Source organism: Dendropsophus ebraccatus, chromosome 3 (assembly GCF_027789765.1).
Source record: "Dendropsophus ebraccatus isolate aDenEbr1 chromosome 3, aDenEbr1.pat, whole genome shotgun sequence".
Taxonomy (NCBI): Eukaryota; Metazoa; Chordata; class Amphibia; order Anura; family Hylidae; genus Dendropsophus; species Dendropsophus ebraccatus.
In genome coordinates, this window is record NC_091456.1 from 37,250,687 (window position 1) to 37,322,775 (window position 72,089).

At 42.2% G+C, this 72,089-nt stretch overlaps 3 protein-coding genes across 4 annotated transcripts in view; 1 reads left to right on the forward strand and 2 right to left on the reverse strand.

Annotated features, from left to right (window-relative positions):
* The first annotated feature begins 3,378 nt into the window (after positions 1-3,378).
* Positions 3,379-17,045, forward strand: NEFH (neurofilament heavy chain). The gene is made up of 4 exons (XM_069963415.1): positions 3,379-4,135; positions 5,907-6,106; positions 10,685-10,809; positions 14,279-17,045. The coding sequence occupies exons 1-4, from the start codon at positions 3,379-3,381 to the stop codon at positions 17,043-17,045; spliced, it is 3,849 nt and encodes a 1,282-aa protein (XP_069819516.1).
* A 6,197-nt stretch (positions 17,046-23,242) lies between these two features.
* On the reverse strand, positions 23,243-41,080 carry THOC5 (THO complex subunit 5). 2 transcript variants are annotated; one of them, XM_069961448.1, is made up of 21 exons: positions 40,955-41,080; positions 40,587-40,692; positions 38,684-38,827; positions 38,282-38,395; positions 37,230-37,327; positions 36,985-37,131; positions 36,714-36,828; positions 35,539-35,671; positions 34,333-34,368; positions 33,748-33,825; positions 33,157-33,197; positions 30,416-30,515; positions 30,214-30,322; positions 30,018-30,119; positions 27,867-27,963; positions 27,400-27,514; positions 27,217-27,320; positions 26,230-26,317; positions 25,767-25,882; positions 24,488-24,678; positions 23,243-23,420 (listed from the first exon to the last, which is right to left on the reverse strand). In XM_069961448.1, exons 2-21 carry the CDS (start codon positions 40,662-40,664, stop codon positions 23,357-23,359), a joined length of 2,070 nt encoding a protein of 689 aa, XP_069817549.1. In that variant the 5' UTR covers positions 40,665-40,692; positions 40,955-41,080; the 3' UTR covers positions 23,243-23,356. The 2 variants fall into 2 exon arrangements, with proteins under 2 accessions (XP_069817549.1, XP_069817550.1); XM_069961449.1 differs by lacking the exon at positions 34,333-34,368 and having other exon boundaries at positions 40,955-41,079.
* A 6,738-nt stretch (positions 41,081-47,818) lies between these two features.
* Positions 47,819-72,089, reverse strand: part of NIPSNAP1 (nipsnap homolog 1) — a 24,847-nt gene continuing 576 nt past the window's right edge. The window contains exons 2-10 of the mRNA XM_069961455.1: positions 64,691-64,818; positions 62,447-62,492; positions 61,676-61,770; positions 61,537-61,607; positions 61,168-61,308; positions 60,211-60,242; positions 54,067-54,161; positions 50,150-50,233; positions 47,819-48,467 (exon numbers count right to left, since the gene is read on the reverse strand). Of these exons, the coding sequence (XP_069817556.1) occupies positions 48,403-48,467; positions 50,150-50,233; positions 54,067-54,161; positions 60,211-60,242; positions 61,168-61,308; positions 61,537-61,607; positions 61,676-61,770; positions 62,447-62,492; positions 64,691-64,818 (757 nt within the window). The 3' untranslated portion in view covers positions 47,819-48,402. The remainder of the gene's footprint in view (positions 48,468-50,149; positions 50,234-54,066; positions 54,162-60,210; positions 60,243-61,167; positions 61,309-61,536; positions 61,608-61,675; positions 61,771-62,446; positions 62,493-64,690; positions 64,819-72,089) is intronic.

The following is a 72,089-nucleotide window of genomic DNA, read 5'->3' on the forward strand; positions in this document are numbered from 1 at the left end:
ATATCACAAACAAAACTATTAAATTACATGTAGATCTTTTTGATGTGCCCCACTACCCAAGCATCACATACTGGGATTTTGGGTGCTTTCTCCAGTGCTTTTCTCCTCCATACAAACTCCATGTACTATTTATGTATTATTTTGTAGGTTCTAATTCCACATCTACCAGCTCTATACACTGCTTTTATTTGTAATGTTGTAATTCACCATCCTGTTTATTATTTGTACCTTCCAGCTTAATATCACTGGCCTTCCCATTACACACAGTATCTCCCTTTACCCCTCATCTGAAATGTTATCACTTTCATATTCTGCTTCATATCAGCAGAAACACCCAGGACACCATAACATGTTGGTTGTGTTAGAATTTACTAAGGAATTATCAATAACCAACCTCCTGATGAAGCAACTAGGTCGGCTGAAATGCCTAGAGATACTAGCAGGTGCAGAAAAACCTGCTGAAGACAGCTACTGAATCTGCAGGAAATAAAGTGCTGGGAGGAACATGGTGGAGATGTTGGGACGTAGTGAGAAGGAAAGTGAAATCATTTTCCATAGCTCTACTCTATCCATCTCACCACCTACCTACCCAGAGATGTCTAGAAAAAAGTAGCTCAGATTGTATACAGAACTGGTTTGATAGGTTAATAATATTAGTAAGAATTGACTTTTAGGGTGCCTTCACACCTACCGGATCTGCAGCGGATTTGACTAAATGAATGAACACAGCATTTAATCCGCACTGTAAAATCCGCTGCGGATACGGTGTGTGTGAAAGCACCCTTAAAGGGAACCATTCACCCCGTGGCCCCCGGCAGAAACTGACATACAGTGACATAAAGGTCAATATACTTACCACATCGCTCCCGATCCCGTCCTGGGTCCCGTTGTTGACACGGAGAAATCGACGATTCTTCTTCTCGCGCCCATTATGGTAATGAGCGCCGCCGGGTCCGAAGTCCAGCCTTCTCCCCGCCTCCGACACTTGATTGACGCCGGGTCCTCTTCCTCCTCGTCTTCTTTCTTCTCGCCGGATCCCGCACAGGCGCCGTGACAGTCGTTTTCGGCGCATGCGCAGTTTACAATTGCAGCCGCTCCGCAGCCTCACTGTTTACTGCGCGTGCGCCGATTGTCTCGAACACGTATCCTGTTTACCACGCAGGCGCAGAAGAGGTGACGAGACCATCGCAACGGCGCCTGCGCGGGAATTTGTCAGAAGACTGAAGACGTCAATCAAGTTCCAGGAGGCGTGGATGGGCAACAACGAGAAGAGGATCTCATGAATAAGTTGGACTCGTCCGTCGATTCCTATGGACGTTGGACTCATCTCAGCTCATTACCATAATGGGCGGGAGAAAAAGAATTGGCGATTTCTCTGTGTCAACAACGGGCTCCGGGACGGGATCGGGAGCGATGTGGTAAGTATTTTGACCTTTACATCACTGTATGTCAGTTTCTGCCGGGGGCCACAGGGTGAATGGTTTCCTTTAAAGTGTGTGTGTGTGGGGGGGACAAATAAAAAACAAGTTATACTCACCTGTACTGGTGCCCACACAGAGCCACGTCCCACTTCTGGACACCGCCAGCTGTCTTCTGAGCTCCCCTCTGGCTAGTTCACAACCCGGCTAATGGATGCTCCACTCAGCCAGTCAGTGAATGGGGCAGGGCACTGATTGGCTGAGCAGGCAGGTGATTGGCCCACCTGTGATGTGACATACCAGGGAGAAGATGACAGCAGTGGGGTCCAAAAGCTCTGTGACACGGGGCAGAACGGACACTGGGGGTGGTAAGCATATTTCCTCCCCACCACCACCTTCCCTTAATGATTTTTTACCCAACCCAACCCTAAATTTCACTTATTTTGTCCATTTGTCTTGTAAGGCTGGGTTCACATTGCGTTTTTGCAGTCCATTTAACATATCTGTTTAATTGCAAAAAAAAAGACGAAAAAATGGACGCAAAATTGGATGCATTTGTGTGCATCTGTTTGCCATTGACTTTCATAAAAAAAAAAAAACCTTACACAAAAAATGCAACTGACAACCTTTTGTGTACGTTAAAAGTAACCATTTAAAAACGGATCTTTTATAGCAAAGACAGCAAAAAGTACACGCCAGGATTTATACCAATCTTTACCTTTGTAGATTGTACTGGTTTTACTGGATCACAGAGGATTGAAAATGTTGCTTTATCTGACGAATCCTGGTTATTGATGTCTGATAAAAGTGGATATTGATAAAAGCCAGGAACAGGTCCAAATTTGATGTTTTATCCCCCGTTAGGCTGGGTTCACACACAGTATATTTCAGTCAGTATCTGGTCAGTATTTTGCTACCTCAACCAGGAGTGGATTGAAAACACAGAAAGGCTCTGTTCACACAACGTTGAAATTGAGTGGATGGCCGCCATTTAATGGCAAATATTTGCTGTTATTTTAAAACAACGGCTGTTATATTGAAATAATGGCAGTTCTTTACCGTTATATGGAGGCCATCTACTCAATATCAACATTGTGTGAACAGAACCTTTCTGTGTTTTCAATCCACTCCTGGTTGAGGTTGCAAAATGCTGACTAAATACTGACTGAAATATACTGTGTGTGAACCCAGCCTTATAGCAGAAACCAGATTCCTTCCTGCAATACCCTGGAAGGGACATAATAATATATTTCAGCACACAGTTAATAGATTGATATGTTATTGATATTAGTATGACCTCTAGGCTGTTCTGTCCTCCTGGTCCATTCTCTTGCAGCACTGGGCACTTGTTTCCTAGGTACTTCTATACTAAAAATGTTGTTATGTTTGATGCTATAATATTCCCATATATATATATATATATATATATATATATATATATATATCATACATCAGCTGTGTATGCTGTATAGTCTATAAATATCTATAAAATTACACGTCATGTAAAGTAGAATCATGGATCCCAGGACAATGTTAAGCCTAGCCATGAAGCCATCTCCACCTGCCCAGTGCTGTGTATAAGGGAAGGAGGTTGTACTGTGCTGGGGAATGCTGTGCTCGCTCAGAGTCAGCGTGTAAGATGATGAGCGTGATGCAGGGGTGGTGTCTCTGCTTTGCTGAGTTGAGAACTTTACTGCAGTATAAAAGCTGCTGCTGTCCTCTATCTGCCGCAGTGCCCTGCATCTCCATCCTAGTGTGTGTTTCAGGACTCCAGCCCTGGACAGCACCCTTGCATCTATCTACTCTCTCTCTTTGTGCATGGTTCTCCTCTCTCCTATCCTTTTTGCCTGCTTGCCTGACCCCATTTAATCTTTTCCCCCCTCTTTGCATGTAACATCTCTCCTTCTCTTTCTAACTTCCAGCTACCTGATTTTATTACTTCATCATGCTCAGCTTCGGCATGGATCGTTCACTAGGTCCCGTTACCTACAGAAGACCATCAGAGGGGTACCTTAGATCTAGCTCGGTTTCCCTCACACATAGTGGAAGCAGTAGTTTTCAAGCCCAGACTCGGAGTCGTAGGAGCGTCCCATCTTACAGCGAAAGTCCGGAGCCCTCCAATGGGCCGAGGGACGAAAAAGAGGCCTTGCAAGGGCTGAACGAAAGATTTGCCGGCTACATAGACAAGGTGCGGAGGTTGGAAGAACAAAACCAGAGCTTACAAGAAGAAGCGGCAGTCTTAAGGAAGCAGCAGGCTGGGATATCCGCTATCGGTCAGTTATACGAGAGAGAGATACAGGACATTCGTAACCAGTTACTGAAAATTAGCTCCGAGAATGGACAAGAACAACTGGAAACCAACCGACTCAATGAAGACATTGAGTTATTGAGGCTAAAGACCCAAGAAGAGGAGAGACTGAAGAAAGAGGCTCTGTCCGCTGAGAGGGCACTTCGGCAGTACCTACAGGAATGTACCCTAGATAGTGAACAGATAGGAAGAAAGGTTCAGGCTCTACAGGATGAAGTGACCCACCTGTGCAAAAGCCACCAAGAAGATGTGGAAGAGATGCTGGAGCAGATCCATGGCAGCCAAGTGACAGCCCAGCAATATGGAGAAATGCCCGGAGTAGAACTGGCATCAGCTCTGAAGGAGATCAGGACTCAGCTGGAGGACCATATAGGAAGAAATAACATGGAGACCTCCGAATGGTTTCAAAGTAAGTAAGCACAAACCATCTAGAGTAATGACATTCAGATGCCCTAATGCCGGACACAATATAGGTTTATCACCTATAGCAGGGGTAGGGAATCTTGGCTCTCCAGCTGTTGCAAAACTACAACTCCCATCATGTCTGGACAGCCTATGGGCTGTCCAGGCATGATGGGAGTTGTGGTTTTGCAACAGCTGGAGAGCAAGGTTCCCTACCCCTGACCTATAGCAATACATTGTAACATTTTGTATGTATTATTAGGATATGCATTGCTTTACGTATTCAATAGTAGAATCCTATTTCCCTGTTAGATAGCACTATGTAATGTATACTGAATGATCTAATATTTGTAGTCTGTGGTATATAGAATGATTCAGCAGGTAATGGTAATGGATGGGATTTTACCTTCTGGCTAGGAAGAGGTTACATCCTAGCACATAAAATATCCTGAGTCATGTTTGCTTCCTATATTAGTCCCTGCACGTCTTCTCTACCTCTATCCTTTCCTATGATACAGTAAACCACAGCGATGCTTATTCAATCCTAAAGGCAAATATTTTGTAAGAATATTATTACATACTACATATATTTTTATGTTTTCTAGAATTTTAACCTATGCAATGAATCTGTAGAAACATCTCCATAGCCATACTTTATATCTAGTAAATGAAGATAAATAATAAAACATAACTCTTGCCTTTAAAGGGGTTCTCTGCTTTGCACAATCCTCTATGGAGACCCCCCAAAAAGCAGCTGTGATTTAAGGGGAAACCTTACAGTTCCTGGTTAATTTTTCACCAGTACCTACTAGGGGAAATTAAGCATTACACCATACCCAAAACCAATGGGTTAGAAAGTGCCAGAGATTTGTATTTTACTTCTTTTTTTTTTTCAAATCTCCTTCCAGTACTTACCAGCTGCTGTATGTCCTGCAGGAAGTGATGTATTTTTTCCAGTGTGACACAGTGCTCTCTGCTGCCACCTCTGTCCATGTCAAAAACTGTCCAGAGCAGTAGCAAATCCCTATAGAAAACCTTTCCTGCTCTCCAGACTGGAAAAATACAGCACTTCCTGCAGGACATACAGCAGCTAATAAGTACTGGAAGACTCTAGTTTTCTTTTTTTTATAGAAGTAAATTGCAAATCTTTTATCACTTCATGGCACCAGTTGATTTATTTATTTATTTTTTTGCTGGAGTACCCTTCTACAGCTACATAGGCTAACATTCAGGCGACCATTCAGTTTAACACTTTCAGCACACCTCAGCACACCTCTTCTTCTGATCAGAATCGGAGTAACTAGACAAATCTCCCCCTACCAATAGTTTCTTGTTTTCTTTATACTCTCATGGTGGAGGAAAGCATCTAATAATCTATAAAATGGCAATGTTGTATGGCTTAAGGGAGAAGTCTTGGCAAAGCTATTTTTTTAGCAAGTGCTGGGTAGGGGGAGAATAAAAGAAATAACATGCTCTTACCTCCTCTGCTCCAGCGCTGTTGGACACATACGCTCCTCCGGTCCGCAGCCTCTTCCTGGTCTGAGCGGAGAATCGGGTTGTGTGCAGTCCGCTCAGCATGTCAGTGGCCGTAGCAGGCCTCCCCCTCCCCAGTACTTGTTAAAAAAAATAGCATTGCACAGACTTCTCCTTTAAATAAATTTTAAAAAAATCCTGGCCCTTGTCCAGCTCTCATTACCCTATGGGAGTCTCTGGATCAGTTCATGGGATAACTTACATTTCTCTGTTATATATTGATACATGTATTTTCTGTTCTCCAGCTCAGTTGGAGAAACTAAATGAGGCTTCCCATGTGAACACCCAGGCCATTCGTTCTGCTAGTGATGAAATAACCAATTATCGACACCAGCTTCAGAGTCAGATCACCCAGCTGGAAGTTCTGAAAGGATCCCAGCAGTCTTTGGAGAGACAATGCATGGAACTAGAGGATCGTCACCAGGCCGAAATGGCATCTTACCAGGTAACACCCGTCATCACTAGGGATCAGATATTCTACTGGATAGACAAGTTATGGGATGTGTAATAATTGTCATCCTTAAAGGGTTTACAAAGAAGGAGAAGAAAGAAAACAACAACTATTACTCACCTGTTAAATCCCGATGCTTTAGAGCTTACACTCTAGTAGTAACATGCGGTACCTCCACAAAGTCTCTAAAGCCAATCATTGGCCTTCAATGGTGATGTTAGCATGAATGGCACAAGACCACAGAGGCAGGTGATTAGCCACAGAAGCCACATGGATGTACATTTTCAACAATAATTTGGACTTCATTTAACCTTGGTGACCACCTACATAACTTAAAGGGGTTGTCCAGCGGAAAAAAAAAATTCTTTTAAATCAACAGGTGTCAGAAAGTTATTTAGATTTGTAATATACTTCTATTTAAAAAATCTCAACTCTTCCCATTCTTATCAGCTGTTGTATGTTCTGCAGGAAATATTGTTTTATTTACATTCAGAAACATTGCTCTCTGCTGCCACCTCTGTCCATGTCAGGAACTGTCCAGAGCAGCTGCAAATCCCCATAGAAAACCTCTCCTGCTCTGGACAGTTCCTGTCTCGGCCAGAGATGTCAGCAGAGAACACTGTGTCTGAATGTAAATAAAACACCACTTCCTGCAGGACATACAGTAGCTAATAAGTATGGGAAGACTTGAGATTTTTAAATAGAAGTAAATTACAAATCTATATAACTTTCTGAAAGCAGTTGATTTAAAAGATTTTTTTTTTTTTTTTGCTGGACAACCCCTTTAAGGTGTCACAGAGCTTCATCTGCCTTCCACCCATTATTTTACATGTTTGAACTGGACAGCTCTGCTTGTCCAATGTGGAGGTCCTGTTTAGACACTGATAGGTCCTAGCTCTTGTCACTGACGCTTAAATGCCACAATCAGTGGTGTTTAAGGGGTTAATGGCGGCAGCAGTGCGATTGCTACTGCCCTTCATTGACAGTGAGGACCTAACCCTAACCCTTACCCTCCATGAAGCGAACTAAGCTCCCAAGGGCATGGGTCCTTAAGGAGTTAAAGGGGTAATTTGGTCATGATTTTTATATATATATATATATATATATATATATATATATTACTTCCCTTCTGTAGAACATAATACAGATACTATTTTTAGCTTAGCACTGAACGCTTCCACCGCCACTCACAAACTTGTCTCAGTGGCCCGCTCAATGGCCACGTCTGGTCTTAGTCTGTGATTTGCTGAGTAAGCTGTCACTGCCGAGACAAGTCTTTCTCCGAAGTGGTGGTGGGATCGCTCAGCGGAGGACCTGAAGACACTACAAGAGAGCATGGGGGGACAAGGTATGAATAGCATCTTTATTATGTTCTATGGAATCTTATGATGACATCACAACACCTTCCTCAGCAGATGGGCCTAGAAGCATGCAGAGAGGATGCAATCCGTGTCTTCTCTCTATGCTTGTCTAAACAGGTCCCTGGTATCATTAAATCAATGCTATAAGTGATCTGTATATTGGTGGGCTCCATAGCAAATATTTATGCTTTCCCCACCACAGGCAGGGTATCCTGCAAGTATAAAGTATTATTATTATATTATTAACTTTTACCAATTATTTTATCAACTCTGCGGCTTACCAGGAGATAATGCTCTTTGTTATGTAACAATTCAGTCAGTATAATGGGACTGTGTGGTTACAGAGGTTTTGGTTCTGTGTGACAGGAGAGCTGACCATACAATGTGAACACCCCAAGGATTCTCTGCCACTGGATGGGCATACGCAGTAGCTGTACACATGGGAAGTGATGGGAGACACCTAGTGGCCATATGTATAACATTGATTTAAACACAATAACAAAATTACAATTATTTATAGAAATGTGTTTTTTTGTTTTTGTTTAATGCAAAATTGAAAAGGTTCCTGTTTGCCACTTTTTTTTTTTTTTTTTTAAATAGGTTTACCTTTGTATAAAACAACATAGTATGGTTCAAGTATTAAAAAGAACGTTTCTGTTTGCCACCCTTGCTTACTAAGCTTAACCCTGGTAAAAAAACAACAACATTTTGGTCAACATAGGGATACCCACTCAACTAAGAAGCAAAACTGTAAAAATGTGAGTACATTATGAGCCTGGCTGATCACGTGACACAGAGCCAGGAGGGAAGCGTGCTTAGCGTTCTCCTGAACGGTATTGGTCTGAACATTCAGACCCGGACTGATTAAAAATTTTGACATGTCTCTATGGCATCTCAAAAGCTTTTTATGTTGATGACAGTGACACTTTAAATAGCGCCCCCACCCCCCTACGAAAATAATAAGAAAGGAAGTTTTCCATGAAGAAAATCACCATACTGAAACTGATGCCCACTATACTGTGATCCACATCATAAAAACACCAAATGATACCACCACACAAGAACTGCTTCTCACCACCCTATAGTGACTAAATATCACCACTACACAAGGAAAAAATAATTCCACCACATCACACTACCACTGCTTAATGATTTAACAATACCAGTACTGCTACTGAAAAAAAACACTATAGAAAGTCCAGAAATACCACCACATAGTATCAGTATAGTGATCAATTATATCCTGTGATTCACAGGTGACGGCTTCTCTCATCAGAGTCGTTCACTTTCTCTTTTCTTCTCCATTTGGTCCAGGCCATCATAAAGACTTCTGCTAGTCATGTATTGGACAAACATTTATGCTCCATATTTTTCCAGCACCTTCCTCCACCCTATACAATCCCCTATCCATAGTGCCCCAACATGAATGGTTCCCCCTATTTGACATCCACACAGTAACTAGCCTCCTCTCTTCCTCCCAGCTGTAAATTTCTCCCCTTTGTCCTGACACTTGATGAGATCCCTTCTGCATCTTCACAGTATTATAATCCCCCCTCTGTCTCATCATGTAATCATAATCCTCCCTCCTGTGTCTCCATGTAGTCATAATCTACAATTCTCTGTCCCCCTGTAGTCATAATCCCCCATCATTTGTCCCCATGTAGTCCCCCTCCTGTCCCCTGTAGTTCCCCTCCTGTATCCCCATAATCTCCCTCCTGTGTCCCCCCTCTTTGGTCTCTTGTAGTCCCCCTCCTGTGCCCCCATCTCCTGGATACATTTCTTTAAAGTAAAAAAACAAACACACTACTTACCTCTCCTCTGGCTCCCACGCTGCTGTAGCCTCCTGCATGCTTCCTGGTTTAGGGTGCACACCGATCTCATGGAGCAGCCTGACCAGAAAGACATTACTGGCTGCTCCAGATCACTTCTAGACTGCAGATCTAACACAGCCTAACACAGCCTGCAACCTAGGGCTATGTTCCAACTACTTAAGTACCGGCCAGGTGATCTTTCCGCCCGCAGTGTTCTGTTGTGGGCGCATCAGCGCGCGTTTGCATCAGAACCTCCCGCAGCACACAATGATGCGAGTGGCCGGAGCCGCTCGCTTCATTGTGTGAACTGACAGGTCTTTCTGCGGCCGCAATTCACTGACATGTCAGTTATTTGCGGCCCCATACAAGATCTCGGCCGGAGCATATACAATGTGTATACACTCCGGCCGGGATCCCACAGAAGATAAGGCTATGTCCACACCTCACTAAGTACGACCATTGTTGCCGATGGCAACAACGGCCATACTTTTACATAGTGTGAACATTGCCTAGAAGTGAATGGCACAGAGCAGAGAGCTGATGGCTCCCTCCTCTGTTCCTCCTATTAGATATGTCTGCGCCCTTATAAGGACACACACAGCTGACAGCGGGGGCGCCTGTACAGTGCAGGAGCAGGAAGTATAGTGTCTGTGCCCTTATAAGGACACACACAGCTGACAGCGGGGGCGCCTGTACAGTGCAGGAGCAGGAAGTATAGTGTCTGTGCCCTTATAAGGACACACACAGCTGACAGCGGGGGCGCCTGTACAGTGCAGGAGCAGGAAGTATAGTGTCTGTGCCCTTATAAGGACACACACAGCTGACAGCGGGGGCGTCTGTACAGTGCAGGAGCAGGGAGTACAGTGTCAGACTGAAGTCCCTGCTTCTGCATACATATTCCATTGGGCGGTACACTATTATGGTATATATGCGGTCTCCTGATTTTGCTTCTGTAGCTTCCGACATGTCAATTCTTTGAGTGGAGAGCGAAGGAAGCCGAGGCACATGCCCTCCCGCGGAATTCCGCGGCGGAGAGATTCACCACGGAATTCCCTTACCTTTGCTCCATGTGAACGTACCCTTACAATTAGCCCAGAAAATTATTAATTACAGTCCAGAAAATTAAAGAGGGACTCACATACAATCAAGTGATGGCATATCCCTATAGGTACTGCATAGTTAAAGGGTTTTATTCAATTGAATAAAATTAGCAATACAAAGCCTTCATTCTCATGACTGGTGGGGGGTCCCAGATGTCAGGCCCATCAATCATCAAATGATGGCACATCATAGTGAAATGCAATTACTTTATCAGATGGGGAAAACGCTTTAAACGGATAAACTTTTTATGACTTGACCTTGTTTTATTGTTGCTAATCTATATAATCTGTTTGCATTAGGACACCCTACATCGGCTGGAAAATGAGCTAAGAAATACAAAATGGGAAATGGCTGCTCAGATACGGGAGTATCAAGACTTGCTAAATGTCAAGATGGCTCTGGATATTGAGATTGCTGCATATAGGTACTTGCCTTGCAGTCTTGGCTATAACTCCTGGGTTGTTTTTGAGAATTTGACATAACATGTTATGTTATATACATTCTATGTTCTATACATTCCCAAGACTGTTGATCAGTTGCAGGTGTTACAAGCATAAAGGCCCTATTCCACGGAAAGATTACTGGCCGATATCAGCCGATAATCGTCCCGTGGAGTAGGAGGCAACGATCAGCCGACATCGTTCATGACGGCTGATCATTGAAGTCATTTGTCTTTCGACATGTTGAAAGACAATAGACTTATATAGCAACGATCTGCTGCCGCCGCTCCGTGTGGTAGGAGCGGCAGCAGCAGACCGCCGCTATATCCTATGGGCTGCCCAGATGATTAGTGATCACCCAGGCAGCCCCCCCGCAGCTCCCCTCGGCCTTAACGGAAGGAAGCCGAAATCAAGGCACTGTCCCTGTGTTATTGCTTCTGGAAATTAAATAATAATTAATTTGACAACTTGGTGTTAACATTCCCTTTGTTAAAATAGTGTATGCCTTCACAGCCTGAGGCTACATTCACACGCCGATTTGCAACAACAGCCGTACATAGTGCTGCAGTCTATGGAATTACGGCCGGAGAGTATACACATAGGGGGACATTTATTAAAAATGTCCCCGCTTCTCCAGCGCTACGGGAATTTATGTAGAGGCGGACTGCCTCTACATAAATCCCGTGCGCTCGGCCGAAAACCTACGCCAGCTGAGGACTGGAGTAGGTTTTTGGCGTATCTTTTGGCGGAACGGATGGTGAATCGCGCGGACTGAGTCCGCGCCCTTCGTTCCGCCCTCTTCACACCCCCTCCCCGCCCCCCGGCGTATTTGGCGGAAAGTGCCGATTTGCAAATATTTTATTCGCAAATCGTCCATTTGCGAATAAAATTTTGCGCAAATCGGCAATTTCCACCGAACCCCCGGACCGCACGATGATACATGTCCCCCCTAGTGTACGCTCCGGCCCCTGACAGTGCACACAATGGAGAGTGCGGCTCCGGCCGCAGTTTCCATTGTGTACATGGGCGAATTAAGATGTGGGAGCACACGGATGCGCCCGCTTCCTAATTCTATAGAAATTAAGTTTATCTCAGCTCGTACTGCAGAACGGCCGGTGTCATACGTTGTGTGAACGTGGCCTAAAATTGTCAGCACTGGGGGTACATTGTCAGAGGGGGTAGGAAAAATAAACTGCCCACTTAGGGCTCTATTATACTAAGTGATAATTGGCCGAATCAGGCAGATTCAGCTGATTATCTCTCTGCGTAAGGGTACGTGCACACTACGAAATGGCGATTGAAAACCTGTAGTGTATTCCGCAGCTCGCACCCACTCGCGGACTCTGGCGGCTGTGCATCTCCGCCTGTGCCATAGGGGTTTTTCGTCACCATTCTGTAGTGTGCACATACCCTCATAGAGAGATTAATCGGCCGATGCAACTATCATTGGCTGATCATGTATGTAGGTCCAGACCTACAATCATCAGGCGTCAGGCAGGCATTGCTACATGTAATAGTGATGCGCTACCAATGGCTGATGATTGTAGTACAAAACAATAAAGTATTAACTTACCTTACCACATTCCCTAGTGTCCTCAGGCCTTCCCCGGTGTCTGCAGCTTTGCCTTCTGTTCTGGTCTCTGCACCGACAGGCCGCTTAGCCAATCACTGGCCGCCTCTCTTGGCCAGTGATTGGCTGAGCAGCTGGTGGCCTGTCAGTGTAGAGACAGAAACAAAAGGCAAAGCTGCAGACACCGGGGAAGGCCTGAGGACACTAGGGAATGTGGTAAGGTAAGTAAGCAAGTTAAGATTGTTGCACCTTCTTTGCTTCTTTTTGCTAAGTAGTGATTTGTAGATGGAATCACAGGAAATGTATTATTATCACAACCAGTATCTGTTTCAATCATTTTTATTAAGGTTTATATTATAGTACAGACAATATAAATGTCGGGTAGAGAAAATAAGAACAAGAAATAAGGGTAACAGGCAGTTTCCAATAACTGAATGTACATCTCTACAAATACATCATTTCGCATAGTATGGATTGAAAGTATAGCATTGTACAATGTAGTAAGATAAGATAACTGAAAAGTTATATATGAAACCTAGTAGTAATTTCAACCGTTAGTAATAGGTAACAATACGAACAGAACAAAGCATCTTCTTCTTGTTAAGATATAAAGTAGTTTTAGAGCTTTAAAAGAATATGTGTAGTTGTTTCTGACATGGGACTCAATTAGAAAAATATTGACTTCGGGTCCATGTATCAGTTTGGCATACTTACACCATATTATTTACAAGGCATGGTAAATCCAATACTGAGCCATCTTTTATTGATTTATGGTGCGTTCACACCTACAGGATCTGCAGCTGATTTTCTGCAGCAGATTTCATTTAAATAACTGAACACAGCATCAAATCTGCTGCAGATCTGCTGCAGATCCTGTAGGTGTGAACGCACCCATAATGAGCATTGATCACAGCACAATGTGTAATGATTATATTAAAGTATTAATGGTTGCTTTATTTTTACTGGTTAAAGGGAAGCAATCACAATGAAAATGCCATAGAACCTATACTAAAAGTGCAATAAAACCTGCACTAATGTTTCCGGACATATAACTAACTCTAGCCATCAGGGCGGCCCTGGCATCACCGCTGGGCTGGACATGCACAGTACATGAACCAGCCTGATGTATTGCACATGTCCGGCCCAACGTTGACGTCGGCTCATTGAAGATTAATGTAATCATAGATTCTTTACACTATTGGTAACAACTTCAGCCTGAGGACCACCCTGATGCCTACATATAGGTAATTTACATACGACGCAGAGGCTTTACAAAGTGGATTTTTTAGGGGGTATTAAAATGTGTATACATATATGCCTAGATATATATACATTAATTAAAGTGTATACATATATGCCTAGATATATATGTGCTACATCCAGCTCTTCAAATGATATTCCAGTTATAAATGTGCCTATTAGTGAATATTGTGCATGTAAATATACTAAAGCGACAATAAGGTTTAGTAAATTGTGTAAATTTGCATGCACAATATTCACTTATAGGCACATTTATAACTGGAATATCATTTGAAGAGCTGGATGTAGCACATATATATATCTAGGTAAATATATGTACACACTTTGTTTTAGCACTTTCACTATCTTGGGAGACAAATGGGGTTCTCCTTAACATCTAGCTGCTATCTAGAAGCTTTGTATAGTGCTTGCGTTCATTATCTTGACTACACAAGAGATCTTATTTTGTTTTGTTTTTTTAGGGGGTAAAAGTAACGGTGCTAGGAGTTCGTTCTATGTCCTGAAAAACTCATACAGCATTTTCAGTATGATTGTTTCCCTTAAAAAAAAAAAAAAAAAAAAAAACATAGCTGTTTGGATAAATAAATTAAAAACAAAAATGTTTTACCACTTTTTATTTTCAGAAAGTTACTTGAGGGAGAAGAGTGCCGTATTGGAACCAGTTTTGACCATCTTCCATTTGATGCAAGAAGCCCAAGGTTACCAAGCACACCAAAGCACATTAAAGTTAAAAAGGAAGAAAAAATCAAGATAGTAGAGAAGTCAGATAAAGAAACAGTAATTGTCGAGAAACAGACTGAAGAAACACATGTGACTGAAGAGGTGACAGAGGAAGAAGTGATTATATCTCCAATAATAGAACCTGAAGAAGAAGAAGAAGGTAGGAAGACACCTGAAGAATTGTCAGAAGGAAAAGAAGGAAAAGAAGAAAATGGTATAACAGAAGAGGAAGAAGTAGAAGATAAGGAGGAAGGGGGAGAAGAGCATGAAGATAAAGAGGCTACAGAAAGTACCAAAGAGGAAGAAAAAGAAGCAAACAAGAAGCCAGGAAAGGAACAAAAAAACAACATAATATACAAAGGGGATGAAATAAAACTAAAAGACAAAGAAATAACTAAGAAGGAGGATGATAAATCTGCAGAGAAAGAAAAGTCAGGAAAGATTGATGATGAAGAGCTTGAAAAGAAACAAGAGAAAAGCAAACCAAACAAAAATCAAGAAGAGAACGCAAAAGCTGCAAAAAAAGAAATTGATAAACAAACAGGTGAAGATGAAAAGCCATCCCAGAAAGATATTAAAACAGGACCGCCAAAGAAAGATGAACCTTCTAAGGATGAAGAAAAAGCAACAGAAAAAAAAGATGAAAAAAAGCCAGTGAGCCCTAAAGAAAAGACAGATAGTAATGAAGAAGATAACAAGCCACCAAAAACAAAAGAAGTGAAACCACCTAAGGTAGAAGAAAAGCAGAAAGATAAGGAAGAAGAAAAAAAGTCAGCCAAAGTAGAGGAGAAAGAAAAACAGCCATTTAAGAAAGAAGAGAAAAAAACACCTACAGAAGAGAAGAAACCAACTAAGACAGAAGACAAGCAGCCAATGAAGGAAGAGGAAAAGAAGCCATCTAAGGTAGATGAGAAGAAATTGCCTAAGGAGGAGGAAAAGCCAAAAGTAAAGGAGGAGGAAACAAAGCCATCTAAGGTAGATGAGAAGAAATTGCCTAAGGAGGTGGAAAAATCAAAAGTAAAGGAGGAGGAAACAAAGCCATCTAAGGTAGATGAGAAGAAATTGCCTAAGGAGGTGGAAAAATCAAAAGTAAAGGAGGAGGAAAAGAAGCCATCTAAGGTAGATGAGAAGAAATTGCCTAAGGAGGAGGAAAAGCCAAAAGTAAAGGAGGAGGAAAAGAAGCCATCTAAGGTAGATGAAAAGAAATTGCCTAAGGAGGAGGAAAAGCCAAAAGTTAAGGAGGAGGAAAAGAAGCCAACCAAAGGGGATGAGAAGAAATTGCCTAAGGAGGAAGAAAAGCCAAAAGTAAAGGAGGAGGAAAAGAAGCCAACCAAAGTGGATGAGAAGAAATTGCCTAAGGAGGAAGAAAAGCCAAAAGTAAAGGATGAGGAAAAGAAGCCAACCAAAGTGGATGAAAAGAAATTGCCTAAGGAGGAAGAAAAGCCAAAAGTAAAGGAGGAGGAAAAGAAGCCAACCAAAGGGGATGAGAAGAAATTGCCTAAGGAGGAGGAAAAGAAACCAACTAAGGTGGATGAGAAAAAGTTGCCTAAAGAGGAGGAAAAGCCAAAAATAGTGGAGGAAAAGAAACCAACTAAGGTGGATGAGAAGAAATTGCCTAAGGAGGAAGAAAAGCCAAAAGTAAAGGAGGAGGAAAAGAAACCAGCTAAAGTGGAGGAAAAGAAGGAAAAACAGGAGGAGGAGAAACAGCCTGAGGTAAAGGAGAAGAAACCAGCTGAAGTTAAGGAAAAGCAGCCAGTAAAAGAGGAGGAAAAAACATCAGCTAAGACAGAAATAAAGCAGAAAGATATGGAAGAAAAAACTAAACCAGCTAAAGAGGAAGAAAAGCAGGTAGAAAAGAAGCCATCCAAGGAAGAAGAGAAGAAACCTGTTAGTAAAGAGGAAAAACAGAAAGTGAAGGAAGAGGAAAAGAAGTCTCCTAAAGTAGAGGACAAAAAAATAACTAAGAAAGAAGAAAAGCAACCAACAAAGGAAGAAGAAAAGAAGACAACTATAGTAGAGGAGAAGAAACCAACTAAGGCAGAAGGAAAGCAGCCGATAAAGGAAGAGGAAAAGAAGTCAGCAAAAGTAGATGAGAAGAAAACATCCAAGGCAGATGAAAAGCAGCCTGTGAAAAAGGATGAGAAGTCATCTAAAACTGATGAAAAGCCAACAGTAAAGTCAGAGGAAAAGCAGCCAGTAAAAGAAGAGGAGAAGAAGCAACCAAAAGCAGAGGATAATAAATTAAATAAAGAGAAGGAGAAACAGCCAGTTAAAGAAGATGGAAAGAAGACAATAGAAGAGAAAAAAACAACTAAGGCAGAAGAGAAGAAACCAGATAAGGTGGAAGAAAAACACACTGGTAAGGAAGATGATAAAAAAGTGTCCAAATTAGAAGAAAAGAAGCCAAGCAAGGAGGCTGAAAAGCAACCAGTCAAAGAAGAAAAGGGACCAGTTAAGGCTGAGGAGAAAGTACAGAAGACAGTTGAGGTAAAAACAGACCAAGAGCCTAAAAAAGAAAAGAAAGAAAAAGGAGATAGCCCAAAATTACCGAAAAATGTAGATACAAGTACTACAAAGCAAGCTCCAAAAACTAAGCCTGAGAAAAGTGAGAAGTCTTCTGGTACAGATCAGATAGAGCCCTCTCAAGAAGCAAAGAAAAGTGAAAAGTAAACTAGCTTATAAGACACCAGCGCAAACAGATGGAACCACCACAGAGGTCAACCGAGATCCGGTAATCTCGCTCTGGAATTGTCAATCTCAGAGACATTGCTTTGTTGTGGTGAACCCCACTGTACTGCTGAGCAGAACATGGACAAACAGCAAGCCGCTTACTAGGGTGATCAGGAGCAGCAGCAGCTCTGCAGGTTCCTCTAGTCCAGTGGTTCAGCTCTATCACAGTATCACTATGTACTGCTGAACATGTAGAATACACTTGAAAGTTTTAACCCCGGGGGTCACATAAAGGGGTTAATAGCAATATGACAAATGCATTATTATGTTCCACTGTAGTTACTATTAGAGAGTCTTGAAGGTACGATAGAGTAGAATGGATTGACCCAACTGGACATATAGATGGTAATGTATACAATGAATTATTTGTACGTTAATGGGAATGATGTAGTGAGGGCAAATTTACAAATAATGTTGTTGTATTTGGAGCTCCTGTCTAATGTCCATGCCAGATTCTTTCCAACCCTGTTTAGCAATCCCACCCAGTCTATGTACTGACAGCGATCACCACTCTTGGCTTACAAGACCAGTTAAAAAATGGTGGCTTAAACTATGAAGGCTCCAAAGAATATGACACTGAAGAGTTAGCAAGTTACAACGGGGTGTTATAAACGAGACCCTTAATAGATAGGTTGAAGTAAGTGAGGGGACACATGCAATAACTGTTCTTATAGTATAGTTCTATGGAATATGATAGTGATGCTAGTATAACTAATAGTTAATGCAGTCCAAAGTATAGAAGCCATGAATCACTGCTCAGAGTCCACAGGCCCCATCCCCTACTATAAATTCATATAAGTACCAATCTTGCCTGTAGACATCTGAGCCACCTGTTGAAGATGCCTTCTTAGTAAAATAATGAATGTAGTCAAATAAAACTTCAGGGAAGTAACACAGGCGTATTCAGACAGCCATAAGTACTTTCAAGGACAAGACACTTTAGACACACTTGCACTTTCTGTGCTTGTCTGCTATAGATACAGTACTACAGCAGATCTTTCAATGTGGCCATGTCACCTGATCTGCCGTCAGTAGTGTTGAGCGAACTTTCTGAAACAGTCCGGGTTCGGCAACTTTTCTGAACCCGAATGCTTGCCATTTTACTCCAGGCATTGGAGACGTTGGATACCATCCTAGGGAGTCATGGAAAACTTGGAAACAGCCATAGGTTGCCTCCACCTTCTCCAGATGGCTGGAATTATATGCAGAGTATTTGGGTTTAGAGAAGAAGTTGCAGAAACTTTCATGAAGTTTGCTCAACCCTAGCAGTCCTCTACCTTTCTTTGATACAACTTGTAGTAAGCTAGTCCTACCTGGTGAACCTTAGAGCAAATGTACCAGCAGGTACATCGCTTTAAGATTTTTACATCAATAGACCGGCTCTGGCATAGGGATGCCAGTGCGGCAGCACTTTCCTTGAACCGTGGCCTGGTTCCCACGCACAGTGCCGATCTATTACCGGCCCACTCACCCCCAGTGTGACGTGGCTCCATTGATTCTAATGGAACAGTGTGACATAGGGGAGGGCAAAATGTCACACTGGGGGTGGGCAGGCCCACCTCCAGTGCTTCAGGCAGGGCCAGTGACCGGGAATAGGCCAGCGCCGCGCATGGGAACCAGGCCAGTAAAAAAAAAAAAAAAAAAAAGGACTGCGGCATCGGCATCCGCGAGCCGCCGCAAGTCTATTGAGGTAAAAATGTAAAAGCGTTGTACGTGCTGGTACATTCGCTTTAACATCTTTCTCTTCTCCATGTCACACTCACAAGGGTTTAGGAAGGTATAGGGAGTTGTTTGCTGTAATCTCACACTTGACATCGGCTTTAGCTGTAAAACAGCTAGAAATTGTGAAGACTCTTCAAACAATTCCTCATACCTCATGTTTCTGGATTACGTGTGTGACATGTATAAAAGAGGGGTAACTGTAGTTATATGGGAATTTACAGGTTTGGAGTGAGGTTAGGTTCTAGTTATGTACAGGTTGCCTCAGTGAAGAAGAAAAAGTAGGACGTAAAGCAGCCGACGATATGGTCCATTGTATAAGGTATACGCTATGGCTCTGTATGGCTAAGGAGTAACAATGCACTATTGTAGTCCTGATTATGTTGCTTTTTGATTTGTGCAATATATATAGATATATATTAATAAAATCATTATAAAAAGTGTGAAGTGAGATTTGTATTGTGTAGGGAAATGGTTTCCCACCAAATTTATTGTTAACTCAAACTTTATCTTTTGTAAAATATTAAAACTTAGCAGGTAAGAGACATGTATGCAGAAAAATCTACAATTATATTTACAACTAGCCTCAGGTTGTAAAATATAAAAAGTTTATAAACGCCCAGGTTTTGATACAACTATTCAGAGAAGTGGTTACTAGAGATGATCAAACAGCGGAAAATCTTAGGTTCTATAGAACTCGAACCTTGTTGAACCTTCCGCATTTGATTCCCGATGCCTTCCTGGTCCGTGGGGAAGGAGGAGGCAGCTCGGGTACCGGCTGGAATTCCGGGATTCAGCCTATTACTTAGGCTGTCTCCTCCTTCCCCACGGACGGGGAAGGCATCGGGAATCAAATGAAGAAGGTTCGACTAGGTTTGAGTTCTATAGAATTTTCCGCTGTTCGATCATCTCTACTTATTACATTGGCTACAATCGCTTGGGGTAATAGAGCCTTAAGAGATGAGTGAATTTACAGTATAAAAAAAAGCAAAGCGATATGATAGCTCCTCAGTCTGCTTATCAGCCTGCTGTCTTTGAACTCTGTTGTGCTCCTCCCCCAGTGCCTAGAAAAGCTGGATCCAGTCCTGGGAAACTTCTTCCAGTTCCCCAGGACTGGATCTAGTTTTTCCAGACTGCCGGGGCAGAACAACACAGACTTCAAAGGCGGCAGGCTGATAAGCCGATTACCGAGCTAACAAATCGATTTGCTTTGTTAATACAGTAAATTTGCTCATCTCTACTGAGAGTGACAATGCAGCAGATGCCCTGACATATTTAGCAAAGGTCTTCTACAGTGTTTGGTGAATCTTCACGTAACTGGCCAACTGAAAGGGACATGACTGCTGCAACTTGTTGTAAATAGGCACACATATAAAAAAAAATACACTAATGGCAAATCAGACATGTAATAAATCTTGCTGGAGATGAAACTAAACCTCTAATCCAGGGATGTCAAACTCAGATAAAGAATGGGACAAAATGAAAAACTTGGACAAAGTCCCAGGAAAACCTTCATATTTATTGAAAAAACATGTACAACTGAAGAGGTTTTCGTTATCATTAGATATACCGACCATATATATAACCTTTCCATGTTATCCAGACTTAGAAAAACATAGCCACTTCCTTCCTTCTAGAAACAGCACCTCTCCTGTTTTCAGTTTGTGTAAGGCTGGGTTCACACTGCGTTTTCAGCATACATTTAACGGATCCTTTTTTTAACGGACAAAAAAATTGTGTCAGCAACGTTTTTGTGTCCGTCAAAAAAAACGGATGAAAAAAAAAACGGATTGCAAAAATGCAGTGTGAACCCAGGCTAAGTTTTGCAGATCAGTTCTATTGTAGTGCATATCAGGATATTCACCGAGGTTGCATTAGATGAATGGGGTCCGGCGTACCAGCAGTATGTACCAAGGGGCCAGCTCTAGCAGATTACAGTAATACCTCTGTGTTCAAGCACTTCTGAATTCGAATTAAGATTTACCTGTAAGTAACATTCGAAATTCAAACTTTGTTCAGTATCCAGGTGAGTTTAGCACTGGTGAGGCCTCACATACAGTACAGTACTGTATAAGACTGCTGGAGTGCATATACAGTGCAGTAGCAGTACAGTCAGTGCACCACCATCTTTACAGTGCTGGGTGGGGGCACCATACAGTAAAGGATGAGCGAGGAGCTGGTGCACTACTGTACTGTAATAGCTTGTTAGTATGTCCTGTACTGCAGTGATTAAACTGGACACTTTTCAATGTAATATATGGATATTGTAGGTAATTATTGGTGGGTGCTGGAACCAATTAAACACATTTACATTATTTCCTCTGGGAAAACACTTCTCGGTTCTCAGACTGCCTTCCAGAACCAATTATGTTTGAGAACGGAGATCTCACTGTGGTTGATTTAACTCAGTGGGCCAAGTATAAATATTCCAGATTTGGTTTATGGGCCAGAGTTTGACACCCCTGCCCTAATCTGTAGGGATTTGCTCATTTAACAAGGCCAGATAGCCGATAAGAGCCATGACTGACTATGTGTAAGTTGAGTGGCTTTTGTTAAGAAACCCTTCAGACCTCATTTACAAGTCCATAGTGCTGTCAGCAATTGTGGACAGAACTTAGGAACAATACATTTTAACAGCCCCATTCACACGTCCATACGTGCATATGGTGCTGTGATCTGTGCCGCCAAAAAGGACAGGTCCTAGAACATACCTGCAATTGTGGCATGGATAACTATAGTCTATGGAGAGGTCCGCGAATTGCGGAGCTCTGGGGATGCACAATTGTAGTGCAGTCTGCAATTACGGTCCGCACTATGGATGTGTGAATAAGGCCAGTTGAACCATATATTGGAAGTGAACAGCCACATAAGAAAACACTGGATAGCTCAGGGACTGTGAACTTCCATCATGGTAATTAATACATCCCCTGGTAGTCGTACGCACGTCTGTTCATGTTAACTGATTTTTTTAGGGCCACACAACCTATTAGTTGACAAATAAGCAAACTACTACAAATCAGTAAGTGAACAAAGAGTTACCAGAATAGGACACACCTCTGCACTACAAAAACCAATGTAGGAGAAGTCCGGGAAAAGCCATATTAATGTATGTTATTGCCCAACAAGTTATACAAATCACCAGTAGACACTTTATACGGGAAATGTACATATAGTGCTTTTTTCCCTGCCCTTACTACTGCATAAAGTCTTCAATTTCTTGCAAAAAATAGTGATGTCTCAACCCTCTGTACAAGTCCCTAATGTGCGGGCTGGGCTGTGTGACGGCTGCTGTTAGGGCTATGGAAGTGTGCTAGGAGCCCTGGGGGAAAAATCAGCAGCCTTGCCATCCATAGCCCTATTGGGATGACTGAACTACCACTCCTGTCATTACTCCTGGTCCGTGGCACAGGAAGGGCCGTGTTATAAGTTTTTACATGTAATTTCTACATATACTGCACCCCCTGCAGGTCATGGCGTCTTTTTTTTTTTCTTTTAATTAAATTTTTTTTTTTTCAGAGAAATCGAACCCTTCCTGATCGACTATATTGCGGAAAATAGCACTATATGTGCATTTCCCATAATAAGTGTACATTAAGAAATTGTCTAACTTTGCTTATAAAATACAAAAAAAAAAAAAAAAAAGATTTTGGCCTTCTCCTTTAGGATTACCACGTGGAGTGGTCTGAGGTTGGCATTGGCAGGCCTACAATCTAAGGCCTTATTTCATCCATAAATAATGAATGATGATGCTGGGAGCTCCGAAACTGCTTAAATCTTTATGCTACTGTAATGACAGGCTGTCTGCACAGTGGCACAAAGATTTGTTATGGAGATCCATTCATCATAATGAATGGTGACGCCGGTAAGTCCATTTCATAGTACATTGTCCATAATAACACACTGTGCACAGAACGTGAGACTAAAACCTTAGCTGCTAAGAATTGGAAGAATATCCTGATGTCAAGAATCTTTTATGGTGGTAGGAATACATGTATCCTGATCACTGCAGTGAATAATTGCTCTCTATAAACCATCATTTTAAAGCCTTTTCTGGACAGGCGACTCCACCAACACCACCAAGGTCATGGTGAAAATTGTTATAGAGAAAAATAAAACATCTAAAAAGGAAGAACTGAAAACCAAACGCTCTATTTTGCCACTATGGAAGAAATCTTGTGTGTTCTGGGTGGACCGCTATGTGCAAGTAAGCACGCTTGACAATCAGATTGTCTATCTTCTTTTCAAAGCAAAACAATGCCAAACCCATTCCCACTGAGCAAGATCGGTGGAATTCTGCAGCAGAACTCCCCGCCTGTCTCAGTGTCAGACAGTGTCTCTATGGGATGGCTTGTGCACCTCCGCTCCCTGCTCAAACGATTGACATGTCAATAAGAAAGTGAAACAAAAACATACAAAAATTAATCTCGACAAATTTTTATTTCAAACTATTACATTTTCTGTTACTCATAATGTAGTCCTGGGGGTGGGGAAGAAACGGAACAAAGATGAATAAAAACTGGGATAAACGTGTTTCAGCGGTGGCTGAAAAATCCTTGTGGATGATTATACTTGAAAGGCTTCATCCGGCTCGGTCCTCTTGGGTAAACAAAGAGAAGGGAAGATGTAAGTGAAAAAAATAGTAAGAAGTGCATAATGCAGTGTGAAAGTGCATATAAAGCTCTCAGTTAACAAATAAAGCAGTTCTTTAGTTTCTTTCTATTACAGGCTGCTTCCACATGGTTGTATTACAGTCACAACACATGGACCCCCATGTTTCTATAGAACCGGACTTAGATTAGGAAAGAACCCTAAATGAAATCAAGTAGAAAAAAAAATCTACATATTTAAAAAAAATTTGGATATTAAAAAGTCAGCCCTTAAAAGGATTCCTAAAAATCCCTTTTCGTTAAAGGGGGTTGTTCATCAATTTAATTTATTTTTTTCAAATTAACTGGTGCCAGAGATTTGTCATTTACTTCTGTTAAAAATTCTTGAGACTTCCAGTACTTATCAGCTGCTGTATGTCCTACAGGAAGTGATGTATTCTCTCTAGTCTGACATGGTGCTCTCTGCTGCCACCTCTGTCCATGAAAGGAACTGTTCAGAGCAGCAGCAACTCCCCACAGAAAACCTCTTCTGCTCTTCAGACTGGAAAGAATACACCACTTTCTGCAATACATACAGCAGCTGATAAGTACTGGAAGACTTGAGATTTTTTTTTAATAGAAGTTAGAAATCTCTGGGACCAATTGATTAAAAAATTTTTTGTGAACAACCCCTTTAAGAGGGGCTCATAAAAGTAATTACAGGGTGTCTGATGACGCTTGGACGCTAAAGATCTGTGATTCCTGGCAGTATCAAGGGTCTAAATCCTTATTTCCTGGCCCCAGAGTACATAAAGCTTCATAAAGTCGCATGGACATCAAAAGGTGTGTGTGTGTGTGTGTGTGTGTGTGTGTGTAATCCACATTGGTACCAACTACGCTGTAAAACTCAGGGGGATACCTGGAAAATGATCTATTCTCACCTCTCGTTTGTTTAAATCTGTAAAAATATTCTATAAAACTAAAAAAAAAAATTACAAAATAAAAACATTCTAACAAATCAATCATAAAAACTATAGCTGGTAAAACATCAATACATTATCTAAGCCGCCTTTATACCTGACCAAACGAAGACATATCTTCTCTGGCGGAAACTCATGTGGGCCCTCAACACTGTTGTCGTGGCATTCGGTCTCCAAATAGACATCCAATAACATGCACAATCGCTGCAGCTGATTTGTCAGCAGCTGAAAACCAGGGGCAGGACCACTGAGTTCCTTGTAGTAGACGTTTATTTCACTTTCCATAACCTTCAAGGGGGTGTAGAGAAAAGGGCTATCAGAAATCATCAACACGCAAAGTGAAGCATATAAAAACACATGGCTGAAATTTTTATATTATCACTCAATACCGTACTTTATTTACAAAGACTAAAAAGTGTAAAATGCCACTGCCAAAAAAAAAAAACAACAACTACCAGGGTGCTTTAGGGTGCCTTCACACCTACCGTATCGCAGTAGAAAATCCGCTGCGGATCCGCAGCAGATCCGCAGCAGATTTAACTAAATGAATGAACACAGCATTAAATCCGCACTTACAAATCTGCTGCGGATCCGACTGTGCGTATTTAATGCTGTGTTCATTCATTTAGTTAAATCTGCTGCGGATCCGCAGCGGATTTTCTACTGCGATACGGTAGGTGTGAAGGCACCCTTACAGCACTATGAGAGGGGCCAAGCAGGCAGAGCATATAAAAGGGAATCCTGTCAGTCATAGACTCTACTCTATTAACCAGTGCTGGTATTCTGTCATTTAACAGGGTCCTCCATGTATTGCATTGGTTGGGCTCAGCGACTGGGCCAGCTCCATTGTGTGTGGCTGCTATCTGTCACAATAAGCAATCACATGACCCCCTAGAAGATGCCATGGTCAAAGACAGCTGTAGCCAAACGGTTAGCTGGCACAAATTTATCCCTTCTGGCATTTGCTCATTCAAAGTGTTAGGCTGGGTTCACACTACGTTATTGCAATCCATTTTTTTTTTTGCAAAAAAAAACGGATGACAAAGAATGGACAAAACCGTATGTATGTGTGTGCATCAGTTTTTCCATTGAATACAACAAACACAAAAACGTAATCTACCTAATTTTTGTGTCCGTTAAAAAAAACGGATCCATTTTTATCTGTTTTTTTTTAATAATGGAATTCAATGGAAAAAAACCCAGATCAAAACGGATGCACACGCACGCATCTGTCTTTTCCATCTGTTTTCTTGCAAAAACGTAGTGTGAACCCACCCTTAAACAGCTTCCGAGCAACTAACAACTTATGTCTTTATTAAATGTGCCACCATCTCATGATAAGTGGCAATTTTTCTGATAAATCACAGACTACTCACCCTGATGTTTTCATCATTTCTGGAGCTACGCTCACCCTTCCAGTTGAGGCACAGACTGAACATCGGAGGGATCAAGCAATAGCCAGGATTAAGAACTACTGTTCCATGAAGTTTGGCTGCAAATACAAGTTAGTTAAAGTTACAGCAATCAGACTTTGTAAGTGCGGATATTCAAGATTATCAAAAACAATATAGTAATACCCATTACAAGATACAAACTTTAACTTGAAGAACTTAACTGAACTCTTACTGATCAATACATAATTATTACAGAGGCTACTAGGAAAAGTCAATGTTGCCATTTCTGTGAAATATCGCAGACAGAAAAAACCCAGATACAAGCTGTGGTGCTAGTGTCTTGTTCAGTAAAACGTTTATTCAAAATGTTATACCCAGGTTTACTGTAGACGATGCCAATAAACATTGCCCAATACTCTATTACTGTAGTGAAATTCATTCCTACCTGTTCCTCTCTCAATCATAAGGGAATAATAAAGATGGGTTTCCTGCGCTAATCCACACTCCACAACATCTTTAGTATAGGGAAGCACCTGTAACAGACAAGCAGTCACAGTGAACAACAACATACATAATAACTTATAACCTCAAGTAGCATTTATGATATACCAGTAAGTAAAATTCTGGAAAATAGCAGGCCGAACAGGCAGCTGCACATTTATATGAACTATTTTAGTCAGTAGTAGTGGAGGAAATCAAGTAATGGTGCCGATTCATCACCGAAACATCTCATCTACAATTCTAGAAATGTAGGTTAAAGATGTTATTAGTCTGCAGCAAAAAGAAAATAAATAAATAAAAGTGCAGAGGAGGGGGTGGGTGACAAAAACAACTTTGCTTGTAATAATCCCCTGTGGGGGCTTAAAAAGTGTAAGATAAAAATTAATGTCCCCACATGGTGAACAATGTAAATTAAGGGGGGGGGGGGAGGCAAACAAACACCTGGATTGATCACATTGCCTATCAGAAATTTAAAAAAAAAAAAACCAAATCAAAAATAATTTCCATTGACAATTATGGTACTAATAAAAACTAGAGATCAATGGCACAAAAATGATGCCCCAAACAGCCTAGTAGGTGGAAAAATAAAAGCAGTTTGGCTCTTAGAAGGCGAACAGGAAAAAAAAAAAAAAAAATGCAAAAATAAAAATTGTCCGAGTCCTTAAAACCAAAATCCACAGTTTCCTTAAAATGTCACTGTCGTATTTTTATTTTTTATTTTTGCAGAAATCAATAGTCCAGGCGATTTTATGAAACTTTGTAATTGGGTTTATTAGGCAAATATGCCATTATCTGTATTCAAAAAGATTTTCAGAATTCCATATCTCAATCTGCACACAAAATTGTGCATTGTGGTTAGAATTAAACTGGGAGATGTTGAGAAACACTATAATGGTTCATAGCTTAAAATATTTTATAAGCTTCGACTCACCACATAATCTTCATAGGTTATCATGCTCCATCTAGAAAGACGCGATATGACCTTTGCAGGAAAGAGATTCTGGCATTCTGCAGAGACTGGAATAATTCCATGTTCTGTAAAATAAGCCACTGTGTTACAAAACAAAGCACAACATGTGGGCACAAGATGATGGAAAAGAAAGCGATCGCTTACCCAAAGAAGCAAACTGTTTGTACAAAGATAAGCGAGACTGTAGCCGTGACCTCAATAACTTAATGGTCTTCTCCATGTGACTGGCACTTAGAGTGTTGTCTGCTACGATTGATGGCTGTGGGAGACACACAACTTGATCACATTTTTACAAATGCTGCAAGCTAGACAAAAAGGCCATTAGGGGAGGGGGGTCATTTATTAGCCTCAATGCTTTAAGAATTAAAAAGTGGTATAAATTTTTGTGCAAAACTGTTGGGGTGACCTCCCAGAGTTCTGAATTTTGTACAGCTTAAACCTGTTAAAAGAAGCATAAATTGTAGCTAAAATGTACACTAGCTTACAGCTGTCAGATTTCGAAGGGTCAGCCTCAGACGGGTGGATTGGAGCCATCGATGACACAACATATGAACAGCCATTGTTGGTGAATGACCCTTATGTAGCTGCATGTTATTAACTGTAGTCTTTACCTGGGGTTGATCTGTTGGAAAATGTAGTCCTCCCATTGTCTGTACCCACAGATAGGGGTGGCCAAGGTCTGATATATAGTCATTCAGATCCAAGATACTACAAAAAGATTAAGGAATTGTAATCACACACAAAAAAAGCGACCAGGCAGGTAACAGGTAAAGAACAGTTTCTTACTCTATTTTTCTATTTTCAAAAGGGAACTATTAGCAAGTTAGACAAATCTCACCTGCTGATATGTCCCTATTGCGCCAAGGAGGAAGGCATGTCTCTTACCTTCCCACTGGGGCTGTCCCCATGCTGTTAGCAGTGTAATCCTCGGTCCAGAGCATGTTAAAAGCCCTATTGCACAAGCCGATCCACTCGCTGCATTGATTATCATTAGAAGGAGCAGGCCAGCTTGGCATGATGGGGGCAGGCAGTGCTCCTAGCGGTGCTCTGGACCAAGCATTACACTGTCTCTGTGCACAATAGGGGGCTATCAGCAGGTTAGATTTGTCTAACCTGCCCATAGTTCCCCTTTAGTACAACCTATGAAACTTAGGTGTAATACACACGTGCTTAAAATTGTGCAGTTTCCTTCACCATATCACTAAAGCAAATGTGGTGCATGTGGAACAGTGATATAATGTTGAGAGAGGTATGCATCAGATGAGGTGCTATGCCAATATACCAAAATTTACAAACACAGACAAAAAACTGCACATAAGTAAAGCCTTTAAAAAAAAAAATAGACTCATCTACACTATGTGCAACCAATGGAAAAAAAAAACCTGGGTTTAAAAAACAAAAACACACAAAGACTCACAAAGTCGGTGTCATAACTGATGTTATGACACCGACATAACATCCAAAATTTATACAGTATCCAAAGTTTAGTCAAGTACTACGCAGGGAGATATAATACCACTAGACTACTAAATTGAATCTGCGGCAAAGATTGTGGTAAAGGGTATAGAGTGAGTGTTCAGATTCCATATTGCTTTTCACACAGTACATCATGCCCAGTATACAAGTAAGTAGGAGTTTCTTAGGCCATAAAATTTTTTTAAAAGATCTTGGCACGGTGGCTCGATACACCGGGTTTGGCGCCTTCATTGCGCACTCGGGGCAGGACCCCTCCCTCGCCACAGACTTAAATATACGAGACGGGTTGGGTTGGTGGAACTGTATGGATCGGCTCCTGGATGATTGTGTGCTGATGTATACAGGCTAAGGCTGGGTTCACACTATGTATATTTGAGGCTGTATTTGTGAGGCTGTATAGCAACCAAAACCAGGAGTGGATTGAAAACACAGAAAGGCTCTGTTCACATAACGTTGTAATTGAGTGGATGGCCGCCATTTAATGGCAAATATTTGCTGTTATTTTAAAACAACGGCTGTTATATTAAAATAATGGCAGTTATTTACCGTTATATGACGGCCATCCACTCAATTTCAACATTGTGTGAACAGAGCCTTTCTGTGTTTCCAATCCACTCCTGGTTTTGGTTGCTATGAGGACCTGACATGAGGACCAAATACAGCCTCAAATATACATAGTGTGAACCCAGCCTAAGGGTGCGTTCACACCTACAGGATCCGTAGCAGATCTGCAGCAGATTTGATGGTGCAGATTTGATGCGGTGTTCAGTTATTTAAATGAAATCTGCTGCAGATCCACAGCAGAAAATAAGCTGCGGATCCGGTAAGTGTGAACGTACCCTTAATGTTCAAGGAGACACCTAGACCGCTTTAATTCTTATAAATGTATTCTTTATTATAATCTGCTTATACCATTTATGACCAATTTTATGCTGCACATTATGAGATATTGCCAACAGGTTTTTGTTTGTTCTTTGTATGTTTTTTTCTCTCAGGGGATGGACACTGTCTGTTTTCCATCCCTGTTGTTGTCAAAATAACATCTGAAAAATTTCTAATAAAAATTTTCTTGATTCAAAAAAGTAGGAGTTTCTTGACGGAATATGTATTGTGTCTATTGTAGAAGCAGGAAGACGCTTCCCTCTAAGAACAGCGGGGAAGCAGCTGTCTGATCACCTCTAACTAACAGACTCGTAAACCAGAGATCCTCTGTATTCAATGTAAAGTAGGGAGAAGTTGTGGACACGCAGTTTACACCATCTTTTCCAGGACTAAGTATAACTCACCCCACTTTATCGAACTGATACTGGTTAGCTGGGTTTGGAGTTTTCTTTCCATCGTCTCCAGGGTAGAGGCAGCTAAGAACTGTGTCAGGGTTGAGCAGCTCACTAGATAGAGAAGATATTACAGAAGAGAAAATTATAGAAAGTAGAAATAAAAGACTTCTCTTTTCCATCTAAGATTGGTCTCTTTCTCACTTACCCAGCGTTGATAGAACTTGCTAGTTCATAACCTGGCACAACTTTTGCCTTTACAGTGAGTACATTGAGGTTCATAAGGAAGTGGAATGAAAGATTTAAGGAGCTGTTATCTGTAAATATAAGGAGAGGGAAAAAAAATAAATGCTATGATTTATCCTTGTTACCATCTATAACACATCCTACTGTCACCAATGCTAAATTACCTTTACTTTTTACTATGAGGGAAACATAGAGTGGATGCCTCTTTAACATCTCTTTTCTTTTATCATCTAGCTGTACACCAAGTGTTGGACGCCGGCGTTTCTTTTAAAAAAAAATAAAAAAATAAAATGTAGTCAAACAGTGAAAGCAGGAGATCCTGACTGGTTGTGCTGTTCATTTATACTAACACATAAGCAGACTGAGTCCGCCAAAGTGAGATTGAATGTTAGGTAGCAGATCTCTGTTCTGGATTTAAAGAGGACCTGTCACCCCCCCCCGTGACGGGGTGACAGGCTCCTGACCCCCCGTTAGAGCCCCCTATACTCACGTGATCCTGCTTCTGGAGATGGTCGGGTCACGAAGATATCGGCGCCCGAAGCCTGGCGTGCGCGCTCCTCAGATGAGTCCAACGCTCATAGAGAATGACAGGAGAGTCCAGCGCTCCGTCATTCTCTATGAGCGTTGGACTCATCTGAGGAGCGCGCGCGCCGGGCTTCGGGCGCCGATATCTCCGTGACCCGACCATCTCCAGAAGCGGGACCCGGCGAGATTAGGTGAGTATAGGGGGCTCTAACGGGGGGTCGGGAGCCAGTCACCCTGGCACGGGAGGGTGACAGGTTCCCTTTAAGAGGGGATCTATACAGCCCATATGACCCAATGATGCATATGGAAAGAGGTTGTCCGGAGAATAAAATTCCCTCCAGTGTAGCATCAAGAACAACATTGTAAAAGTGTGGCTTGCAGTGCTACTCTTTTTACACAACTCCCCTGGAGTAACCCAAACTGTGTAAAACACCTAGCCTGGCTATGTTCAGCTACCCGATCCCCTCTGCCCACCACAAGCAGGCTGGATGGATGGGACCAGGGTGCCCTCGTTTCTGAGATAGCAGCAGATTGCCATGGTGGGACCCTTTTCTCTCAGTCATTTGTGGCCTATCCTGTGGATGTGCTGCAACTATTCATAATGGGAATACACCTGTACACATATAAGTTACCAATTACTTCATATTAAGGATGGATGACTAATTTGCCATTTGGACACCAGAGAATTCTGTTAGCATGCAAGATTCTGTGAACTATCATAAGAAGTGCTAATGCCTATTATAAATAATGGTGAATTGAACCCCTTAGGGTGCATTCACACATACAGGATCCACAACAGATTTGATGCTGTGTTCAGTCAATTAGTTAGATATCTGCGATCAAATCTGTTGCGGATCCTGTACATGTGAACGCACCCTCAAAGGGAATGTGTCATCAGAAAATGATTTACCATTTAAATCAAGTTTTTAAGTAAAAGCGTCACTGTCGTCATAACTTTCAAAATCTACATCAACAGAGGATGTAATATAAAGCAAGTTTCCAATTTACATTTTTTTTTTTTTAGTTATCGTGGGAAACACAGCACTTTCTGTGTTTGGACTCGGACACAGGAAGTCCTGGTCATCTGCACAGAGAAAAGGCATCAATCATTTGATTTGATTGAGAAGTGACTCTCTGTACAGGCTGGGGCCTCCTGCATTCAGTCTCTTTTTTTCAACCAGCACAAAACTAAAAAGCTGACTTCAGGAGACTGGACCTGGATACAATGTAATATTATATATATTACATACACATATACACACACACATACATAATATACACAGGCACCCCCACACACAGTGGTGCCTTGGATTACGAGCATAATTTATTCCAGGACTGAGCTTGTAATCCAAATCACTCTTAAACCAAATAAAATTTTCCCATTAAAAAATCATTGAAATGTAGACAACTGGTTCCACACCCCAAAAATAATGATTTTATATTCTAAATAACAGGTAATACAAATGAAACAAACATTTAGAAACAGCAGAATATGTGATATTATAAGTTACTGTACAGTATAGCAATCAGCATGTGGAGTATAATGTATAGTAATTGCATAAGCCTAAAAAATACAGCAGCAGTTTGTATATACAGGATGGAGCTGCAGATCCCCATAATGCAGTAATGTAGTACAACAGGCTAGAATAGAGAAGCAGGGCTGCTGTCAGACGTCTGTGTGGTCACATGACAGCAATGGGGAAGGGGTGTGTGTTCAGCATGGACCAGGACTGACAGACTGCAGGGAGCATAAAGGAATAAGCAGGGCATATGTGGGCAGAGTATAGCAGCACTCTCTGTCCAGGGAGAGAGGGGTTACAGCTATGAAGAGATTACCTTCACAGTCCTGTCCCCTGATGCAAGCCCCAGCCTAAAGTGAATCTGCTATGATTTAGAAGGTGATGGAGACTTCCTGGGTCAGAGTACAGGGCTGTAGACCCCACTATGCAGACCAAGCTCCTCCCCCATCACCACCCTTCCCGGTACAGTGAGCTCTTAAACCAAAGCAATACTCTTAAACCAAGTCACAATTTTTAAAAACTGTGAGCTCTTCTTGCAAAAGGCTCTCAATCCAAGTTACTCTTAAACCAAGGTACCACTGTATATATTTTATTATTTTTATTATTATTAATATTATTAGGCTTGGTGGTCAGGTTGAAAACGACAAGATTTCAGCCTTTTAGACAGTGACATGGGAAAAATTCAAACAATAGGCTGTTTTCAAATTATATATATTATATTCAGCAGCCTCTAAGCAGCATCTTCTAAGTCCACTACTTTTTTTTTTCTATAACATATGCTACTCAACCACTAGGAATTACTTCAGTTAGTTACAACAGTGAAACTAAATCAAGGTAATAGAGGGGAAAAAAGTCCTTACTGTTGTTTGTTCCTCCTCTGCATCAGAATCACTTTCATCATCTACAAGAAAGATAGAGAGAAGCAACAATAATGTTTATTCCTATACTGGCATATTCCAGAGCAAGGTTGCTTTAAGGGGTATTCCAGCTTAATTTTTCTTATCCCCAGTATCTGGAACAATTGTGAAATTAATGAGGGCCCAGCAGATAGACCCCCAGAAAACTTCTAAATGGGACTTCATCTTGACTGTTTTTAAAGGAGCAATGGGTCGGTTCACGCACCACCACTCCATTCATTCTCTGCAGAGGGGCCAGAGATAGAGTAAAATGCTCAGCTACTTTTATTTGTTCCCCTATGGATAGGTGACAAATAAAATTAAATTGGTATACCCCTTTAACATTTTTTCTATATCAGTTTCAACAATTAGTCATCAACTTTTTTAACAGGCAAATCTTGCTTTATATATTTTAAGTGACTAAGACAGTTAAGCATGTTCCACTACTAATTAATTGTTGTTTTATTTTTATTTTCTATGGAAATTTTTATTTAAAGGGGGGGGGGGATAATAAAGAAATATTCAGAAGCCACCCATCTTTGTTACATGGCATACCTTGAGAATCCTCAGGTGGTTTATATAAGGCTTTTGCTTCTTCAACACTTCCTTCAATGGTGACCAAAAGCTTTTTGTCTACAACACAAGATAGAAGAATTCATAGATCTAATTATAAAGGGATGGAGGGGTTAAAAAGAAAAGAAAACAACAATACCCCCCACTTCATGCCGTGTCCTTTCCCACCATGTTCTATGTCATTCTAAATGCAAGTACAATTGAGCAGTATTTGGTGCAAGTCAGTACATCCCTGATGTGGGTGTACTAACATCTCATAGCGCAAAAGATATACATAGATTTATGTAGGAAAGAAACCCACTATTAATAATTTCCAAGAAGATTTTCTCATGCATGATCTACAGAAACACCACTGTTAATGCATTAAGCTCCAAACTACAAAGCCCAATTGTGAGACTGCAAAAGCACAATATTCAGCGAAAAGACAAAACCACCATGAGACTTGGTCACTACCAGGTCTCTGCCATTTGTAAATCACAGCCAGAAGCCTTCTTGATACCTGAAGCAAAGCTGTGCACCACGCAGGCGTAAAGTGACAGATGAGGTAAATGGAACATGTATACTCACCCTGCCTATAGGGCTGGGAGTAACTCTTCATGTGGGCTGACATCAGGGCAAGAGAGAAAACGGACACAGAGAAAGCAACACATAAATAAAGAGTGAAAAGAGGCAAGAATGTATGAGGGGACAGCAAGGGGAAGAGTGTGGCCATATCAGCGCTGAACTAAGGCCTGCATTAGGTGACTAACCCTCAGATTACTGTTCATTCTGCCGTTAATATAGTTATATACAAAGCCTCAAGAACCACCAAATAAACTAAGCATAGTAAAGACGTCTCATCAACACAAAGAAATAAATTAACTTCTGATGAACCTTACCTAACAACTAACCAGTCTAAGCACAATACTGTGCATCCAATGGCTCTACATCAGTCTCATGAACAAAGCACCAACAAGACCATTTATTACAGCTACAGCTTATGGGAGATCCCCGATGAGGCCGGTCACATTTCAACCCATGAAGCCAAAAAAATTGACTTCAATACATTAAACAACTAAAACAGGAGACACTGATGTAAACATACCAGCAAGAGTTGAGATACCTCTATTTGCAATGTCATAAGTTGTTACATTATATTAGCTTTATTGTTAATAGAAAAATGGCTTCCCGAAACCAAATACTGTTTTGGCAGGCCAACCAGTGAAACGGCAAGCAAGCTGATGCCAAGTTGACAAGAGGGAAAGGAGCACTGCTGTGTACACAATACCGTCTAATGTACCCATTTAGGGAGTGGGAGACGTTTAACTCAAACACACTGTATATAGGAATATGCTATTTTTTAAGGTCCCCACACATTGGTATCCCATACATTACATTGATATCACCAAAACCTGCCACTGGTGTATAAACCACATGGAAGCCTCCCAATATGCCGACAGATAACTACAGTGGAGAAAGGGGTCAGGCATGATGGAATTTCACTGCCTGACCGCTTTGTTCTTAAAGTGATAAGCCGTTGCCAGAGCAGACTTGCTGCGGCTGCGGCTTAACCCTCCCCACAGAAAACAAAGGAACGTCCAGTCGTGCCAAACATTTGTGTGTATGGTGAGAATAAGAGAGATGACTGTTGGCCGGACCAGAGTTTGGCCGACAGTTACTGAAGGTGTATACTAATATAAAGATGGTAAAGGCCTTGCTCTTAAGTGTTAAACTTTGTGAATTAAATCAGAGTTAAAAAAAAAAAAAAAAAGTCTTTGAGGAAAAAATACTTACCACATGCCTGGCTGTAGGCGGTAGCCTGGACAAACAGCACATAGAGAGGGGCCGGGAGATGTCGCGCTATCTCATACTGTTTGTGCATACAATCAAACGGCATTGCTAAGTATTCCTGTACTGGCAATGATGCCTGAGGAGAGAAAAAAAGGATTTCATATTTACCATTTTGTGAGCTGAATGATGCATGCCTCCTCCCTGCCTTGTGTAATATGTTCTGTACATCAATCAAGTCAGGGAGGGGATGTGCATCCTGTAGGCTTTTTGACACTGTGAATGATCTATAGCCGATAGGTTTCAATTTCATTTACTTTCTGAAAAATTCATATTTACTAGTAACACAGAAAATAGACTACTAGCTGCTCATAAAAAGGAATGGTCTGTTTGAAGTTGGCAGACAGGACATTTTTTCTGCCCATTTTGACCATCAAAAACAACAATAGAGATTTGAAAATTGTTAAAACAACTGGCCTTTCTTACCGTCTCTAAATGAGAAATTTACAGTTTGCTTGTCAACACATGATATCTGTACATTGTAACTTAGATGGTAACTCTACTTACAAGTGACCAATAAAGGCCAGTGATTGGCTGCAGCCTTACATGCTCAGTGTAAGGGGACATCATTATAGCACTTCCACTTAATGGAGAAGTCCGGTGAGAGTGGGGTGAAAATTGATATTGGGCAGGGGGTGGGGGGGTATATAACAAAAAAACATATACTTACTGGACCTCGTGCACGTGCTGCTCCACATGGACACATGGCTCCCACACCCTGCCGGATGCCATTTTCCTGCGTCTGTGAGGTACGTCCCCACCTGGCTGTTCCATCACTGAAGGGTGGGATTTAGCCCGCTCAGCCAATCAGCGACTGCAGCTGTATCTCGCCCCAGTCACTGATTGGATGAGAGGGGCATCCCTCAGCCCGGGTCAGAGGAGCAGAGGGAGACATGCAAAGCTGTCGGGCAGGGTACAGGACGTGCCCTGCACGGGCACAGATAAATATACCTTCTTATTGTGTCCCCCCACTCCCAGACTGAAATTATTATTTTGCCCCCCCTGCTGGACTTCTCCTTTAAGTAGTGGAAAACTGAGGGAGCGAGTATAGTCTTATTTTTTAGCTGTTTTTTACCTGCCCATATGGAAAAACATTTTAATGAGGTCCTAGAGCAAGTTACCTGCATAATGCTTTGAAGTTGTGGCTGGAGACTGTTCAAATATTCTCTCTTAACTTCAATCTCCTTTAGAATCTTCTCTTTACTAGCCAAACTTTCTTTATACTTCTCTGCCAACCTAAGGAGGCACAGGAAACATATGACAATGCTTTCACACCATACTAATAGAGCTTAGGAGAAATGGACTAGACAAATAAAATCAATATGTTCTGTATGAATATGTATGAAACTAGATGCTATACAGCCCTATCTGTACAGGACAATTTATTCTAACCTTTTCCTCTGTTCAAGCTCCCAGTCCAGACGTGCTAACGTTTGCTGATGTGGGTCACTGGACGTAATCTCTGGCTTGCTGATTTCTGGAGGAGCCTCTCGATAAAATTCTTCCACACTCACAAGTTCAATTTCTTCATGTTTTGATCTGCACACAAGTCACAAACCATTACAAAAAGACCCAAAGGGGTTTGTACTTGTACTAAATAAGTACTAGAGGCACAAAACAATGCCTTGCAGTATTACTTAAACTCCAGACACTTGGTGATCTCCTTCTGAAGGTGCATAACTTCATACAACAAATTCTGCAGCTGCAAATGATATGCATCCACCTTCTGTTTAGCCTGGAATATAAAAAAATAAATTTATATATATATATATATATATATATATATATATATATATATATATATATATATTATTATTATATATATATATATATATATATATACACATACACACACACACACACACACACACACAAACAAAATGCCCCAATTGGGTCACCCACAACTCCCACAAACCTCACTTTAGGATCCCTGAGGAAGGAAACCCTGTGCATTTGGCTACATTCACGCACGCATGTCTGCATCTATATCAAGGACACAAGTCCTGGTCAGACATTAGGTCTAATAAACCAAACTGAAATAATCTCTAGACCCATGTTCAGACTGATGCTAAGGATCCTTTTACACGGCCAGATGTGAGACAGGCAAGCGCCGATCTTGCTGATCAGCGCTCATTTGCAGAGCATTCAAGAGGATTGATTTATCATGCATCTGGGCCCCATGAACAATGGCTAGATGGCTTGCACAGCATATGAACTGCATTATGAGCCGGACACCTTCTGTAAAGACAGGGAGATATGCGGCTGATAACTACAATTTATATGGCCACACAAAATATTTTATCAGCTGACGAACACGCATTTGTCTGTTCAATGGCTGATCACTGCCTCTTTTACACAGGCAGATATTCAGTAAACGAGCACTCCTAAGAATGCAGATTACCAATAAACAGACCCCAACTCTGGTGGCCAGACCGCCACCGATCTTACATTAATCCGCTATCTTGTGAACAGGTTATTAACGCTAATTATTATTTGAAGGAAAATAACACATACAGAATAACTTGGGTTGTCAAACGATTAGATGGATGCTTCTGCTATAAAACTACTGTATATAAGCCACTGGTTGATACTATTGGATATAAACTATTATAAGCGTTCTAAACAGCAAGTTAAAAGACTAAAATTTAATCAATATACATGTGAAAACAATCATGTACAGGGCACATACCTCATGAGTTTGGTCTCTAGATTTCTTTAGACGAATGTGAGCCAAGCGATTCAGTTTTTTTAGAGTCATGAAGTGAACACAACTCTGGATACGTCTTTCCTCAATCTCTGCAGACTAAAAGAGAAGGAGAATACACTTACAATAAATGGAAATTACTGACATTCATTATACCTTCAGTTCCTGATGGACTCCACTAACTTATAATGTGGTGTGTTAGGTTCATTGTCCTGACAGCAGGTCCCCTTGGGTCCCTCACCAAATATCAGGTGGTATGGGGCTGCTAGGCAGATAAAAATCACTGAAGCAGTGCCCCCCCTTAGTTTCATATTTAGCTTGCATTTCATGATAGGCCATCATTTTATTAGATGAGAAAACGCACTTCAGTTAGCAGCAAACACCTACCACATCTTTGCCACCCTTGCTTTTAAGATCCTGAATTTCAGCCATGAGTCTTTGCAGATCTTCACAGGTCTCCTTGTAAAGCTGGTAGTCCTTCTTAGGGTCTCGCAAATCTACCTCTGCTTCCTCACTATAATATCGTCCCTCCTATAAAAAAGAAAAAAATATTACAACTATGGGTCAGAAGCAGTTTGTGATCCAATAGTAATGTGCAGATCAGCAAGGAAAGGTAGTAAGGTGCACTATAGAAAAAAAAAACTCTGGAGCTTCCGTTGTCATCTCTCTGATACATCCTTCTTTGGCCGGCAGTGTAAAATGACTGACAACTTACTCGGAGCTGAGCAAGCTGTCAGTCATCTGCTGATGTCTCACAGTGGGCAAGATGGCACTGGCCGTGGTCAACAGGGATCAGGTAAGTATGCGCTTTAATACTTCCAAGGGGGGAGAAGGGTAATTAAAACATATTACAAAGTTATATAACGGGGAAAAAAAAAAGTTAATTACGGGGAAAAAAAAAATCACCAGAGTCGTCCTTCAAGGACCAGCACCCATTTTTAAAATCCGACGTCTCACACTTTATATGGTTATAGGTACATGATGCTGTAAGTTATCTTAGCAATTCTGAGACTTTTTCGTGACATATTGTACTTTAGGTTAGTGGTAAATTTTGATTAATATCCATACAATTTTTTTTTTTAAATGCCTCCATTTAATGAAATAAAATGGCAAAATTAACATTTTCTAGCTTGGAAATTTCTGCTGTCACAATGAAAGTTAAGTCATACAATAATTTTGTTGCCAACAGCAAGACCAGATGTGTGTACTTTTATTTATATTTTTTCCCCTACATTATTAGCGTTGAGGGCTATGGGAATTATGTGTTTTTTCACTGTATCTTTTTTACATTTATTTTTTACATTTACACTTCATTTTACAGTAATCTGCCATGTAATGTGCCTGTCATAGCCATAGCTGATCAGACCCAGCCTTACTGCAGAGTCCGATTGGCTTCCGTAGCTATGACACTGAAGGCCAACGGTCATCAAAGCTACCATGGGGGCTCCCTGATCGTTTAACAGAGCCTCAACCATGAAAAGAGGGAGAATTTTCCCTATAGAAGTTGCAATCTGACTGACCGTCGCATCTACAGGGTTAACTGCCGAGATCTGAGCAGAGCTCAAGTCCCGACAATTGTGGTGGGTGTCAGGCTATGACTGACAGACAGGGTAGGCTGGGTTAAAGTGACTGTACCATCAGGCCTGGGCTGAAGCACTGGAGGCGGGCTGACCCACCCTTAGCGGGAAGAAAACTCTAGCCCCCTCCATAACGTGACTCCATTACAATCAATGGAGCTGTATCATAGAGGGGCGGGGGTTTCCTCCCACTAAGGGTGGGTTCAGTCCGCCACCAGTGCTTCAGCCTGGGCCTGGTGGTACAGTCACTTTAAAGGGGTTGTGCAGTAAAATTGCTCAGTGTACAGTATTAGTAGCTGTACTCACAGCCCAACAGCAGCTCCCTGTGTACTTCATAGAGCTAATATCAGACTCCCCTCCTCCAGGCTGTGGTGTTTCTGTTCATGAAGTGGCTTACATGGAGGAGCATGTTACCATGCCCCCCCCCAGTGTCCACCATAGACATATGCAGACTCAGTGGTGGACACTGGGGGCGTGGTATGGTCACATGCTCCTCCATGTTAGCCACTTCATGAACAGAAACACCACAGAGGAGGGCAGCCTGATATTAGCTCTATGAGGTAGAATATACAGTGAGTACACATACCAATACTGTACAATGAGCAATTTTACTATAAAGTGGCCAACCCCTTTAAGGTAGGCCAGTTATGGCATATTCTGCGACTATGGGGTGGGGACACCCCTTTAACCATGTAATGGGCATCTCACACTACCTGCTCCTCATGGCGGCTCCGCTTCCCTTCTTCGCTCCGAATGACTTTGGGTTTCCTCTTCTTGGCATCTGACGACATTCTTTATGGTGATGGGAAATCTACCACACTGAAAGGGAAATCCCCACAAAAGTCAATTTACTCTGGTAATAGAATAACATCAGTGGGTCATTTCCTCACTTTACTTCTTAGTCACGTGGTGCTGAAATGTTCATGCTGGGAGTTGTAGTCCTACGCCACTTACTACCTTCTGATTTTCACATGAGCATCAACAACACCACCTCTAAAATGGCCCGGCACACAGTGATAGGGATTTGCAGTGAGACTGGAAACGACAACGTATGCAACATAACAAAGACGCTGTAACTTACATCTCCCCTTATCCTCAATGGAGTAAACTGCGCTCATCTACTTCCGGTTGCCAGCGACGTGCGCTGACAGGAAGCGCGACCTCTGACCCCGCCATAGAGTTGTCCTCGGGACAGAACGTCTTCCCAGGAGTTGTGAGAGTACGAAGCGCGCCACCTGTAGGCGGCTGTCCTGAATAGCAGGATGTAGCGATAACAGGAAACCGCGAGTGTTACGTTGAACAGCTGATAGGTGCAGCGACACGTACATGGTGGAATATCCCTTATTGCAGACGTCTGCTCAGTGTGGAGTGGCTGATAACGGAAAGCACACGGACATGAGACACACTTTGGCGGGCACTTTGCTGTTTGTATCCACATATGTTACACCAGTCATAGCTCCTGGGCTGTTGCATGCTGGGAGTTGTAGTTTTCCAATAGCTGGAGACCACTGGTATATGTGACACTTGGAGAACGGGGCTGTGTTAGGGTGAATGACTAATAGTGTGATTACAGAGACAGATTTTTGAAGCCAAAGCCAGGAATGAATTTGAAAAGAGGAGAAATCTCAGCCTTTCCTTTATGACCTGTTCTCTGTTTATAGTCTGTTCCTGGCTTTGGCTTCAAAAATCTGTCAGATAAATCTGTGTAAACACACCATTTTGTCATCCACACCATTCATCAGACCCAGTAGCGTAATTTGATGGGGGCAGAGGGGGCGGCCGCTCCTGGGCCCACACAGGCAGGGGACCCACTGAAGATTTTGCCAGTTAATGCTGTCTGCAAAAGCTATTGATTTTGCAGACATACTTAACAAATTGGCTGTAGATGACCCCTGGTCAGCAACCTATGCTCCTAGTGGGCCCACGCGGCTACCGAATGTTGTGTCTGACCATTCAGCTGTATGCTCTTGTATGCCAGAAGAACATACAGTTGAATGCAGCAGGGTGATTGATAAGGTGAGGAAAGCATTTGCTCTCCACCCTGCCAATCACTGTTGTGGCCACAAGAGGCCGTTCCCTCCCTTACAGCGATTAGCTGAGCATAACAGAAGCCCCAGGAGTCTTCTGTTATGCTCAGCCAATGACGGCTGAGCAGCTGATAACGTACTGGAGGGGGGCCGGCATGAGGGAGGGCTGGAGCGGTACAGCCGGCCTCCTGAAGATGACGTGATCATCCCAAGATGGCGGCCGGGGTTGACAGTGATTCCCTTAGTATACAGCAACCTGTGCTCCTAGGGGGCCCACGCGGCTACCGAATGTTGTGTCTGAATGTTGTGGCCACAAGAGGCCGTTCCCTCCCTTAGAGCTGTGGGACATGAGTAATGTCACTCCTGCGCTCACAGAGCAGGGAGAGAGTTGACATCAGACGACTACAGTACTGCAACCGCACAGCAGGTAAGTATGGCTTTTTTCCCTTAGTTATAGTGGAGGAGACTTATGTGAGTGGGTGGCGCTAACTCCTGGGAAGGATGTTATCTATGGGGGTTGGGGTATGGGATGTACTGGTAAACTGAAAAGGGGTACCTAATTTGGAGGTACAGTCTAATCATAGTGGTGGTGGGGGTGCCCACCAGGAGGATTACCAGGGAAATTACTGCTGGGGAAGAGGGTGGCTGCATGGGGAAAACATACCAGGGGGATTTCCTACACGAGATGGTGCTGGAGGGGATGCCTATATATATATATATATTTTTTTTTTTTTTTTTGGGGGGGGGGGGGGGGGGAGTGGGGGGGATTGCCTGTACAGGGGGGTCTAAATACTTTACAGATGCAAAGAGGGGACTCTAACTTCTATATGAGGGCACAGAGGGCCCTAACTACTACTACATGGAAGGAGAGGGAAATAATAACTATATTGAGGCACAGAAGGCCTAACTATTCTACGGCTGCACATAGAAGATTCATTTTAATATAAAGATACAGAGAGGCCTGACTACTATATGGGGTGCACAGGGAGGGTCTATCTTCTATATGGAGGAACAAGGGGGATAATCTACTATGTTAGGGTATAGATGTGGCCTTTTTACTATATGAGAGCATAGAGGGACCCTGCAAACTATATGAGGGCTAAAATTGGGCCTAAATACTACATGGAGGCATAATTTGGCTGCTCTCATATACCCTCTACACCATGACTATCGGAGCTGATTTCTCCTACATTTTTAATGTATTGTTTCTATGAATTAATAAAGTAATTATTCCATTTAGTTATGTTGCAGCAGTCTGGCTTTTTTGTATATAGTTTATTTAGAATAGTTGCCTTGATTTCCATGGGACTATATATTGTTATTACCCAGCATTTGTACTATACATTTACTCTATTGGTACTGCAGGAAAACCCTTCGGATGTTGCTAATTTGGTCATGTAGTCCTCATGCTGCCCAATAGATATTAGACAGATAGATATGAGATAAAGGGATAGAAGAATAGGTGGATGGCTAACTAGGAAACAGAAACAGCGCCATAGCTTCCTCCATGTTGTTTGTGGTATTACAACTTGGTTCCATTCTCTTTTAGTGGAGCTGAGCTGCACTACCACATCTAAGCTTTGGGGGAGAGTGGCGCTGTTTATAGAAAAAGGCAGCTATGTTTTTCAATCCTGGATAACCCCTTTAATTTTTACATGGTTATATATGTGAAATGTAGAAAGTCTTTTCCACAGTTTTCAGTCCCTGTTCACTATGAATAATGAAGTAGAAAATACCCTTTATTATTCGGAAAGCATTGTCATCTATTGAGGTTCCCTATGGGTAACATAATCAGTTGGGGGCCCACTGAGACTCCCTCGCCCCCCCTAGGCTGAACCTCTAGCTACGCCCCTGATCAGACCAGACCACCATCTTCCATTGCTCCAGTTCAGACGCTCATGTGCCTATAGTAGACATTTATAGGATACTAACAGTGACTGCTCTGCGCTAGTGTTGAGCGGACATGTTGAATTGTCTGGCAACGCTCTCTGAATGTGAACGTTCGCCATTTGATTCCCTGTGGCTGCCGAAGATGGATGCCACCGTAAGGAGTCCTGGAAAACACAGATACAGCCATAGGGCTGCATCCAGCTATTACAGCTCCCGGGAATAAAACCCTGGGCGTTTGGGTTCTGTATACATTGCCGAACATGAATAGTTTGTCTGGTCCGCGGGTATACAGCAAGCTGCGCTTCCCTGTGTGATCTGACAGCTCTTTGTCATCACCAGTAGAGATGAGTGAATTTACAGTGTTAGCTCGGTGGTCGGCTTATCAGCCTGCCGCCTTTGAACTCCATGCTGCTCTGGATACCTGGAAAAGCTGGATCCAGTCCTGGGAAACTTCTCCCAATTTCCCAGGACTGAATCCAGCTTTTCCAGGCACCTGGAGCAGAGCAGCATGGAGTTTCGAGGCAGCCAGCTGATAAGCCGACCAGAGCTAACACTGTAAATTCACCAATATAAAAGGGGTTATCCAGCGCTACAAAAACATGCCCACTTTCCCCCTACTGTTGTCTCCAGTTTGGGTGGGGTTTTGAAACTAAGTTCCATTGAAGGAAATAGAGCTTAATTGCAAACCACATCTGAACTGGAGACAAGAGTAGGGGGAAAAGTGGCCATGTTTTTGTAGTGCTGGATAATCCCTTTAAATGTTTTTGGAGGGTGCAGTACTATAGCTTTTCCGTGAGAACAGACTAGACAAGCTCTCGTGGTTCTGACACTAGTCCACCAGTTGTCTTTTCTTGGACCCCTATTGTTCCATGCTAACAATGGCACACCAGGATGCTCTGATCCAGTCAATTAGCCATCACAGCTTGTACCTTGTCAGAGTCACTCCATACATGTCTGGGAGATGCAGATCCCACCTCAGGGACCAACATCTGCCCCATAAACAAGGGGCCCCCGGCCACCTGTCTGTGACAGCAAGGGTGGACAGGAAACTGAAGAGAGTCAAATTTCTTGTTTTACACGCGCCATGATTCCCATGAACATTAAGTGGACACTGGATGTGATATAAAGCAAGCTGGCAATTTACATTCATTATATAATTTTTTTTCTTTACTTATTTATCATGCTTTAAAACAGAGCTATAATTATGACATACGTCAGCGCCATGACTAAGGACCTGCGTGTTTGAAACACGGTGGTGTAATCTTGTGCACTGATGTTTCAGACTTAAAGGAAAAGTCCAGTGAAAATTTTTATTAAAGTATTGTCCCCCAAAAGTTATACATATTCCCAATATCCACTTATTACGGGAAATGCACATTAAGTGCTTTTTTCCCTGCACTTCCTACTGCATCAAGGCTTCACTTCCTGGATAAAATGTTGATGTCACTTCCTGGATAACTTGGTGATGTCACGACCTGACTCCCAGAGCTGTGCGGGCTGTGACTGCTGGAGGGGATAATGGCAGGGGGACACTGAGGGACACAGGGCATTCTTCTGCCATCATCCTCTCCAGCAGCCACAGCCTGCACAGCTCTGGGAGTCGGAAGTGACATCACCATGTTATCCAGGAAGTGACATCACCATGTTATCCAGGAAGTGAAGCCTTGATGCAGTAGTAATTGCAGGGAAAAAGCACATTATAAGCATTTCCCATAATAAGTGTATAATGGTGATTTGTATAACTTTTGGGAGGCAATACAATACTTTAATAAAACTTTTTGCAGGACTTCTCCTTTAAGTCAAAGCTTTATGTATAACATCTGGTACAGGAAATGCGAAGTATCAACCCACCAGGGTTGAAACGTCGCATTTCCTATACTGCGGATGCTGTGGGAATTTTCCATTTTACATGTCAAAAGTTCTGATCTTACCAGGTTTGAATGTTTATCATGAGAACAAGTCAGGAGAAGTCCACGCTCAGCACATTCCTCTCTTGGCTCTGTGTCACGCAATGAGCCGGACTCATAATGAAAGTCTATGAGGCAGTCTCTTTTCACAGACACAGAGCAGGGAGAGAACCACTCGGTCCTCTCCCCACTTGTTTTCACAATCACTTATTAAACACTCAGACTCGGACCAATGAAAACTTTTGACATGTCTCTTACACATAAAAGGGGGAGATTTATTCATAAAGTAAAACTGGCTCAGTTGCCCCTAGCAACCAATCAGATTCCACCCTTCATTCCTCACAGACTCTTTGGAAATCAGAGGTGGAATCTGATTGGTTGCTAGGGGCAACTGAGCCAGTTTTACTTTACACCATGTTTAATAAATCTCCTCCAAAAAGTTCTTTATAACGACGGCAAAAAAAATGCTTTTATTCTCCAGTGCAAAGTGTCACAGAGGCTTTCCCAAACCCCTGAAATGCTGCAAGATTAACGCCTTCTCCCCTCTCATTCCCATCTCTGCTTGACAGTCCCCAGCAGTGTCAGGTACAGCTGTCTGATATTGTCTGTCTGGAGTGTGAACTGCAGCTGACAGGTTAAATTTAAAGTGTCACTGTCGTGTTTACAGGCGATTTTAGGAAACTTTGTAATTGGGTTTATTAGGCAAATATGCCATTATCTGCATTCAAAAAAACCTTTCCCCAGCCCCCCCCCCCCCCTCTCATTATCAGGAAATCTCAACCCTTTTACATCAGTCGAACCCTGTGTAACCTATGGAGAGAAGAGGGGGGAAGAAGGGAGATTAGTCAGCAGCAGAGAGCAAAGGATTACACAGCGGGACCGGTGTGAAAGCCGGTATTTAGAGGTCAGTGCTGAGACTTCAGAGGAGATATCCCGGTGATGTAGCTGTAAATTAACTCTTTGTTGTCCTATTTTGGTGCCTCATCTTCCTCAACCCCTCCCCTCTCCATAAGAGAACCATGAAGACTGGGGAAGAGCTTCAAACTGCTTTTTCATAATAAAAATTAATTTTTCGGCTAATAAACCCAATTACAAAGTTTCTTAATATCGCCTGTACTATTGATTTCTGCAAAAAATAAATAAATAAATAAATAGTGACACTTTAAAGACTCCATTTAAAACTTAAGTCTTGTGGTCTCACAGAGTATATAGTTTTATTTGTGGGGGAAAAACAGGGCAAAACATCTAACATATCAGAGAACATAGACCTTCAGACAATGCATCTACTCAGCTGAGATTTATTGTATTTACATTGCATTGCAGAGGGTAGCAACCCTTATATGACCACAAAGAGACATCAGCAGAAGTTACTAGAGTACTAGTCACGGGGCTATAGGATGACACATCACACCTTAGTATCCAATTAAATAAAGTGATGAACACAACTTTATTGTTTCCCTGAGTAAAATTTACCAATATACTGCCTGGTATATTCTGGGCTATATTGAGATACTTGCAGTTTAAGTCTTTATTCACAGAGTTTGCCAGAAATCAATGAACATTTAGAGAGTTCAAGTTCAGTCTTACACATAAGGAAGAAAGTGGCATCTGTGGTCAAATTTGGATCTCCAACTCTTTTTGAATGTCTAGAGCAGTGATGGGGAACCTTCGGCCCTCCAGCTGTTGCAAAACTACAATTCCCATCATGCCTGGACAGCCGAAGCTAAAGCTTCGGCTGTCCAGGCATGATGGGAATTGTAGTTTTGCAACAGCTGGAGGGCGGAAGGTTCCCCATCCCTGCTCTAGAGGCAAATCTTAGCAAAGGTAGACTTAAAGGGTACCTATCATCAAAAAACCTTCTAAGGTTTGTATCGGTGGGGATCTGGGTGCAGAGACCCCTGCGGATCGTTAGAATGAAGAGACAGACACTTACAGCAGATTGCGCTCTGCCTCTTCATCTCACTGATAAAGTAGTGGTGGACGGAATTATAATGGAGCCCTATGGAACCTCCGGTAATCGATGTACCAGATGTTCCATAGGGCTCCATTAGGATTCCATTCACCACTACTTTATCAGTGAGACAGAGATGAAGAGGCTGAGTGCATACTACTACTTGCATCTGTCCCTTCGTTCTAATGATCAGCGGGAATCTCAGCACCCGGAGCCCACCAACATGTCAGAAGTTTGTTTAAATAACAGGTACCCTTTAAAGTGTCACTGTCACCATAAAGTAAGTTTTGACATGTCATAGAGACATGTTAAAAGCTATGACTGGTCCAGGTCTGAGTGTTCAGACCCGTACTGATTGGCTTTGTATGTCATACTCTCTTCCAAGTATCACATGATCAGTCGGGCTCCGTCTGATAGTCAATCTAAGTCTATGGAGCCCGACTGATTATGCTGAGCAGGGCGGTCTTCTCTTCGCTCTTCATCACAATCAGTACAGGTGTGAACACTCAGACCCGGAATGATCAAAAATTTTGATATGTCTCTATGACAGTGACACTTTCTCAGTTAGGATTTGTTGGTAAAGTGACCTGAATGTCTTGTGTATCCTAAGAATGATTACTTCAGTACTATTTGTCTATGTCTGCTTCTCCCGAGAGAGATCCGCTCTTATGGGTATCAATATTCCTGGCGAAGGAGCAGAACGTATGAAGAGATCAAAAATGGGAATGCTTTCTTTGACGAGATGACAGCTGCCTCACTGAAGAGGAGAGATTTTTAAAGGAATCATGATACGCGACTCCATGTCCCGCACAAGAGGTACTGCAAAGAAATAGAGGAAAGGTGCATATAATTTGTCATTAGAAAGCTATTATGACACAATCTAGGCTAATGACTTCTCTAGCTCCAAAAATTAAATAAATATATGCTTATACCTTTGGCACTGTTGGGAGTTTTGGTATGAAACTTTTTGTGGTGTTTCATCCCCACCCTCCAAGGGTCATAAACTTTATTTTCCCATCAGTGTTTTTTAGCGGTATTTTAAGTGATACCGTCACACACATACCCTTACTCTGACTTCATTTCATCAGTGGACAGTGTCACTTAGGCGGGGCTTCACGACAGTAGGACCCCATCTCACTGCTGGGGAGAGGGCCCAACTGGCATGAAGCCCCTCCTAGGTGACACTGTCCACTGATGAAATAAAGGGATTTTAGAGCAGAAAGAAGACTCAGACAAGTGTTATACAGATATATATCGAATGTGCAGCATCAAAGCTTTTGAGTATAGTTGACAAGATTTGAAAAATTTTTCCAGGGTTGTTTTAGCTTTGAAACGAGAATGTCGCCTATCTTGGGTGTGGTTTGTTCGGGATTGTGGTTTGTCACCAGTGGGGTATTTTTCTGAATTGTCCTCATTGTATGGACCTTACAGTTGGGACAATACAGAGGGAGCATATTACACACCCCCGTATCAGCCCCCAGCATATTACACACCCCAGTATCAGCCCCCCCAAGTATATTATAGACTCCTGTATCAGCCCCCCCAAGTATATTATAAACTCCCGTATCAGACCCTCAGCATATTACACGTCCCAGTATCAGGCCCTCAGCATATTACACGTCCCAGTATCAGGCCCCCAGTATATTATAGACTCCAGAATCAGGCTGCTAGCATATTATATACTCCAGTATCAGACCCTCATCATATTATTTACTCCAGTATCAGACCCTCAGCATATTATATACTCCAGTATCAGACCCTCAGCATATTATTTACTCCAGTATCAGACCCTCAGCATATTATATACTCCAGTATCAGGCCTTCAGCATATTATATACTTCAGTATATTACTGACCCCAGTATCAGGCCCTCAGCATATTACAGACCCCAGTATCAGGCCCTCAGCATATTACAGACCCCAGTATCAGGCCCCAAGTATATTACAGACCCCAGTATCAGGCCCCCAGCATATTATTAACTATTAGCACGCATAAGCAGTGTTTATAGCCATATGGGGGGCAACCCGGGGGTGGGACTTACTAGGACATACCGAGGACATTAATTTGCCTGGACAGTCTCTTTAAAATCGTGACAGTCCTGGTGAAACTGGGACCGTTGGCAACTACTTATTTAAGCATTATTAAGCAGACGTACTGCTTAATGGCTGTGCTTGTTTTAATAAAGCAACAATGACGTCAAGTTTTCTTGGAGCCAGTGAGTTCTGCTTGCCTTTTGTACTTTTGCCATTTTGTATTTTTTTTTTTAATCCCACCATTTAATGTATTATATAATGTACTGAGAAACACTTTCTGCGGCAAAATATAAGAATTCAATTTTGCTATTTTTTTTCTGTTTTGTTTTGACAACAATTATTTTGCAATTAAAATTACACATTAACTTTATTTTCTGGGAAGCGTGATTACAGCTCTGCCCTCACTTTTATTAAGGTGGCATTTTAAACTTTTGAAATAAATACCTGGACAACTACTGGCTTACCATACCTGTGTAATAGACATTTTCATCCCAACCTCTTTTGGTCCATGCAGATTTCCTAGTTTCTTCTCTGGACTGTAGATCTTTGTAAGCTGACAAACAGACCAATAGTCAGTAAATGTAAACATATGTACCAATAAGATTACATGTCTACAAAATGAAATAGTGTCCTGTCCTGACCAGTGACACTTTTAACAAACTAAGGGCCCTTTTCACACGGGCCATTTAATGAGCATTGATGGAAACACTTATTCAGCGATCAGCCAAAGAGAAGGAAAACGCCTGCTCCTCACCTCATCTTTTGAGCAGACCTATAAATCATTATTTACCAGCAGCACATCTCTCTGAGTAAACAGGAGATGTACAGCCGAAAGCAATGTATTCAAATGGCCGCACCAATGATACAGGGATTGTTCATGTGGCCCGGCTGCTCGATTATTTGTGCTGTGTAAAGGTACTGCAACTAAACGCTGATCAAGCCGCCCAAAGATCGCTAAATGTAAAAGGACCTTTATTAGCAAGAAGTTGTTTTTACTGTCTGCTAAGTTATAGATAAAAAAGAAATACAGCTTCCTTCATAATCATTATATTAACAAGCCTGCTATATTATATAACACTAGTGAATCATCTGCTCTACCAATTTTGTAAACACAACCAATCAGATTCCACCTTTCATTCCTCACAGACTCTTTGGAAAATGAAAGGTGGAATCTGATTGGTTGCTAGGGGCAACTGAGCCAGTTTCCTTTTACACCTTGCTTGATAAATATCCCCCATATACTCTGTTTTAATCAGTGCTGGGCCTGCTGTAATCACAGGTCTACATTAACCAAGGCCACTATCCATTGGTCCAGCAGCTGTTTTAAGCAGGGAGGAAGTAAATGGCTGCAATAAGTCTCATCATACTAAAACGACCAGAGCCTGTATATCAATGAAGCCTATAAATACCATTAGCAAACAGCACTCCCTTTAAAATTGTAACTTGAAAAGCTGAGGTGATTTTAAGTGCAATTTTTTTTAAAACCACTGAATTTAATGGCAAAACATTTTAGTTCAGATTCTGCATAATGTTATATCTGCAACTGTTGCAGAACCAAAACGAGGTTTATTTTTTAAACTTTTGATATGTTGCTGCCCTGGTGGAGAATATAATAAACATGCTATTCTTGCCTTTCATCGCTCCCCCGGTGTCCTTCTACAGCCTCTCTGGGTTCCCCACTCAGCGATCCCACCTCCACTTCTGGGATGGACTCATCTGGCAGTGACAGTCCCCTCAGCCAATCACTGGAAGCAGCACTGTCCTGTCTCAGTCAGTGATTGGCTGACTGGGCTGTCACTGCTTAGTCCATCTCAGAAGTGGAGGCGGGATTTTTCAGTAGGGGACCAGAAGATGCCGTGTGTGTGTGGTGTGTGTGGAATGGCAAGAATTTCAAACCTGTTTAAGTGCTAAAACACATCCAATTTTGCCCAAAAGCAAAAAAAACAAACAAAAAAACCCTACAAAACATTCCAAATGGCAAAAACTGTCTATGTTAGCCTGTAAGGCATGGGAGGCTTGCGCGCCTCCTCTCTCCGCGCTGAAGAATGGACAGTGCGAAGAGACGAGAGAGGAGGCGCGCGAGCGTCCCATAGACTGTCATTATGACAGGGAGGCTGGCGTGATTTACGCCTGTTTTGTGAATTACGGCTGTTTTGCTCTGTGTGAATGGAGCCTAAATCAGGACAAAAATAAATAAATAAATGGTGTGTTACAGTTGTTCTTTTTGCAGGAAAGGCTGTTTTTTTTACCATCAATCAAACCAATCTTCCTTCCATTACGATCTATGATCATGTTTTCTACACTACCTGGGGTGCCAGCTGTATAGAACAATGAGTCCCCACAGCTCCTGTAGCCTGCGGAGTACTTAGATATCACCAGACACATATGATTAAAGAAGCTAATTTGCCACTGAAGGTAAAACAAGTGATTTGAATTGGTTACTTTTGTTTGTTACAACAGTGAGACAAGAAAAGGTTATTGGCCGTGACGTCACCCAATAAATCAACCATGTTCTGTTACCACACGCTGTGTCCGTGTTTTATCGCTCCAGTTACTTGTAAACCACCGCTAGATTAATGATGTACAAGAATTACACGGTAGAGGTGGTTAGACCGTCACTAATACTAGAGGAAAGTGTGCTCTTAAGAATACAGACTCCATTTATTGCCCGCTTCCTGTGCGGTTAACCCTTCCTATCATGTAAATAAAACTAGTTATATTAGTATAATATACAGTATACTCTAACTATACCTACCACACTCAATAACAGATGAAGCGAGTAACAGTGAATATGGCATCTGCCAAGAGGTGGGATATACTAGCAGCAAGATCTGTTCCTTAAAATGATAGTCGCCCCCCCCCCTTCTCCACATAGGGTGTTCTCAGCACCATTCTTAAGCTTATATTGTGGACATTTCATATCTTACTGTATAAAGAATTTCTTTGTGATTTATCTCTCATCTCAAAAGTGCATGTTAATTGGGCTGACCTAGAGGCATAGGTCCGTCACCTCAATGGCAGACAGATAAGGGGGGAGGGGGGGGATTGGCCTAGGCCTCTAGGTTGGCCCGTTTCGATGGGCGTGGCTTAGGTGGTGGTGGGGATAATGATGTTGTGGAGGGGCGGGGCCTAAGCACCGATGTAGCCAGGGATATGTGGCGCAACGGCCTTGATACTCTGCCCATAGGCCACTGTCCACCAACAAAAACATGCATTTTTGAGGGTAGAGACCACCAAGAAATGCTTTATACGGTAATATATGAAATGTCCAGAATATAAGCTTCTACTTCATACTCAGCCTATCAGTGATGTGCAGCTGGTTTCTCTAATTGTGGACTGTCATCCACTAGCCCCGTACGGATGAAGTTAGAATCTGTCCCTCTCACGCCTAATGCCTTCAGTGCACCGTGGTGATGTATATGTACATTTTTGTAAAAGACTTACATATTGAGATAAACTATCAGCAAAAGAACGATGGTGTTGTGCGTTTATTGATTAGATTATGGACTTGTTTGGCAAGCCCCAGTACACACACCACAGTGAGAGTGGACTGCAGCTTGGCTGAATAGCCTTTATTGTGGTTGGATGTTTTCACATAGAACTGGAATTTTTTGAAGCATATAATGTCCATACTGTATGTGGGCTGTTTTCCGAACATAGCCTTATATCTGCTACAAGCAAATGTTAAGCAGTCTATAGCCACCACTAAAGGGAGCTTACTGTATACCATTTTATTATTCCATGTTTAGCCCTTTGACTGCATGGAGATTTTTGGCAAAGATGTATTTGCTTTTCATCTCTGCCATCCAAGAACCCCAACTATTTTCTTGCCGAGTAATTCCTTTTTTTTGTGTCATATTTCAGACCCAAACTTTTTTATTTTTCTACCACTGAATGGCTGAGCGGCCAGTCCATCAGCCAGGACAGGCCTTGCGCCCCATACCCCCCCTCCCCAACATCGGGGGAAATGCCCTCCGGCGAGGGTCCCGGGGCTGGTCCCGCCACTCACCGTAGGCATGGGGAGAGGCAAGTTTATACTTCTGATCAAATTCCCCCCTGCTAGATTTTAAAAACGGAAAGACTTCTGAAGACATAAAGGAAATAAAGCCAGTATATTGCACAACTTCTTGTAATCATAACCCCTGTTCATTTCTTTGGAGGAAAAAAAATAAATCACAACAGGTAAGCTCTTTAGGCTCTCCTTGTGATGGCTGTGCAAAATATAAAGCTCTGCAACTGAAGAGAAAAAATGGGCACATATTACTATAAAAGACACATTATAACACTGATCTGCACAGGATTTGGAAACAAAAAACACAATGGTGTTCTAGGGTGGTTCTTCACTTTTAGAGGAAACATCTGCTTATGGTGTTCCTCAATCCTTACCCCAAAGGTGATGCACTACATACAGCTCTCCAATCTGAGAGAAAAATCCTCCCACAGCTTCCTCATTCTCCTGGCGATACTTAATAGCACGGGCCCTAAAAGCAAAAAAAAAAAAAAACAGTTATGTAGATAATGACAGTCTGTTGCTATAAAAAAATTACTCCACAAAACCTGTAAAACAGTACAGTATCAGTGATTGCACCAACTACCTTAACACCTGAGAATTTTTATAACACTGTTGAGAAACCAATGCATTTTGGGGCACATTTATTAATGTGCACCCCTGGCGTAGGTCACGGAAAAGGGGCAGATTCACCCCATTTCCATGGCATATCCCACTGCTCACCTGATGGGTGGGCAGGAGGTGCGCGTCAAGATGGGGAGGGGCATGTCCTTCTCCTGCACCTGATTTGTCATGATTTACGTGAAATCTAGGAGCAGGTGTAGATATGTGTTGCAATGACTGTGCCAGGCCAGCCAGCTTTACTAAGAGTAAATCCATCCAGGGAACAGGGGCGAGGCTTTACGCCAGTCTTGATAAATGTCCCCCATTGTCTCAATCTTCTGATATCTGCGGCAAAAACATGTGACATGGCAACTACATCTGAATATACTGTAAAAGTAATAAAATTATTCTACAAACTATAGGAGGAACGTTACATTCCAAAATAGCTAAAAGCAGCACTATTCTCACATGTCTTACTGCCACTTAAAGGGGTGGTGTCACAAAGTAAAGAAGGTAAATTCAGATGTGTATAACATGCATACTGTATATGTAAAGGAGAACAAATGTGTTGCTTTTAGTAAAGTAACTTACATCACTGTACCATTTATGTTCCCTGTATATATGTATGCAGTGTCCCAGAACAGAGTATTTTTTTGTGGCTTTATGTCTGCACCTTTATTATAGTCCGTTCTGTTCTGGAAAAATAGTCCCACTGCAAACTGTTATATTATCATGTCACCCCCTTAGTATTCAGGTCTGCTATTCCATTTATTTCTCATGCATATTCATTTCTCAGTGCCTAATGGTGTGATGATGCAATGGCTCCAATAGCCGTCGAACTTTGGCTGGGGATACCATGTGACTTCCTGTCCTACCTCAGTCCTCCCTCTACCTTCAAGAGGTAAGGGTGTACTTCTCTGCTGCTCCTCAGAGAAGGCCTCAGTGGTCCTGTCTTCTACCTTCAAGGGGACAGGGTGTGTGTTACCTCTCTCCACTGTCAGGAGAGAGGCATGTGTGCTCTGCTGCTCCAGCGTTACCAGAGGTGTTCCTGGTTCCCTATCCTCAAGTCCTTCAAGATCCTCATCTCCACTAAAGATCTGGGTGCCGTCTTCATTCACTACTCTCATCATCTCTCTCATCATCAATAGCAAGTATTAGTCTCCACTCCATTCCGCCCAGTATCATAACTCCAGTACTACTACTCTCATCATATTTCCCTATCAAAGTCAGATATTTTTTTTTTTCCCCCTCCTCTGAGTAAGAAGCCAGTTTATATACCTATAGCCTCAGAGAAAGTCTATTTTCTAAAGAGTATATTTTCCAAAGAGTGTATTTTCCAGAAGGGTATTATATTTTCTTCGTATATTGTATTATTGTGTTCACCACTGGAAAGATTTCTTGAGCCAGTGTTCTTCAGGACCTCACAGTGTTTTGTCTTTCATGTTTCCCTTCCTTGTGTCTCCATGGTTTGTTTACCCCTGTTCTGTCCCAACACACAGTAGTTGCTACACATAGTCACATGCAACACTTACACTTGTTTCTACATACTGCACCTTGGATATCTTTTCGTGTATTTGGCCTAGGGAGTACTTGTGTTGTATGATTGATTGGTATGTACGGAGATTTCCAATGTACGCTTGCTTTTATTGTTTTTCTCCTTTTTCTCTTCAGGTGTCCAAATCACTACATACACAACACACCCAAGGCATAACACAGTTCTTCACGTTCTTTTTCCCTGTAGGGTAACGTATTTAATTGAAAACCTACTGTCCTAACTGTCTGGAATTTGAGGGTCGCCCGCCAGCAGTTAAGTAGTCCTGACTTCCATGTCAGATGGTACACGCACTAGCTACCTGGTCGCTAGAGTACGCTAGGCACCCCTAGGTGAAGTCCTGCCACTAGGGTTTTCCTCTCTTCATATTTCTCTTCTCACCTGTGCCTTGAGCGTGGGAAACACACTCACATTCCTTCCTCTTGTCTTATTGTCCTGGTCCATCATGTTTCATTCACACATATACCTCAACTTGTGATTCGCCGAGGTCGGCTCATTCTTAGTTGGGAGGTATGCAGTGTCCCAGAACAGAGTATTTTTCTGTGGCTTTATGTCTGCACCTTTATTATAGTCCGTTCTGTTCTGGAAACATAGTCCCACTGCAAACTGTTATATTATCATGTCACCCCCTTAGTATTTAGGTCTGCTATTCCATTTATTTCTCATGCATATTCATTTCTCAGTGCCTAATGGTGTGATGATGCAATGGCTTGGTAAGTCACGTGACTGCCCCTGCTGCCATGGTAACTCCAATAGCCGTCAAACTTTGGCTGGGGATACCATGTGACTTCCTGTCCTACCTCAGTCCTCCCTCTACCTTCGAGAGGGAAGGGTGTACTTCTCTACTGCTCCTCAGAGAAAGCCTCAGTGGTCCTGTCTTCTACCTTCAAGGGGACAGGGTGTGTGTGTGTCCTCTCTCCACTGTCAGGAGAGAGGCACATGTGCTCTGCTGCTCCAGCGTTAACAGAGGTGTTCCGGTCCAGTCGGGACCTGGTTCCCTACCCTCAAGTTCTTCAAGATCCTCATCTCCACTAAAGATCTGGGTGCAGTCTTCATTCACTACTCTCATCATCTCTCTCATCAATAGCAAGTATTCGTCTCCACTCCATTCCGCCCAGTATCATAACTCCAGTACTACTACTCTCATCATTCTCATCATTCCAAATAACGCTACCATCACAGCCTATTGCAGCATTACCCATTACTCTGCCTTATCCGGAGAGACTGTTGATACTAGTTATCACCGTTTCAATAAACACACAACTACCGTTGTTTCTGAACCCTGGCATTGGTTTAATTATTGGTGCCTTGACTAGGGGAAACAAAGAATTGCTCGGCCTCCGCATGGTCAGGTCCCCGCTGGTTAGCTGCTATCCCTCGTGCCAAAACCGTGATGTAACATCAGGCAAGTGGCTACCCGGGTTCCTACCCAGTACTACCACCTACTACTACAGTCAGCGGAGTGGCCCGGCGCATGTATGCTGCCAAAGGACATGTCAGTAAGGTATACTTACCTGTCCTTCTCCACTACAGCTTCTGGATCCCAGCCCACCCTTCCATCACTGTCAGCGGTTTCAAAACATATAGTGATGCGCTGTTCCCTCCGGAAATGGAAGCTCAGCACAAACTCTATACCTATGCCAAGCCTTCATTTCAGCGCATCACCAATGTTTTGAAAACCACTGACAGCAGCAGAGAGAGGAGGTCTGGAACCCAGCAGTTTTAGTGGAGCATGACAGGTAAGTATACCTCACTGACATCCCTGCAACCCTGGCAGCATAGCTAAGGGCAACAGGTTATCAAACAAAGAAACACATGGGGGATTAGGGAGACTATATCTCTCAAACAAAACATTATCAGAAATGCTTGTACACTGGAAATATGGTTCATTTAACATAATGCAGCAGTACAGACCTAGTTTTCTTCCTGACACTACCCCTTTAACACTTTCTACAGTTGCATTAATGTCTCTACAGTCTGAACTAGAAAATACAGGATCTTCTGCCAGAGTCTGCATATTTATAGGGGAAGTATTTCTTTGCCTAATCAGCTTAAAAAGTCATGGACTGTACTTCCCGCATACGTGCTACAGCAGAATAACTACAAACAGGGGGCTGCATACAGATGGCCAAGATTTTTACATAAAAACTGATTCACCGTTAAAAGACCCTCCACCCCGGTTAGCTGTAAGCAGTAGGTTGGATGAAAATATAATTGCGTTCCTCCAGAAACAGCGCCATTCTTTTCCTCAGTTTGTTTGTGATATTGCAGCTTGGTTTCATTGTAGTGAATGGAGCTGATCTATACTGGTAATACCCCACATTACTAAATACAGGTGTGGGGCCATTTTAGAAGAAAGCAGATAGGTTTAACCTATTTAAATCCCTGACTAGGGTACACCGCAGTCTTAGCGTGCCCTAAACTTTAAAAAAATCCAGTCCATCCAATGCAGAAGAATGTCTAAAGTCTCAAGCACAACAATGTAACTAACATCTGACCTCTTTAGTGAAATACATTAGTGACGAAAATGCAGCAAAACCAGAAAATGCCTAAGGGTCCATTTACACAGTAAGATTTTCTGCCAAAGATTTGAAGCCAAAGCCAGAAACAGACTATACACAGATCAGGTCATAAAGGAAAGCCTGAGATTTCTTCTCTTTTCAAATACATTCCGGGCTTTGGCTTCAAAAGTCAGTCTGTCAGATAATCTTTCTGTGTAAATGGATCTTAGTCAGACTCCATTGAGTAATTGTAGGACTTTTAACCCTCTTTTGCCCCATGACACAATAGTATATAATACCTTTTAGGTTATTTCTGCAAACTACTTATCTGTTAGGTTATAGTGATGGTGCAAGTATAAGAGCTGTGCCAATGACATGAAGTAACAAACAGCTGACAACCCTATGTAACACAGGATCCAGACTAATTTCTAACCTGGCAATTTAACCCCTTAGATGCCACAACCAATAGTAAAAAGCTAAATCTAAAATATGTCTATAAATGTGGGTCCTTAGGTCCTACCTATGTCTTTATTTGTCCATTCACATCAGCCCCCAACAGACTCTGAAAGGAGTGGCAGGTCATGTGCTGGACTGCCAATTGCTTTCACACTCCTGACTCTGCATGTACAGTGGAAAGGAAAGAGAGCCAAGGATACCTGTGCAATTTATTGGCGGAGGTCCCAGCAGTCCAACATACTGGTTTAAAAATCAAATGTGGGGAGGTGGGGGTTTACAGATGTAGACTTTGCAAAATGCTATGTCAGCACAAAGTAAAGAAACAACAGCAGTGCAGAAGGGAAGGGGTTACAATAAGCACAGAACTGCTGGTACTGAGAAGAGGAGGAAGCCTTGGTCTACCTTTCATGGACAGGGCAGATGATCTGGAAGATGGAGAAAGCCCAGGACCACTCTCTTTCTCCCCTTTCCCCTACTGCACACAGCACATGCTAAGCCCACCCCACTTCCTTTGCTCAGTCTTGCTCTCTCCGTTGCTAGAGACCATTTTCCCCTTAACTGGCAACGAACAGCAGATTGCAAGGAAGTGGATATCTATTGGCCAAGACACTGGAGCTGCTTTTTTGGGGTAAAGGTGGTTTATTACAAATATTTTACAGATCACATATACCATCATGATTCATTCGACCTTTCCATGACCTTTATTTATTATTCGAGGTCTGTCAATTTTAACATAAGCCATGTGTTCAGTTGTGAAACTCAAGTATATAAAATATAGCACGCCAGAAGGCCACAAACTGGTGCAATGTATGAACCATAACCTATATAAGTATCTAAGGAAATAAGGGATTGGCTTGAAACGTGTTCAGTGTTTAAATAAGCTGCAGAAGGACACCTAAACAGGGCAAGCCCAGGACAGAGGGCAGATTATGCAAAACTAGAAGTATTATTTTAGTATATGATGCTTGGAATAGATTTGTGCAGTGAATTTTTTTTAACACGTATAAATAATACAACCTTATAATAAACCTATCATAACAGCATAATCAAAAGTAATAATAAGAAAGATGCTAATTTATAAATCACTTATATTAAAACACTATGGGGGAGATTTATCAAACATGGTGTGAAGTGAAACTGGCTCAGTTGCCCCTAGCAACCAATCAGATTTCACCTTTCATTCCTCATAGACTCTTTGGAAAATGAAAGGTGGAATCTGATTGGTTGCTAGGGGCAACTGAGCCAGTTTCACTTTATACCAGTTTGACAAATCTCCCCCTATGGTTTTAATGACAAGTAGGCCACTAAATTTAATTTACGATTAAGATTTAAAAAAAAAAAAAAAAAAAAAAAAACACACTTCAGCGCAGATAGGCTTACAAAATGTGGTGGACATCATCCTAACTTACCAGTTATTTCCCCATTCAATCATTGTTCCTGGCTGAAAAATAAATACAATGCATTAGTATATTTTAAAAGGTTACACTTAAATTGTTCCAGGCATTTGTAATAACTTTTGGCATGACATCAGACGTGTTTAAGTCATTTTTAATTCCTTTACCATAATATAATAAAATAAATATAAAAAATAATAATATTGGGGGGAAATAGCTCTCTATATTTCTAACATTTTATTTAATGGGGTTATCCAGGCTTAGAAAAACATGGCCGCTTTCTTTCAAAAACAGCAGCTCTCCTGTCTACAGTTTAGGTGCAGGTTTTGAAGCTCAGTTCCATTGAAGTGAGTGGAGCTAATTTGTAATACCACACACAACCTGAGGACAGGGGTGGTGCTGTTTTTGCTAACAGCTGGGTTATTTCTCAAACCATTAGTGACAGCAGAGGGTCTGTGCTGAGACAAGCAAGCATATTGATCAGAGCACGGAGCATTTAATTTACTGCTGAACAAGACACATTTTACCAATCATTGGAGAATGGCTAGAGCTACTTGAGAGGAGCAGTGGTGGAAGCAGGAGTGGGCTTCCATCAGGGGACTGGCTGGAGAGATACTTTGTTTTTTCCTGGTCAGCTTCCTTCTACTGATTAGTGTCTCGATGGGTGAAGGAATTGGCTGACACTGCCTTTGTCTCACTAAACAGACCAGTTCACCCATGCAATCTGCAGCGTATCCTGCCTCATCTTTACTAGATACGAGCCATGTATATGAGTCCTTGGTGACAGCTCATAACCCCACCTCATCTCTGCACAGGTCACAGCGCATGCCTAGACAACCATTCCACTCTCCTAAAGTCATCAATCTCCAGACTACAGGTTTCTATGGTCCATGTTGCTCTGGTAAAATCTCTGAATGCTATTTATAATGTTAATATAGGTAAATTGTTTATATTAGTTGAGTTATTACGAACCTTTAACCTATATGTCCGCAATTCATAGATGTTAGGACCTTTACGAGGTGTTGGCTCATTCCAAAAGCTAAACTCCAGAAGCAATTGGTTTCTACGGGAAAGCAGCATGCGACTACGTTCCTGACGGAAAGCCAGGTACTCCTGCAGAAGAAGGAAGAATATTCCGCTTAAAGAGTATGAGAAGCCAGGCAGTACGTATTTCGTATTTTCTTTATAGAGGGAGGGGGAAGAAAAATAAACAATAACATGACATGGAAGAAAAAAGTAGAAAAATATGACCGACTATAAAGGGGCAAATGATGGCTATGAACTATAGAAAGGAATAGTATGTCAGCTAGAGGATTTTGGAGCATTGATTTTGCCCGTTACCTTGTTTTTTCTCAACTTATTCATACAGTCCATGAGTGCAGGATATCCCCCAGAGAATCGCCACAGATGCACTGAAATGAGAACCAGCATTTAACCAGCAACAGGGCAAATACCCTCCCAAATAAAAGTCTGTACCCACCTGCTTGGTCCTGTTCCCCATACCACGTATTCCAATTACCCACTAAATCGCATGGGTAATCTGGGTCCTGGTGCAGTTTAGGCAGCACTTCCTCTCTACACATATACAGACAAAGTAAGAAACAAGTAACGTCTATTAGATATAATGTACTTATGGCAACGAAAGTCTTCCCCCAGTGATCACCAAAGGTTTCAGGAGTGGCTGTCTTCATGTTACGCCTCTTTAATTCTCTAAAAGTGAAATGTCGGAGAAAATGATCTAATATCTTAGATTTCAACAGGCCCTGATCCTTTTGATTCAGAGGTAGATTATTATTTTTTTTTTTTTACTTGGAGAGTGAAGTAGCTGCGCATATATGAATTTGTGTTTTTAATGAAGCCAACTCCTGTCCGAAATCAGAATTAGGGCATAGGGACATCGTAATAAAGAAGTTATACTTGCCCATCCTCGTGCCCCCACAGAGCCACAGCTCATTGTCAGCCCCCCGGTCTCCACTTTTTTTTTTAGTTCCAGTGTTGTCATAACCAGGCAGGAACTACCCGCTCAGCCAGTCAGTGTCTGCAGAGATGTCCCGCCTCAGTCACTGACTGGCTATAAGGGCATTTCTGAGATGGGTCATAGTGTCACAGGACCGGGAGATACAGGAGACTGAAGGGAGACTGAGCAGTGGCGTGGCACTGCAGGGCAATGGGGATGGGTAAGTATAACTTCTTTATTATGTTTCTAGTGTCAGCCCCCACTTACATTGCTAGGCATATATATGGTACTCACGTCAATTTGTTATAAGAGTCCAGACATTCTGGCTTTACGTTATGAACTGTGAGAGTGGAAAAAAACACTTGCTTTAGATGTGGTTAAATTATAATACATTATAACCTGGGGTTTCAGGTTCAGTGTTAAAGTGTACCTGTTGTTTGTAAAAACTTTTGACTTGTCATAGAGACATGTCAAAAGTTTTGATCGGTCCAGGTGCTCAGACCTTTACCGATCAGGAGAACAAGCAGGGAGAGGACCGTGCTTCAGCGCATCCTCTCCCTGTTCTGCGGGGACTGATCAAACCTTTTGACATATCTTTATGACATGTCAAAAGTTTTACACAAGACAGGTACACTTTAAGGTGGCCAAACACCTTTAATAACTGAAGGCCGAGCGATCGTTGAGCAATCAGTTATTTTGCCTGTCTTTCCCTTACACAGAAATATTTGGCATGGATGAGCAATCCTGTGTTCTCTATAGGGGAGGGGTTAGGTTGCAGTCAGAGAGCTCTGACTGCAGCTTATTTCTCCCAGAACAAAGGGGTAAGGTAGTCATGACGCTCGACCCCTATCTCCACTGAAATCATCTGTCGGTGGCCAATTGGAAAAGCCCCATACACCTTATACCCATCGCCTGAAGTATGAAGTGTATGGGGACTGATAATGGAACCAGGGTGGCCAGCTGTGTGCTGGTAGCCATAAAAATAACTAGTTGCCACTCAGGAGCCTCTATTTGTCAGGTACAGTAATTAACATAAAGGTATCCATAAGACTTTAAAGAATTACAAGGTCAAACGGTCTTCAATAGTCACATGTAAACAAGACTCTACTTGGAGTGAGCAGAACTTCCTAACAAAGAAACCTCCATGTTGCTCACTAACATATCTGTTGAATTAACCATGATATCACCAGAGGGCAAATTACTATTACACTGCTTACTGATCAGAGCTAGATAGACAGACATGGTTTTTGTTCTATTTTCTGTATCATTTTGTATTTTATTTATTTTTTTACATTATTATGGGGAGCAGCCATATTAAAGGGAACTAGTCAGCATGAAAAGGCTACCTAATCTATCATCATCATCATGTTATAGAGCAGGAGGAGGTGAACGGATTGATATATATCTTTATGGGAAAAGATTCAATATAAATTTATTAATTGAAATCTGATGTTTACAGTCCATTGATTGACCCCGCCCACTGGACTCCTTAACACAGAATGATCAGGGATTTCAATGAACAAGTTACACTGAATATTTTCCCACAAAGCTATATATCAATCTGCCCAGTTCTTTCTGTTCTATTATATAATGGCAATAGATTAAAGAATATTGTCTTGGTCACAGGTTCCCTTAAACAGTATTTTAAGATGTTGTATGTGTTGTGATGGACATAGGAAACAGCAGTCTGGAGCTGAATTACTGCAGGAAGGTCATTCGAGGTATTCTAGTTATGCTCTGTGACCTGTGCAGAAGTCACTGTCCAGGGAGGGGAAGGAGAGCTGTGACTATCATGTATTGTGTATGGCCTGGTCCTATGCTATCTGCATATAAAGGGTTAGCTTTCATTGTAATCCTGTCTGTGATGAGGAAGACATTGCTGAAAAAAGTCTTCTCTACAGAACAGGAAGTATTTTTACGCCTAGTTGCCGTAATAAAAACTATTACAATTTAGGATTCATTTAAAATACATTTAAATGGAAAATAAGAAAAAGCAACAACAAAAAAAAAAAGGTCAATTTCTGCAGACACATTCCCTTTAAACACGCTGATGAAGAGGTCTTACTGCCCACTGAAATCAATGTGTGTTAACTAGAGAGGAGCGAACCTGGAGCATGCTCGAGTCGATCCGAACCCGAACGTTCGGCATTTGATTAGCGGTGGCTGCTGAACTTGGATAAAGCCCTAAGGCTATGTGGAAAACATGGATATACTGTAGTCATTGGCTGTATCCATGTTTTCCAGACAACCTTAGAGCTTTATCCAAGTTCAGCAGCCCCAGCTAAACAAATACCGAACCTTCGGGTTTGTATCGACTCGAACCCGATTCGCTTATCTAGTGTTAACCTTTTTTAGTATTTCAATATCTCCACAACACATATTCCGAATGACCTATGCCATGTATTTCCATTGAAAACAACAGGCTGCATGTGACAACTCTCTCTAATGCGGAATATGCATGAAAAAGGACAGTGGGACAATGTCCTAAAGTTGACAGTTTTAGCAGAATCTTTGCAAACCTTCAAACTGTGCTCTTACATTGAATTTTGTAGAGGCCGCTGGTCTCCTTTTTAGACAGCAAAGTTGAGTGTGCATCTTTGCGTGGATCCACCTTCCGTACAAAAACGGATCGAAGCCAACTCTTCTCACTGGAGTCCGAAGAATACCTGGTGGGTAATGGAGTGGCTGTTCAGGGTTACTGCACCTCAATTCTTATTCACTTTAATGGGGGCTTAGCTGCAATAACCAAACTGGGCCAGTACCCATTGTGCATAGCCATCCGTGTATGTCAGCACCATGACGGTTTTGGTAACCAGCTGATCAGCTAAGTGCATGGTGTCAGAGGGAGGTATCGGACACTGGTGACCAATCCTCAGAATACATCATCAATAAATATACTGTCCTTTTCAACACTGTCCTGAATCACAGATTAAGAAGAGTTTGTCCGCATCAGCATAGCAACATAACAGGTCCTCTTCAATAGTATCTCGACATGCAGAGATTCACTCTATATATCTACTGTCATTACAGCCCATAGCATATAATAAAAATGGAAAATATCAACATGTAGCTTGACAATAACCAAAGGTGTGGTGGAATAACTAGTATGCAGCCTCTACATACACATTCAAGTCCAAAAGTCATCCTATCATTTTTATGTGAAAGTTAATAGATAACAGAGAACAATCCTGAAGTATCTTTTGATACAGAATACTTAAAGAAGTCTGGTGAAAATTTTTATTACAGTATTGTATTGCCCCCCAAAAATTATACAAATCACCAATATACACTTCTTACGGGAAATGCACATAAAGGGCTTTTTTCCCTGCACTTACTACTGCACCAAGGCTTCACTTCCTGGATAACATGGTGATGTCACTTCCTGGATAACATGGTGATGTCACTTCCTGGATAACATGGTGATGTCACGACCCGACTCCCAGAGCTGTGCGGGCTGTGGCTGATGGAGAGGATGATGGCAGAGGGATGCTCAGTATCCCTCCAGTGCCCTGTGTCCCTCAGTGTCCCACTGCCATCATTCTCTCCAGCAGCCACAGCCCGCACAGTTCTGGGAGTCGGGTCGTGACATCACCATCTTATCCAGGAAGTGAAGCCTTGATGCAGTAGCAAGTGCAGGAAAAAGCACTTTATAAGCATTTCCCGTAATAAGTGTATATTGGTGATTTGTATAACTTGAGGGGGCAATACAATACTCTAATAAAAATTTTCGACGAACTTCTCCTTTAATTGAGATGATACAAAGCAATGACAAGCAGTATACAATTACTAGCATAATGATATGGCATGAGGAAGCTCTTCTGAATGTTCCACTTGTAACTACTAATGCCTATATACATTGTCCTCTCTCCCTATGTATCAGTCTGTCATTTACTTTGTTGCTTTTTTCCTGATTTTACGTTACATTCTGTATGCTTGCAGTCTGTAGGTTAACCCATTATTATATTACAGCGCCCTGGAATTAAGGTTGCTTGATATAAATAAATATAATACACAATGTATAGGACCTCACTATAGCATCTTCAGGGGCAGCGGTGTTGGAGTTATTTCAGGGGTGAGTACAGGTTTTTCTCCATTTTTATGCTGGTCCCTGTAGGGAACTTATATAAATAAAATGCCCCAAACCTGTATTACCATCTTACCTCTAACAGCTGTGCCTTAGTTTTGTCTGCATGGTATGTGTACTGTATGACAGGCCATGAGGTTTTCTTCTAGAAAATGTACCAAGTGAATGAGGCCTAGATGTAATATCAGAAGGAGACCAGTGAGCGGAATGACACCCTTCCTAGGAGAAACCTGACACTTAGGCCATGCGGCATACACACGCTCTGTAGGTCACGTGTGCAAGTGAGCGTGAGGTTGCAGGCCGCCATCAGGAACTTCCAGCGTCATGTATCATTACGATGCCGGGAGCTCTAAATCTATTGAAATGTTCCCAGGACTGTAGTGACACATCAGCGCAGCTATGTCACTACAGTAGCGGGAAGGCCACATGAATGAAGCCTAAACCTGTTTGCAACCTTTCCCTGACCCAGAGAACAGAAGAAAATTGCGCCCTGAATAAATGGGACGCACCACACGGCTGTGGCCAGCATTTTATTCATTCATGAGACACTTTTCCTCCATTCTACAGATAGGAGTCTCAGTGGCCTTGATCAGGACCTGAGCTGCAGTTACAGATCACCACTAGTGTTGAGCTGATCCGTGAAAATGTTCGAGATTGGCAACTGGAACATTCGGCATTTGATTACCGGTGGCTGCAGAAATTGGATGCTGCCCTAGAGCTGCCAGGAAAACACGGACATGACCATAGGCTGTATCCCCTTAAAGGGGTTGTCCAACATGAGCAACTATTTCCTATAGAGATTCAGTCATATAGACAAAAATAAAAATCCTATCCTAACCTGTCCAAACTACCCGGTGTCCTGCTGGCGGCGTCTCTGCTGACTGCAGACGCATCCCTTCAGACACAGACTCCTCTCAGGAGTGACAGCCCACTCAGCCAATCATGACTGAGACAGGACAGCACCACAGTCTGTGATTGGCTGACTGAGTGGGCTGTCACTCCCGTTTCAAAAGTGAAGCGTCTGCAGCCAGCCAGGAGGACAACGGGAAGCAGGATGTGTGTTATTTTCTATATGCCAGCAGCTATATATACCAGACAACCCCTTTTAGAGAAACATGGCTCTGGGGAAAGAGTATGCTGCAATGTGCAAGCAGTGAAGTGGGACTAACAACAAAGATACAGATGTTCTTTTTCTATCATCTAATAAAGAATGAGGCTGCCGGTATTAGTCAATAGTGCACATTACTTCACTACTATTGTTCCAGGCCGTTTATTATGGGATTAGAACAATTTCAGTTGCTAATTCAGCAGACTGACTACATAACTGCGATGAGATATGAGATACAATAGAATTACCGCAAGGTACAGACCAGCTACAAAAGTATCCCTAAAAAATTCTGCTATGTGCATTACTATAATGCAACTACTATACAACTAAGCTGGATACAATCTATATTGTTAAAGGGAACCTGTCACCCGGGACAAAACTTACCTGACCCCCTGATACTTACCCCATCCTGCCGGTGCCACTGCAGAGAAATTGCCTTCCGTTCAATATGCAAATGAGAAGTGATGAGTACGATGTCCATAGGATATCAATGGAGCAGTGATTTTCTATGGACATCGGACTCATCTCTTCTCATTTGCATATTGAGCGTGCAGACAAGCGGGCGGCGACCGGCATCAGGAGCGGGACCGGCAGGAGGGGGTAAGTATCAAGGGTTTTTATTGGGGGGCCAGGTGAGTTCTGCCCTAAGTGCCAGGTTCCCTTTAAATAGTACCTGTCACTACAAATAACTTTAGATACTCACCCCTCTCCAATCTAACCAGAATGTAGCAGCCAAGCTTATCTTTCTTTACATTCGCTATTACTGCATCTACCTATCACTACCAGTCACTGTACTACCTGCCTGCTCCCTTTAGATTTTAAAGGGAAACTAACAGCAGGTTAGAAGAATCTAATCTCTTATGTTCCAATAGTGCACAGGGCGCTGAGGATGAAGGTTACTTTCTTGCCCTGTTTTTTTAAGAAATACTGACTTTGCTCCATATGCAAATAAGGCAGTTTGGTGCCCTGGGGGCGAGACTACCATCCTCAGTGGACCGGCCAACCACCATAAAGAATATCTATCTTGTATTACTGGGGGCCAGGGTGCTGAGGGTGGTACTCCTGCCCCCAGTGCATCAAACCACCTAACCTGCATATGGAGTAAAGTAAAGATTTCCCGAAAACGGAGCAAAGTATCAAGGTGCGCCCCTTCCTGTGGTCTGACTTGGTGCCTCTACTACTAGAGATGGATTTACCATGACAACACCAGATTGCAGGGATGGGAGACACCAAGTGGCCCAGATCCTTTGATCCCAGTGATTTACAAAAGGGGTGTAAAATTATCATGACCATTCAGTTCACAGTGCAGTACCATCCTAAAACTCCTCCCTCATCTTCCTACTCTAGCACCACATTCTTTAAGTGGTTTGAAACTAGCAACCTTAAAAAAAATAAAAAAATAAAAAAAAACCACAATCCAAGCCTTCTACTTTAGTCCCAGACTTTTCTTATGCTGCACCAGTTATCTGGCAAGCACTTCATATTGATTCCCAATAGGGATGGTCCGAACAGAGTTCGGTTCGGGTTCGTACAAACACGAACCCTCGGTAATGATTCCCACTGTGTGCCCGCTCCGTGAAGCGGGCGGATCCAGCGGGAGGACCGCCTGGAAAACTGGGATACAGCCATAGCCATAGGCTGTATCCCAGTTTTCCAGGCATTCCTCCCGCTGTATCCGCCCGCTTCACGGAGCGGGCACACAGCGGGAATCTGCTGCCGAGCGTTCGGGTTCATACGAACCTGAACCTCGGCAGGTTCGGACCATTTCTAATTCCCAATATCCCAAGATTTAAAGGGAACCCGTCACCTTGAAAATGCAGTCCAATCTGCAGGCAGTATATTATAGAGCAAGCGGAGATAAGCATATTGGCACTGACTGATTACATAAATAAATCACAAATATATATCTTTCTGCTCATTATGGGCTAAGGAGTCAAGTAGGCGGTCCTCAGTGATTGACAGTGACTACGACTATCCACTTCCTTACTTATGGTGGTTTTACACCGAGCGATAATTCGCCCAATTAACGATTTTGAATGAACGATTTTTTTTTATAACGATCAGCGTTCAGACGAAACGATACATTGTACAGAAAAATTGTTTTGCGATCGCTTAAGCCTATCTCACACATAGGTGAAATCGTTGAAAGAATGTTTACACGGAACGATCTGCAAATTTTTTGCGAACGATCATCGACGATTTGAGAACATGTTGAAAGATCAAAATGAACGATTTCTCGCTCGTCGCTTGATCGTTCGCTGTGTTTACACGTACGATTATCGCTCGAATTCGATCGTTATCGTGCAAATTCGAACGATACATCGTTCCGTGTAAAACCACCATTAGCCTAGAATGAGCAGAAATTTATGTAAATAAGTTCAAACTTATCATGGATGGAACGTTTCCCATCAAACTATGGTGTGCCCACTATAAAAAAAAAAAAAAAATATCACTGCTTGAATTGTGTGTGCATGGGGCCACACTGTAATTTATCTATAGACTTACTATGGACAGGAGAGTGAAGCGCTTAGAAGCCCTTCTCCCACCATTATCTTGAAACTGATAGGAACACTCAGATACCAAATGATCAAAAGCTATGCCGAACGAGACATAAAACACAAACTTCAAGCGAATGTGGTGATTGTGAACATAAAAACACAGGTGAGACTGTCTCTATGCAGAGTTGTAGATATCACTAATATCACAGCCTTGGGGGGGGGGGGCGTCACTGAAACGATATGTCTTACAACTCAGCACAGTAATATTTCAGATACTCATATGGTGATGAGGAATATTATAAAAACAAGAGCAGAGGAACATAAAGCCGGCTATACTTGTTTACTGACTGTGATGATAAAGTAAAAGGTTAATCGCTCCCAGTCCACAAGACAAACAAAACCTTTACCCTCTTCATCCCCCAAGGCCTTACACAGTGCACGCTGGTGAATGGGCCACTTGAAGGAAACTTGTCAGCCTGTCTGGCTCTTCTAGGCCACCGCACAGCAGTTTAACCAAAACTCTTTACTGCACTTTTTAAGCCCAAACCAGGAGTGGATCCAGCAGCAGAAGTATAAGTCCTACCTCTATATTTCTTGAACCTTTTTAATCCACTCTTAGTTTTAGCTCAAAAACGTCAGCGTCAGCTTTCCATACAACTGAGATGTGTGACGGCAGCTTAAAATAGTGACCAACATACTGATTTCCATGATTTATCTGCGAGTATGTTCTAGTAGCTGCAGCTTGATGCCAGCAATGTCAACCAAGAGTCTGGCATATTCATGAGCTCTGGTCTCTTTTATCCACAGCAGATTGATATCCATTTCCCTATTAGGGTACATGCACACAGAGTAATTCTAGTGGAAAACTCCATGCGGAATCCACCGCTTGTCCCCGCTTCATAGAATCAATTATATGGTCAGGTGGATTCTGTTGTCCGCCCTAAGAATTGACATGTCAATTCTCTTGGTGCACAGCGGAATCCACTGGAGCATATAATGGAGTCTATGGAGTTGGCGGAGAGGGAAGCGGGGACAAGCGGTGGATTCCGCATGGAGTTTTCCCGCCAGGATTACTCTGTGTGCATGTACCCTAATAGGGAAATGGATATCAATCTGCTGTGGGTAAAAGAGACCAGAGCTCATGAATACACTGGACACCTGCCTCATGCCACAAATAAACTAGGGGTGTGTTTACACAGACAGATGCTGGAACCCAGAGCCAGGATTGGATCTGAAAAGAGGAGAAACTTCAGTCTCTTTTATCACCTGCTCTCTGTTTATAGTCTGTTCCTGGCTTAGGGTATGTGCACACTGAGGAAAAGGTGAGGAATTAGGTGAGGAATTGAAGAGGAATTTCAGCTTGAAATTCCTCCCGTAAAATATGTACAGAGCAAAGTCCCGTTGTGTTCAATGGGTTTTCTGCTCTGTTGTTCACACTGCAGAATTTCCAAGCAGAATTTTCTGCTGTAGATCTGCTAGAGGAATCCTATAGAAGTCAATGGAGGGCTTAAATTCTGCTTGAATTCTGCCTAAAAACTTTCTGCTTCAATTCCTCGAGAATTGCTCAGTGTGCACATACCCTTTGGCTTCAATCATCTGTCAAATACATCTGCCTATGTAGACACACCATAAGGGTAGCTTCATACGTACCGTATCGCAGCTGATTTTCTGCTGCAGATCCACAGCAGATTTGGCTAAATGAATGAACACAGCATTAAATCCGCACCGTAATATCGGCTGCTGAACGGTACATGTGAAGCTACCCTAAAGGTGTCTTTACACAGACAGATTTATCCGACAGATAATTGAAGCCAAAGGAAGAACAGACTATAAACAGAGAACAGTTCATAAAAGAAAGACTGAGATTTCTCCTCTTTGCAAACTAATACCTGGCTTTGGCTTTAATAATCTGTCAGATAATCAGTCTGTGTAAACGCACCATAAATTCACCAAGACATATTGACCTGTATACAACTCCCAGTGAAATCATCAGGTCTAAATAGCGGGTACAGCCAATGACTATATCCATGTTTTCCAGACAACCTTAGGGCTTTATTTAACATTAGCAGCCACCGCTAATCAAATGCCGAACGATCGAGTTCGGATGGACTCCAGCATGCTCCAGGTTCCCTTGTCTCTACTGGTGAGTTATTTTATCTACTTGGATTCTCTGACACAGACAACAACCTAAGATGTATCATAGTTCAGGAGCGTCGTCGTACACCTCAAACATAGCGGCATACAGTA

Bases quoted from the DNA above. Each gene is read 5' to 3' on its own strand.
- NEFH (XM_069963415.1), top strand. From the start codon at position 3,379: ATGGATCGTTCACTAGGTCCCGTTACCTACAGAAGACCATCAGAGGGG. The intron at 4,136-5,906 runs GTAAGTAAGCAC...TCTGTTCTCCAG, and splicing joins GACCTCCGAATGGTTTCAAA to CTCAGTTGGAGAAACTAAAT. The intron at 10,810-14,278 runs GTACTTGCCTTG...TTTTATTTTCAG, and splicing joins ATTGAGATTGCTGCATATAG to AAAGTTACTTGAGGGAGAAG.
- THOC5 (XM_069961448.1), bottom strand. From the start codon at position 40,664: ATGTCGTCAGATGCCAAGAAGAGGAAACCCAAAGTCATTCGGAGCGAA. The intron at 36,829-36,984 runs GTTAGAATAAAT...GTGCCTCCTTAG, and splicing joins GAGCTTGAACAGAGGAAAAG to GTTGGCAGAGAAGTATAAAG. The intron at 34,369-35,538 runs GTAAGTATTTTT...CCCTGATGTCAG, and splicing joins CGCCTACAGCCAGGCATGTG to CCCACATGAAGAGTTACTCC.